The 72,089-nt window shown below is 41.0% G+C and overlaps 1 long non-coding RNA gene across 1 annotated transcript; it reads right to left on the bottom strand.

Moving 5' to 3' along the window:
- Nucleotides 1–51,226: 51,226 nt before the first annotated feature.
- LOC140648876 (uncharacterized) lies at nt 51,227–66,648 on the bottom strand. Its single transcript, XR_012041366.1, has 3 exons — nt 66,390–66,648; nt 65,407–65,479; nt 51,227–51,311 (listed from the first exon to the last, which is right to left on the bottom strand). It is a non-coding gene; the product is annotated as an uncharacterized lncRNA (long non-coding RNA).
- Nucleotides 66,649–72,089: the final 5,441 nt, after the last annotated feature.

Here is a 72,089-nt window from a genome sequence, read left to right as displayed (position 1 = left end):
ATATAAACTTGTATATAAGCTTGCAAGGTGACATCAAGTTTCCTCTCAAAGTCTTTATCTGTGGCTTCTATGTAAATTATGAAGAACCTATTGGAACAGTCTCTACCTGTGTTTAGTATAGCACATATAAATACATTTAAGACACTTTCAAAGTCCTCCAAGAATTTTGGCCTTCTGTGACACCAAGAACGTTCATTAAAAAACCTGTCATTTCTCCCAAAAAATTAACTTTCAGAAGATATTACTTTGTCTGATTTTTTTCTAATTTGGAAAATGTTTTTATAACATGTTGATGTTTATCTCAATTTCTTACGATACCTTTCTTATCTGTTTCCTTCTGCTGTCCAGGTGACATCTCAGTCTTCACTGGACTACTCAAATGGAACCCTGGTACAGATTCATACAATGAACACATTTTGCCCAATCTTACAGTGATGTCAAAAAGCTGCAGGAAAACTACATGCAGAGCTATCTGGAAGTCACTAGCTACCAGAATAGAAATCTCCAGAACTGCAGGCACTGAGCTGAGCCATGCCCAGACTCCTTTACCATTCCAGTCTCACAGGGAAGGCTCTGCTGCCTCTGCTCTTTTCCCTCTCTCGCTCCATGCAGCGACATGTGAGGGTAGGACCAGTGTCCCTTGTCTGTAGCCTATTGGTGCCCTCTCTCTGAGACACCCCTTCCCAGTTGCACAGTCCTGCTGGCCACCCAGCTGTGGGACCATCTCTTTCTTCCAGCACTGCCTTCTGCAGAGGTGCTCCCAGACCTGCAGCAGCATAGCCAGACCAGAGGGAGGCATTGTCTGGAGGTGGCAATGCTCCCCTTCTCCCTCTCCACATCACAGACATCACTACCAATAGTTACTCCTTGGCTGAGAGTATATTCCTGCTGTGCTTTCAAATATCGTATCCCAGTTATACAAAAATGGCAGACACCCTCCCTTCTTCGCCCCAGTAAAAGTTGAGTGGTCTTGGTATAAAGCACAGTAATCTTATCCTAACAGGTCAATGTACTTTCTTTTTTTTACACTTACTAAGATGCAAACTTGCTCTTTAACACAGAGATACAAAATGTTGAGAGACTTCATGCTAAGGACATCTCACCAGCAGGCTGATGGGAGGCACGACAGAGAAGGCTTTCTCTTCCTGCCACTGACTGGAGTTACTCTGCAGCAGACAGTGAGAATGCCATCCTTCTTTAGAGCTCTTGCCTCTTACTAACTTTTACTAAAAAAGGATTTTTACTGAGCATAGATCCCCTACATCTGTGGTTTCGTACATTACTTCAGTAGTCACTGTGCCATTTAGCAGGCAATTTCAAAGATTCCTTCCTACATTGCGACAGTTAGCGTGTATCTGTGCACAACAGAAAAACTGAGATGAGCAAAATGCTTCAATGTTTTTGAAGCAAGATTCAGCTAGATTTTTCAATGAATATCACAAATCTACTTTATTCAGAATTCAAGTTACTATTAGCAATTTTCATGTTGTATCCAACAATCATTGTCAATGGCTGGGTTGCTTCCTTTCCCAAAAAAGTTTTCATTTAATCCCATGGGCTCGCTTCATACAATGAGGTATAATTTGCTAGCATTCAACTAAAGCATTTTCAGAGCTGTGCGGAACACAAGAGTCATCAAATATGCATTACTCATCCAGAGCACTTCTCAGCTTGTACATTCTTGCTCTTAAGTGTGTGTGTGGGGGGTCTTTGATAGCAAAAGTTCATTATTAATCAGAGTTTGCCATGGTCAGACAGCAATATTAACCATTCACCACAATAAAGGCAGCAAAGCAGAGACAGGAAAAGGGTTCATCATGCATAAGACAAGGACAGTTCTTTCTCATATAAAATTTTTCGGTCTACCAGAAACAAGAGTTTCAGTATATTTATTTATTTATAATGAATGTTAATGGTATGAGGCAGGCTGAGCTACCACTGAACTAACAAAAAAACAACTTGAAGCATTTAGTAAATTGACATTTAAAATATATAGTGAATTTCTTCTACATTCAGCACACTTATTTTCTCCTGATTTATGAGTCAAAGCTTTTTCTCTCTGTTTATAACACAGAAACTTTGGATTTCATATAATGAACAGAAAATAAAGTTAGGATTATTACAGATCTATGTTCCAAATGTTCTATCTTTTTATTAATTAGTATCATAAAAGTTGTGTTTATCATAAAAGTTTATCATAAAAGTTGATCATAAAAGTTGTGTTTCTGTGTTTTCTGAGGCAAATGCAGGAGAATGTGACAATCATTATCAGTTAAGACTACAGTTTCATCTGTCCCAGTATCCCATATCTGACAGAGGTTAGCAGCACATCCTGAGGGAGACTGTGAGAAACAAAGCCAGTATGAAGTAAGCCTTCATCTAGCAGCATCCCCCGCAACATCAGATAGTTTAGAAGTAGTCTGGGTTTTATGCCATTATAACTACATACTTGACTGTAATCCCATACTGAATACTATTTTCATTATTTGTTTCTAATTTTTCAAAAATACTTCCATTGACACTTGAGTTCGACCTAATTCTCAAGTTTCTAAAGACTTCAGGGTGGAAGACACCCTTTCTCAGATGCTCTGTCTGATCAACAACACAAAGAATTTGTTCAACTTTTCCGCCACAGGTGACTTTGACATCTGTTTTATACCTCAGACTTCTGCCAGGCTTCCTGCATCCAATGTATTTAAAAACACACTGACATCTTATAATTTGCTTTTATGCTATAGCAATTTAGTCCACTAGATCTTGATTTTTTTCTCTTGTATTTCTTTCATTTGGATAAAGGATGTCTATTCTATTGCCTCGCTGAATCTTTTTGGTTTGGTTCTTTAAGAGTCTTCTCCAGTTGGTCATACACTTTTATTCTGAGCCTTGATAGGAGCTTTAAACAACTGCCCTGCTGCTTGCAAGCATTTTATACTTCTTATAAGCATTGTATTATTGTGCAGTATTTTATAATTTTGTTTGCACTATCATACCACACTGGTAGGAGCTTTCATATGAACAAAGGCTTGTCTGTATATTTTATTTAAGTTCTTGTGAATGTACACCCTTTCTCTTAAGTTTCTCAAGATTCTTCTGAGCTTGGAATTGAATTAAACTGAAAGTTTTAAAGTAAGATGAAATCTTAAACCTCCTCAATTTGCTATTGAATCACAAACTTTGAATCTCTATGTTCATTGAGAATGGGACCTGACTTTGTCCACTTCACCCAATTTTTGAAATGCCTGTGAGTGATAATGAGGCCTTTACTGGAGGAGGAATTAGAAAGCCAATCCCTGGGATTCACTTTGTTAGGTAAAGCATCTACAGGGATTGCAAATATTTGTAATTGTCACACATCTTAGTTTTCAACTTTTACATTATCTCTTGATAAATACCCTTTACAAACAAAAATATTAATTTCTTCCCTGGAGGTGACAATTTTCCTTCTTTTACCTTCCCAGACCTTGCTTTGACAATTCCATCTCTCATTCTCATTACATGCTTTTTATAACCTCTTATCACTAAGATAAAATTAAACTGAGAACATAGTAAGACATCTGACTAAAACTAGATCACAACATGAAGAGCATTAGGTTCAAAGTGGAACAGAAGTTTAAGATGTGCTGGTTTTGGCTGGGATAGAGTTAATTTTCTTCATAGTAGCTAGTATGGGGCTATGTTTTGGATTTGTGCTGGAAACAGTGTTGATAACACAGGGAAGTTTTAGTTATTGCTAAGCAGTGCTTATACTAAATCAAGGCCTTTTCTGCTTCTCACCCCACCCCACCAGTGAGTAGGCTGGGGATGCACAAGAAGTTGGGAGGGGACACAGCTGGGACAGCTGACCCCAACTCACCAAAGGGATGTTCCATACCAGATGACGTCATGCTCAGCATAGAAAGCTGGGGGAAGAAGAAGGAAAGGGGGATATTTGGAGTGATGGCGTTTGTCTTCCCAAGTAACCGTTACGCCTGATGGAGCCCTGCTTTCCTGGAGATGGCTGAACACCTGCCTGCCCATGGGAAGGAGTGAATGAATTCCTTGTTTTGCTTTTCTTGTGTGCGTGGCTTTTGCTTTCCCTACTAAACTGTCTTTATCTCAACCCACGAGTTTTCTTACTTTTACCCTTCTGATTCTCTCCCCCATCCCACCATGGGGGAATGAGTGAGCAGCTGTAGGGGGCTTAGTTGCTGGCTGGGGTTAAACCACATCAAAGATATTGATTCAAATAATCCATAGTGTCTGAAGAAGTTTTTAAGAAGTTCTGCAAATTAACAGAAAAGAAAAATTTTCTCTTTTTCAGGTGTCATTTGAAGCTGTTAAGTGCTAAAAACATAAAAGCAAATGTCTATACTGTGACCTAACGTTCAAGTTTTAAATTTTCTTCTTGGAATTTCTTTTATGTGATAGGGCACTGTAGTGATCTTTTACCTCCAGAGGACACATAGTATTACTGATCAAATTGCTTTGTAAGTGGAGATTTGACAATTCTTTATTTATTGAAAATTACATTTTGCTATCTTCAGCTCTCTAGGGTTTTTAAGGATTAACACAAAATTTTATTCTATTAATGGCACAATATACAGGACTCTGCAAAGCTGAGGGCATGTCTCTGTGGATATAATCTGGTGTATGCTCACAGCTATGCATTACTAGCACATGCAAAAAAACTGAGAAGGTTTGCATATGCTGCTTTTTAATGGACAATTTAAAAGTCAAGCAGGAAAAGAGAAAGTAAAACACCTGAAGATTTAAAAAAAAAAAAGTCTGAAAACTCACACTAGCAGACTATAGAGGTAGACTATAGAGGTAGAACTATAACCTGGAGCCAGGACATAATGGTCTGCTGGCACCCAAATTCACCTTCATTAGCTTTCCAGAGGTTCAGAGAGGCTTTTCAAGGACTGGAATGACTTTCGTTCTCCACAGCTTTGGCTTCCATGATGTCCTCTTCCTCTCATGCAAATTTCTAACTTGAAGGATGAGACAGCATTGCTTTCCCTCTGTTCTTATAGCTTGAGACTTGTATTAATTCTGCCTCACAACACCTTCCTTCAAGGTCCTGGAAAAAGTAGTCTTAAGGCTTGCCTTGGAGTCACGCAGCTTATCCCAGTCAGAGGTCATTGCTGGACAGCAATAAAAAGAAATGCTTTGCTTTAATTAGCAATTAAAAAATAGTCTATATTTTATATGAAATAGAAATTGATGTTCATCGTCCAAAAAGTATAACAAAACTCCAGGTATATAACATCAATTCTGAAAGACTGTGAGTGGAAAAAAGCCCAACAGTTAGTATAAAAATATGATTGAAAAATTTATACAGCAAGCAGCCATTCAGTTCTCATTTGCCACTAAAAATTAGAAATATTAACCTATATTCACTCTCAGCATTCCCTCTTCCTTCAAAGAAAATTAGTATTCAAAATTGTTTTCTCAGACACTAAAAACTTCATTGCAATAGGAAGAAGATAACTTCACAGGTGATTAAACCAAGCTGAAAAATAATTTTTAAAGTAAATATGGGGCCTGTCTTTCCACAAAAACTATTTCTCTTACAGTTTAGAATAGAGTCATCTGTTTAAAAAAAAACAAAGAATCAAAAAGAATCTAGAAATGAACTGTTAGATTCTAGTTTTGAGCTTCACATGAATAAACATGTGAAGCATCACAAAAAGCCACCACATTTGACCTATATAAAAAACCTCTGTATTAGCTAATAGGCATATATAAAACAAGATTTTGTTCATTAAACACAACTAATATTACCTTGAGCCTACCTTCCAGTTTTGAAAAATATGTTTTAAGAAACATCATCCTACCTTGCTTCCGCATGGAACTTATGAGAACAGGATAAACTCTGCTGTGTATACCACTAATTTTCCTCAGCTCCAAATGATGTGCCAGGTCCTTCATACTCACCATGATGACACAAAATATTACACATGTAGAGCAGAGTTGCACATTTTTTTCAACTCCCATTCCTTAGGGATGGCAATATCCAACACTTTCTAAAGTGAAGGAGTTTTAAGGGTTTATGGCCAGAAGGTCATTAGTTCCCATTTAGAAAAAGTCCACATTCTTTCCAAAAATGACATGCTCTGCTCAACTCTCACAGATTTATTTGCAGAAGACTTGCATATGTAAGTTGTTTACAACTCCAAAGGTATTTTAAGAATGAATGGCTGATGCCTAGTTGCTTCCCATGCAAGACATTTCATTAAAGAACAAGATAAGCATTTACCTACAGAAAAATAAGATGAATTGCTTCGTTCCCTTCTGCTATCATTCACACAGATACAAAAATAAGGTCTGATCCTTGGCTTCTGCTGAAGTCCCTTTGTGATAAGAATGCTTACATGAATCATTAGCAGGCATAAAGCCAGAATTATTTAGTGCATCCCCCAGGCTGTTCGAAGACATGACAGGAGTAGGTTTGGCTTTCAGCTCTGGAAGCAGAACACTAACTTCAAGCCACTTTTCTCACCCCCTCCCCTCATCATGTCTGGTAAAGGACTTGTCCTTAACTGCAGCTTCTTGCTTTTCCAGATGGTAACTTCTAAAGTACACAATAGGAAAGTGGGAACATAATTCTCACATCTTCACTGATGTTGTAAGATTAAAAATCTTCACATAACAGACACAAAACTGCCGGCTCAAGGACAGTAGTATGCTTCAAAATGGATAATACACTTTTAAAACATTACATATTTCCTAGGGGTCTAAAATAGAATTACAATACAACTCTAAAGCTGTACAATGGCTCAGGGCCAGATTCTCAGCCAAAATCGAACAGCATAGACTAAGTCTCAAGAGCATATACAACTTGCTTTAGATTTCTTGTATGCCTTTTCAGAACTTCTGTTCTAGTCAACAGGGAGTATCAGTCAGGATTACGGTACAGAATCAGTAATGGTGCAGCTGAATGGAGTCCACAAAAAACCTATGGAATGATTGCTTTTAGAGAAAATGTTCAAAAATATGGAACTATCTAAAAATGAGAGAAATTAAGCAAATATTGCATCACCACCTTGTTTTCAGCTGTACAACAGAACAGGGAAATCAAATGTGATAATCCTGTCCAGTTAGAGACTCAAATACTGTGTGAAAAGGCCATGAAGCTGGAGATTTAAAATGCAAACAGAACAGCTGCATGCTTTTACTTTAAACCACAGTCTTCAATTCTTTGGCAGGCTTGAAAGGACAGATTATTGAGAAATTATCATAAAATGTGCACCAAGGCATCACCATGCATGGTATTCATAGCAAGTTTTCCTTTATTTGAGGTATTTTAACCTACATTAGCATAGGAGGCCCTAAGTAAGCAATGAAAATGAACACATCAACATAGAAAGAGGTCTGTATTACACTGCTGTCTCCTATTCCATTTTTTCCAGTTGGTGAGACAGCCTAAGCAAGGCATAATACACAGATTTCCTAGACTAGAAAGGCCAGTTTCTTTGCACTTCCAGTCTGATTCTTCCTGTCATTGCCTGGCATTTCTTTATAGCGGGTTAGCGGGGCTTTTTCTGGCTGCACTTCAATCTGGATCCACATTCAATCTGTGATTATCCATCTTGTATTTCCACTTTGTAGAGATACTAATGTTTCACTATGTTTCATTAGGGATTCACAAAGCTCATTTCTTCTTAGTATTCTCTCTTTTCAATTTGCCCTATATTGCCATTAATGGTTTTTTGTGCTATAAATTCACTGAGGACACTGAAGATGCCTGAGAACTGGAAGGGGACATTAAAGTATCCAACTTTTTAAAAAAAGGAAAAAGAAATAGCCAGAGGAACTACAGCCTAACTTCAGAAAGAATCTGGAATTAAAAAAAATAGGAGACTGTCGTGGTTTAGCCCCAGACGGGTTTAGCACCACGCAGCCGCTCGCTCACTCCCCCCCCGGTGCGATGGGGGAGAGAATCGGAAGAGCAAAAGTAAGAAAACTCGAGGGTTGAGATAAAGACAGTTTAATAGGTAAAGCAAAAGCTGCGCACGTAAGCAAAGCAAAGCCAGGAATTCATTCACTACTTCCCATGGGCAGGCAGGTGTTCAGCCATCTCCAGGAAAGCAGGGCTCCATCACGCATAATGGTTACTTGGGAAGACAAATGCCATCACTCCAAATGTCCCCCCCTTCCTTCTTCTTCCCCAGCTTTATATACTGAGCATGACGTCATGTGGTATGGAATAGCCCTTTGGTCAGTTTGGATCAACTCTCCTGGCTGTGTCCCCTCCCAGCTTCTTCTGCACCTGGCAGAGCACGGGAAGCTGAAAAGTCCTTGACTGGTGCAGCAACAACTAGAACATCTCTGTATTATCAACACTGTTTTCAGCACAAATCCAAAACATAGCCCCACACCAGCCACTATAAAGAAAATTAACTCAATCTCAGCTGAAACCAGGACAGAAACAATTTGTAAATCCCTCAAAAATAAAAAATAGTTAAAATCAATTGCTCCATAAGATGTCTTGCTAAATTAGTGTAATCTCTTTCTTTGACAGGGTAGGTGGCTAGGTGAATAGGGGAAGGTAGTAGATCTCAACATTCATGAGACCTCTGACACTGTCTTGCATGACTATCTTATAACGCAGCTAAGGAAATATGATCTAGCTAGAATAACCTAGAAATGGGTATAAAATTATGGAAAATGTATCCAAAAATAGTCACCAAATAGAAGAACATTTTCTTTAAGGCTTGTCAAAGATTTATTAGCACCCAACCCAGTCAGTATTTTAATTAGTAACTTGGATTTGGAGTAGACATTGTACTGATAAAATATGTGGATGACACAAGACCAGGAAGATTCGCAAGCACATTACCGTTGAAAATAATACTGAAATAGAGAAATTATCTGTAAAGGCTAATACAATAGAAGTGGGAATGAAAAATTTTCTAAAAATGAAAAAGTGGTAGAGACTGGTAGAGCAAGATCCAGAGGCCTTAGTGGTTCACAAAGGAAATATAAGGCAGCAATAACAATGAAGTTTTTCATTAAGAAAAAAAAAAAAGGAAAGAAAAAGAAAAGAAAGTAATTCCTAGATTCTATTAAGAAAGCATCCAATGCAGGCACAGCAGGTGAAAATTTGAGTGTACGAGGCAGAAGGAAAGCTTCTGCTGGGTCCAGTCCAGGGATAATCCTTCAAGAAAAAGGTGGACAGTCTGGGACAATCTAGATGAGAGTAGCAAGAACACTGAGAGATTTAAGAGGCATGATTGATGAAGAAATTAGCTTTGATTACTCTAAAAAGACAGAAAGAAAACAGGATAATTTTTTTCCAGTGCATAAAAAAAATGCTATAGGATTGTAACCAGCTGTTTTCCGTGGCAAATCAGCTGTTCTCATTCAGACTCAGCAGCTATGCAGAATAAATTGATATAATTTCCAAAGAGAAAGATCTGGTGTTGAACATGAAACAAAAACTCCAGCCAGCAGGTTGGTAAAAAAAAAATTTAAAGCCTGTTAGACTGCTTTAGAAAATCTTTGGAGATTTTTAGCACGTTTGCTTTACATCTGTTCAGAATTCGTCAGTGCAGAACTCTGGACTAAGCCATCTTCTGATGTCCCCTGAACTAATTCTGTCATCCTCAAACTTTCCAACGATGATTGTCAATGACTAGGCAAGGTTATGAAAGTCAGCTGAATAGCAGTTTTATTTGCGAAAGATGACCAACTCTGGTACTGAAAAATGTAACATATAAAAGAGGAGATATCAATAACCTATAAAAGCTATTTTTCTCAATACAGCCTGTCTTCATTCAGCACAAGCAGGGCTAAAATATTTCTGAATTCAAATACATTATCCATTCCCTTTGCAGTTTGTTGCACTTGAATTCATTCTATATAAATAGGGAAATATTTATATATAAAAAACTCATTTGTAAAGGTTGTATGAAACCCATGAGCAATTTTTAATTTACAGATGATGAAATTAAGAATCCCTCAGGAACTGGAATAATATTATATTCTTAAAAATATTTGGATTTCTCTGTAACAATTGGTGTTTGTTGATGGTAAAGTTAAAATCTTGAAAATAAGTTGAAATCACATCGCACCCTGTGCTAATTAATTAAAGGGTGTGCAGTAAACCAAATTCCATTACGTAGGAAATATAAAGTATTTATTTTACTATTGTTTTGAGTAACCTAAATAAGTTTGAATTTTATGTGATCTAGGAATTCAGAAACATGATTTGATTTTTCACATGTAATGTATTGCACTACTTAACTTATTAATGAGCTTACCAATGTCCATAAAACATCTTTATTTTATAACCACATGCTATATTTTTCTGGCTCTTGGCTGTATTTGAGCCAATTTAAAATAAAACACTAGCCAACGATCATTTCAAAATACAATTCCAAGTATCATTTGGGGGGTTATTATACTTTCTTTTTATGCACATTCTGTATTAACTCTGCAAACCTTTTGTGTTTTTTAAATTCTAGCTGGGGTTTGTTCATTTTCCCTCTTTGCTTAATCTCAATAAAAGAAATGAAAATTTTAAATGAAGCAGGAACTTCAGATAAAATTGGCATTGCCTTTCCTTCTGAAAATTGAAGTGTTCAGAATTTTCTTTTCCCAGATTTGTTATATGTATCTGGTCAATAGGATTTCTTAAGTCATCATGATGGCATTCCTCGCCTTTGGTGTAAAAGCTTATACATGTCCTGCTGTTTGACTTAAGTGGAACAATATTGAGACGGAGTACGTGCTTTTGATGGGAGGTTGAAACCTTTGGAAAGATTTTAATGTAATCATACTGGCTGAGCAATTTACATTAAGTAAAGAAAGGGTACTCAGCAAGTTTTATCTAGGGGTGCGCTGGTTTTGGCTGGGGTAGAGTTAATTTTCTTCACAGTACCTTGTTTTCCCTAATTCCTAGAGCAATTCTGGTGGAGCAGCACTACCTAAAACGCCAGATGGTGATATTTAAAATACTCAAGAAAAGGTTTTAGACTGATTTGCTTTGGTGCTTTCCCCTGAAGAGAGATGTCTTTCTGACTCTAGCTGGAACACGTGGTTATTGAGGAGGGTAAGGAGGAGAGAGAAGAATTGCTACGATACTGTCCTAGAGTCAGCCAGGAGCAGGGCAGCAGGGGACACCGGGGCAGCCCCAGCCCTGGGCATCAGGCACCTCCTTGGGGACAGGGATGGGCTGAGGCTGGGATGGGAGAGCTGGAGACCAGCCCTGTTGCAGCTTCGCTGGGGCAGGGGCTGAAGGCCCTGGAGGGATTGACATGGGCTCCTAGGCCATGGGCAGGAAAGATAAAGAAGATAAGAAGATATGCTGGCCAATCCACCCCTGTGTCTTCTCCCTCACTGCAGCCATCAGCCTCATCAGGGGCCGGGGAAGGGTGCGCACGTGGGCAGGCAGCATGGTGTCACAATTCGTTTTGTATGGCAACATTTTGCATCCTGTGTGTACCAACTGCATTGCTATAGTTGCATATAGACAGCAGTTATAACAATTTATACCTGTTACCTTTGTAAATAAATAAACTATCTGTATCAATTTTCATATGTTTATAAATCACCATCATCTAAATTTTTAATTGAAAAAAAAATCTAGTTTACGAAGCATAACTTTTACTGTCCTAATGTCTCTATTTACTGGTGTGCTCAAATTAGACATCATGGCTACATTTATACAAGTAAAACGAGCAGTGCCAGGGAACGTTTCCAGACACAAGAACTTGATCTTCTACAAGGTTCCCAGCATGGTTTTGGCCAGACAGACCGCATCTCTCCCAGATGAGAACTGGGCACAGCCAGGGAGTTGGCTTGGGCCAGGGCTCATTCTCAGCAAACACCTGGGTGCAGCCACCTGTTTCATAGGGTAAGACAGATGAAGGGAGATGACCAGACTGTGCCAAGTAGCCTTGTGGCAGTGGACTGGCCTTGGCGAGTGCTAGCTTACTAGTATAAATTTAGTCAATACTTCTTGAATGTCATGAATAGTTAACCTATACAGCAAGATCACTTTAATAGAAGTGCTGGCTTTTTGTCAGGAAACAAAGAAATTTTAAGTAGTCTACATCAGACCTTGTAGGCGACTTTCCTAACAAAGAAGTGTCCATATATGATGTGATGAAGAAGGAATTTAGACAGACAAATTATCACAAAGGAAAGAACCTTGGTTTGAAAATGAGGGCAACCAACCTTACTTTAAGATACAGTCAAATAAAGTGTTTCTTTCTTTGTCTCACATCAGGCATATTATTTGGCATATACATTTCTCTAATATTTATCCTTACATATTGATAAATATGTGCATACATAAACTATGAAAAATGAATATTGGCGGGATTAAGTTTAGGATACTCTTTCCTGTAGATGGAATTTCAGAAACCCTAATGTAGTTATAATAAATCAGAACATGTTTAATGCCTCACAGCAGACTTGCAAATATCTACCCTTTCCTCGTACTGAGGCGACATGCCTTCACTGTCCTCCAGGACTCAAGGAAAACCACTTTTTCTATAGGACCAAAACACAGCTACCACTTGCATACTACTACAATATTCTTGGGAGAGAAACAAGGAAAGTTTTGCATGATAAAATTGGCCAACATTGCATTTTTCATATATGGAGGAATATTCTGTGCTGCTTCTAGAAGACATACCACAAGCATCCACAATGATTTAATCAGATATTGCAGATGTTACAATAATTGTTTTCAGAGTGCTCTCTGGTTTATTACCAGGGTTCATTTGATCGTTATCTGTTTTAAAAGCTCAAAATAAATATGTCATTCCATTTCACTTCAGGGCAGCTTAATTTTCTTCAGAAATGTTCATATAAGGTATCTCAAGACACTTTGCAAACAAAAATAAGATGATTGTGTGGCAACCAAGCTTTTGCAACAAATTCTGTATAATTCATTAATGTCAAATACAGTGTGAACATCAATGTTCAACTCTTCACGTTCATTTGCATGAACTCTAGTTTATTTGTAGGGATATTTTGGCAACCATTATTGTGGAGAATTTATTCCTTTATTTTCCTGAATTGTCACTGTATTGCCCTTCAAATCGACAGAAAGGAAGATTGTACTGAAGTACAGGAAACCTACTCTTAAGGAAATGTTTTTCCATTGTCTCTGCATGTGCCAAGTACAATAGATGCATTGGATGGGGTGAATAGATGTATTCGCTTGCAGGGGCTAACCTGGTGGTCTAATTTTTTAGTGATTTCCATTGTTCTTTTCACAGGAGGAAAAGAGAGAGAGATTAATTTTCTAAATAGCTCCCTAAGTCAGATGGATTTGGGAGTGTCACAAAAACAGAAATAGAGGAGTGAGTGTGAGGTAACCATCTCTTCTATACAGGGAGAGCACTTCTCTTTAGTAAAAAGAACTTATGAAAATGCATAGCCAAAAATAATAGTCACAGGAAAGTGCTTTCCAGAGACAAAATTCACAGCCATATTGAAGTATAATCTGATGAAGACCACTATGTTAACATGATTTATAAAAGGTCATGCAGAGACCACTTTAAGTAGCATTATTCACTGTCATTTTAGCAGATTATCTTCATACATTACTTGTATGAATAACATGGCTTTTTTGTGTTTCAGATCAACTAAAGCATTTCTCTAAGTGATGCTGGAGATAGGGAAATGTATACATAACATATCTCTCAGCTTTAGTAGGAATTTTGGCATTGCCTTCCTGAAGTGAAATAGGGAATAGTCTTGGAAATGAAATAGGGGAATGTGGCCTAAATGAAACCATTATAGGGTAGTGCAAAACTTACTTGAAAACAGTATTCCGACAGATTTAAAACATTCAGTATCAAAATGGAAGCACATATTCAGTAGGATTATGTTATGGTTCCAGTCCTGGTCAGTATCTTCATCTTAACGATGGGAAAAAGTGTAAATAAGCACATCAACAGCTAAGAGAGCATTGAATGACAGGATAAGAATTTAAAATTCTCTCGACACATTGGAGAAAAGGTCTGAAAAAAGTAAGATGCAATTTAATAAAAACAAGTGCAAGTTTCAACATTTTTGTAACAATGAGAAACTGGGTTGGGGACAACTAGCTTAACAGCAGTCTAAACAGGCACTATCTAAACATAACTTAATGTTGTCACACTGCTGCAAAAAGGACAAACAATATTATGGGATACTTGAGCAGGAGTCAATGGTAACACATGTGAAGTAAACCTTCTATTCTACTCAGAATTGATGTGGTCCTCAACTGAATTATTGTGCTCATTTTTTTTCTCTGATCATAGACCAATTGGACAGACTTAAGAAAATATATGCTATGAGGAAAGCTTGAAAGAAATTGAGTTATTTAACTTGAAGAAAAGATGGTTGAAGGAAAACTTCCTAACAGTCTTGAAATCTGCAAAATACTGTTGCAAACAAACAGGTATCTTAGGATATTAGAATCGGATGAATCACCCTTTAAGAGCTGTCTGTCTCTCTGTCAGTTGGCAATAAAGGAAGTCTAATTTAAATTAGGATCCTAACTTTCCCATGCATAAGTTACATTAAGAAAAGCAAGGATACTTTCAGGTCCGACAGACCAAGTTTCATGTAATGCACTTCTCTTCCTCAGTTGTAATTGATGCAATTACTCCTTTACTTCAAGTGGTGGTATTTATGACATTTTAAGGCACAACAGAATACATAAAATAGAAATGGATGAGCTCTTGGCTTTGGCATTTTGTTAAATGCATATCACTTACTACTGGAAGCAGATTTAAAAGTCCTGATACCTTATACATAAAATCAGTGTGTGAGTCCAGCTTCATTCATATCCTAGCTGAGATATCACAAAGGTGTGTATCTGGAAGCAACCTCTGTACTAGGACGGAGTTCTCCTCCTTATAGGGATCCCTCCTCAAAAGAGCTTAAACGAATTTCATCAGCCTCCTCCAGAAAACCTCACCAGAAGCCACCACATATATATTTCTTGTCAAGGCCCCTGCCTATCTTAGATCAGCTCTACTTTAATGGGTTAGCCCTCAGTTGACTCTGAAGAAGTTTTAAACAGTTTGTCCAAATAAATTTGTCCATTTGTCTAACAGCAATGGCATTTGTATAATAACCAACCAAAGCTCAGGGTATGTACATTCACCTTATTGGTTTGCTGTCTCATAAATTATAAAATTCCAGCACAACTTTTATCTGCTGGTCCAAATGAAAGGTTTAGTTGAAAGTTTAATTTCCACATGGGCTGTTTGTACCCCACTGCAAGCCAGGTCAATGGCTGCCACAGCTACTTAGGTGTAACAGCTCAGAATCAGTTTTATTTTCCATCCAAAAGAACCAAAAAAAAAGCAACAACAAAAAACCCCAACAACAACAACAACCACCAAACCCAAAACTGCCTACTTCTCCATATCAGGGAGCCTTGTCTGTCCTCTCTGAATAACAGCTTAGCCTTTCCTCCATCCCTCCTCTTTCTGACCTAGAAGATTTTATATTTACAGGTTAGGAAGCAACCCCCTAGGCTGATTATCACCACCTGTATTTGTCCTTTCAGGCCCTCAGATCCACAGGGTCAAGACTGATGAAATGCAGATGTATACAGTTGCAGTGCTAGTTGCATTAACAAGCCTGTTAAGGCTACAATTGTTGAGAATCCACTTATAAAACTCAAGTAAAACCCTAAAATGTTTTCATTTATCTACCAGAATTAAAACTCCCATTCCCCAATAAAGCACTCTCTAAGTGTTTTATTTCAATGCAGTCATTGCAACATTGAGCCAGGTTGGCCTTAAGAACTGCTGTCCTAAGGAGCTCCAGGTCTTCCTCTGCTTTATGTCAGTTCTCTGACCAGAGGATACATAGAATACACCATCGAGGTGGATAGCTGCACATCCATGGCAGGACTTCAAATTCATTAGATGTCACAGGGGCTCCATGTGTTCTACATGGAAAGTGTGGAAGCTGGTGGGCACATGAGATGTGAAAAAAACAGGCCATTTTTGGAACTCTGGAGTTACAGGACTCTTGCAGTTATTCTTTGTTATGCATGTATTACGTGAATATATAAGCCATTTCACATATGAGTCCAATCTTTAAGGCCTTTTATCATTTAACCAGTCTGTGGTATCAGATATAAATCTAATTCAAGTACTGCACTTAGCCTCTTTTTTAACATGTTCACCTCAAGTTAGTCCATGCCATCTCCTGAGTTTACAAGTATCATCTAATCTCAGTTAAAAATTGTTGGAGTGCATGGGGAATGTCCAACACATCAGAACACAAGACCTAATCGGTTACTGGCAAATTACCTTTCACTTATCTTATGTAGGTCTCTCTTCCTCAGGAGGTCAAGCAAAATTAGGAAAGTACTTTCTCCCTCCTGTTATACTCTAGGATAATACTCTTTAAATGACATAGCTTAGCACCCATGTTCAAAACACTATAAACAGAGGCTTTACAAAGTACAGTGCTATGCATTTTGATGACGAGTCATTTGGGAGTGTTGAAAGTTGCTGTTATCACTTCATAAACCATCTTCTTAGTATACTTGACAGATCTCATGAAAGATCCCACTCATAGGAGGATAGACTGGATGAAAGCTTATGACTAAAGTCTAAACATCCTTAAAGAATGTCTTCCAAAAAGGTTGTCTTACCAATGGGCATGGCAAAGGTGGAATTCAGAGCCATGTTATCAGAGCAGGGAGGGAAATCCTGTTTTGAAGTAGAAACTCTTGCAAGGAAGACAGCATATTCCATTATTAAATTTAAAAAAAAAAAAAAAAAAAGTGCCCAGCCCTTAAATAGGCAATAACATTATTGAAAAATTCTTTGCCTGGGAACAAGTTGTAAGAAAACACACCTATCCTGCAAGGCATAATAAGTACAGTGGAAAACACTAGCAATTTAATTACAGTGTTGCAGTTGGTACTGCTGCCAGCTATATTCAAAGTGCAGCATAGAGAGGAAACACAGACTTTTCCTCTAATGAAATAACCTGTGTCACTTTCAGCCTGGAGATCTGGGGTAAGAAGGGAAAGTGTGGAAGCTTTAATTCCAAGAGCGACTCCATAGACTCTGCATCATGATCATTATGCAAGGGCAGACAGAGAGATGTTAAATACATCAATCAGAGCAAACCAGTCTCCTCCCAGCCCCATAGAAAAGAGGCAGGATATGAGAGGGCAGCTGGAGCTGATCTCTCTGAGTGAGTGTCTCCAGCTCTGCAGCCCACCACCTTCCACAGTCCCCAGGTTCTGCCATAGCTTCGCAGAGACACAAGCTTCTCCCAGTCTTAGCAGGAAATTATACACAAGAAAAAGAAACCTGTCAGCAGCAGCAAGGCATCAAAAGACTGATTCAATCTTCAGAGTATGAGCACGAGCTTGTGTTTCAACCATTACCTTAAAAGCGGAGATCCTACCACAACTGTAACACATATACATACATGCAAAACCATTGTTGTTTCCATTGGACTAATCAGCTGTGAACCAAGATGGAACTTTTAGTTTGTGGAGCTGATAATCTTCCTCTTTCACTGTGAAACACCAAGAAGGTGGTTTTGGAAAATAACCAAATCAAGCAATTCTTTTCCTCTTGTAAACAAGACAAAAACCTGTCAGAACTCACCTAAGCAGTGAGTGATCTTATGTCTAACAACCACTCTTTCATTTATCCACTAATTAAATTTGTTAGTCTTGAGGAACCACAAACATTATATTATAGGTGTGTCCTTACACAGAAGTTTCCAGGACACTTCCTATCAAAATAAGCATTGAAAGATCAAGTACTGTCTTCATTTTAATGGATAACACTGAGTTCTGATGTTTTTTTATAAGATATTCCAAAAACCTTCACGCTGCATCACGTGAAACAAACTACACATACTGGTCTCTCCTGAGCTCCTGTGCTATGAATCCACAGGACTTCTTCCTCTGCAACTGCATTCCTGCAAATATGAAAGTGTCTCTTCCGTCTTCTGTGTTAGTGATAATATCTATTTACCTTCCTAATATCTAGGTAGGTAAATATCTGTTTACCTAGCTGGCCCTCTGCTAAGCTAAGCCAATGAACACTGTGACCTGAAACAAATTATCACCAGCAAAAAATCACAGAACAGCAGCCAACAGTGAGGAAATAACATAATGGAAGCAACAACTGCATAAAAAAGACTGTTGCACGCTGGTAGTCCAAGAAAAACATTTGTCCAACATTTATGACTATGATAAACAGCTAATGAGGCATTCATGAATGGACAGCCAGTTCCAAAATCTTCAAGGGATGTGGGCATTTGAATGATGGTGGAAAGTATAGGGGTGAAGGTGGGAAAAATACTTTTACTATAGTTAATCTATTTATTTTTGGCTATTTATAGAAAGACAAAATGAGACTTTTTGCCTTTAGCAGTGTTTTATACTGTGTTAATAACATCTTTGGACTGGTTTGACCTACAGTTTTGTCATTGACTTCACTGACATATGTATTTGGCCTTTAATTAAATATATTTATTTCGCCTTTAATTAAATATATTTATCTGGAAGTTAGTAATATATGATATTGATTATAAATAATCATATTTTAACTTGAAAATACAATCATTTGGGAGAGAGCTTATTTTTTCTCATCGTTGCCTTTATAGGGATCACACTTCACCACGTGTTCCTCTCATCCTTGTATAACTGTCTTCCCCACAGAAGTCCTGGATGACCTACTGCTCTTCTACCTTCCTCTTCCTTCACCTTTCCTTTCCGTGTCTGCTCATACACAGCTATATTGTTGTCCCTGGCGTGTTTTTTGCCTTTCATGTTCCCATTTGTCTCTGATACACTCTAGCCATCTGGATCACCAGACATCCGAGTCCTCCATTTTCTCCCTTTGCCTGGGGACAATGATTCCATCTGTCCGATTCCACCCTTCTTCCTAGATCATTCCTACAAACAGTCTTCTCCCAGCCCCAAATTCCTTTTTGCCAACCATGTTGACACTGCAACTGTGCCAACTCATCCCAAGGATGTGATATTCCCTGGTATTATTCTCAGTTGTCTGCCATGTACCAGACAAAACCTCAGAGTCTCAGCAGAGGCAAGGGCCTCTAGTCAATGCACAGCTCTCAAACTGTCCTTCTCTGGAGAGTGCTTGGGGAATCACCACCCAGCTTGGTGCAATCAGCCATTCCCTCCCAGGAAATAAAGGCGGCAGCATTAGGCACTGGTGTTTCCCTAGACACCATGACTGCAAGCCATATTGCACATCGCTATTCATCTTAAGCTTTCCTGCCTGTTATGTACTACATATATTTTACATGTAGAGCACCCTCACAGAGCAACCACAGGCAAAGAAACATATATTCTACAAAATTTTAGGTGTATGGGGTGCCTGATGCAATTTGTCACTGTTTTGGAAGTCCAGTGTTGACTTGGGTATTTGTTTCTTGTTTCTGTATCATTCTCTCATCCCATCGAAGTGAAAAAAGGACACTGCATACACTTCAGAGTCTGCCTGCTGTTGCTGTCCACACACACTCTGCCTTCAGAGGGTGTTTGAGGAGAAGGGATGCTTGAACTCTCCTGCTTCAGGCAGCTCTTGACAGTGGCCTTGACTCTGTGGTTACACTTGAAATGTCACTTGATTGCAAAGACTAGCTGGACCATTGCAGATGAAAAACCAAATGAGACAAAGATGAATTATCAAATTTTCATGGAAAAAAAGAGACACAGTCACAAAGTAGTCCGATGAGAGTTACAGTCTGAAGAGATGCCAGTAGTCTGGGGTGGCTTCTGTGACTTAGCTGTAGAGTATTTGTATCTTGATGATCTAGTGGGTATCATTAAAGGAGGCTCAAAAGGGCCATCTGATGGTCGAGGTTAAAGGAGGCTCTGAAGGGCTGTCCAAACTGTCATCCAGAGGCCAGGCATGGGAAAGCTCTTCCTAGAGACCACAGCTGCAGAATATAAAAACAAATAAGCACCATGGCCATTGCATTCATTGTGTAACTGTGGCATCTGCTGACGAATGCAAACAAGAATGTGCCTGAGATCTCACCCTTAAGAAAGGGTATGGCAAAACGACAGTTAAACCCATTTCCCTGTTGCATGGCAGAACCAACAGAAAATGTGATTAAGTCAGAAAGGGGAGAAGTTATGACCTCAGGAACTGGTTCAACATCCTGTAGACAGTAGCCTGGATAGTTTCAGCAGTCTGATCTATCACCCACTGAAAAGGTCTGGATTCCGGGAAGGCCAGATCAGTCCTGACTCACACTCAGCACATGGCTTGTACATACAGTAGGAACAAAGTTGAGCCAAGGACACAGCAGACGCTTGTTTGCCCACAGGTTGTGTCTTCCTCCACAGATTTGTGCTGAAAAACTACAGCTGGGTTTACATGGCAACTGTGTTCCCCCAATCCTAAGTTTCCCCTTCTCATCTTTAGCAGGATATATAGAATATAGACGGTATTGCAAATCCCATTTTGTGCAGATGGCTTCCAGACTCCTTTTTCTCGCTCCATTGTCTGGTATAACCCTTTACTCTGTGACCCTGTCCAGCCTTCCTTCTCATGCCTAAGGAGTGTCCTTTTGGCCTCCTTGCCCTATCTGAGGGGTTCCCCTCACACCCTTAGTTCCCCTATTGTTTCTGAGCTTTTCTCTAAGCATCTCAGTAACCTTTCAGTAATATCTACTGTTACCCTAGCACTAGCATTTCTAAAAGTCTTTTCGGGTTTACTTTGCTCAGTAATATCAGAAAAGTCATTCAGGATATTAAATTTGTCCCTGTCTTGCTTACGGATTCAGGAATGGTTAGATGGAGGGTAGGCATCTAGCCATCTAGATTTAACCATTAGGTTAAATCTTGGGAGTTTTCAGAATGAAAAGGACGTTCTTACTGATATTTAAAAACCTCAGGATGAGGGAACTATTAGGTAAGAAGTACTCAGACTACATGACTACTACTCAGTCAAACAGACTACTGTTTGAAGACGGCAACAGAAGTCTACCTATATCTTCTTATTCAGGCCTGTACTCTTTTAGATCTGGCTCCTACTCTAACCCTTTGTCATAATATGGGCTGTGGTTATCTGCAATCTGATCCAGAAAGACTAGCAATGACATTGTTTTAAAATCATCCTGAAATTGCAATTTTCTTTTTAAGTCATGTATTGAATTGATAGGAAAAACATTGTTTCTCTGTAATAGAATTAATTAGTTTAATATATTAGAAAAGAACAGAGATGAGCAATATTCATTTTCAGATGCTTCTTACTTAAATTTCACCATAAACTTGGATTGACATATTTTAATATTCTGATACTATAAAGCTATCTTGTACTTATGTTGGCCTTTTTTTGTCGTTGTCGTGACAATAAGTCATAAAAACATATCCATAGTCTTGAATTTATATTAAGATTATAATAAATCTTAGTCACCTCCATACTGGAGATGGAAAAAATGATGAGGTCATACCATCGAAGCGCCTGCCAATGAAGGAATATTTTCTGCAGTGTAGTCTCCATTGATTTATAGCCAGATTGGATAAATGACTTAAGTGATGGTTTCCCTTCTGAGAGCTACTTCAATAGAACAGCAATACAAAATGTATCACAGAAACTAACCAGTGTACTTTTTCCAGAAGCTATTTCATATCAGAAATATCTAGTCAATCATATTTGTAATATATTGAGCACATATATTGCTCAACATATTGAAAGTAAAAAAAGCAGACATTTACAAGGATGAATAAATAATGACTACAGCTTTGATTGAAACTGACGTAACTCTTTTGCACTCAGTATATTGTGGAACAGAGCTGTAAATCAGTTCGATCTCCCAATCGTCTGGAATCAATCTAATAATCTCTAGTAGTTTTGAAATGCAAGAGGGGAGATGGAAATTACAATACTTACACAAAACATTCCTGGTCTGAAGATGACATGTCTGCATTACCAGCAACCAGTTCTGTGACAGGATTATAAAGGCTGGACTCCCTATTCATTTTAAAGTCCCACACACACCCTCTCCTATGCACTGTAGTCCTGCCAGGGGATAGTTTCACAGCTGGTTTAAGAACATCTACAATCATGCTGCCACTGGAAGAGGCAGTGCACCCTCCTCTTTCACCCACCCCAGAAGCACATTCCTGAATGTCACCTTTTGGCACCCATGCCAGCTTAGGCTGGTTTAAGTTGATCATTAAACCACGTCCTCAAAGTGAATAGAGAAACTGCAAAGAGTATGGGAGATCCCCTGCCATTTATCTGGGTTCCCAATGCACTTACTGTTGCCCAATTTTAAAGTTAACATGACCATGCAGAGGAAACTTGAACAACTCTGAACATATATGTATTTTATACCTGAATCTTCTGCTTGAAACAGCTTGCAAAGATGAATTCTGGAAAAACATCTCCTCTGTCATTAAAGTTCAGACACTGAAAAGTGTCTTAATGTTTATAGACATCTTTTGGATGCCTGTTGTGATTAAAAAAATACTAACATTTTTCTGTGACACATACATAGCAAAAAATATTTATAAAACACTCCAGACAAGAGACGATGGTAGGTAGCTTTGAATGCACAAGCATGTAAAGTCCATTATCTCTCAATTATGAGTATCAGCTGGATTTTGATTTTACTGTTCAGTGACCACAGCTGAGTCAAGAAAAAGTTTTCAAGTACATCTTGCATTCACTGGTGGAAAATAATACCTTCTTTGACGTGGTCTCACCCGGTTCAGATCGATTAATATGAGATGGGTCTTACTGAAGAATGCACAAAACAGACAGAATTCTAGGCTTAAAATTATATGCAAACCTATTGTAACTGGCAAAATATAGCCCTATTTCAAAAATGTGTAGTATCAAAATCACATTTATTAAAATACATATACATATGTACATGTGTATGGATCTTGTATGATCTTTGGATACTTCACAAACACTTTTAAAATAAGATCACTAACAGATCACGTTGTTTTCCTCCCCATTCTTTTCATGCATATTCCATAGTCAGGCTATTTCCAAATCCTCCACTGTAGCTAAAGGACAAAGCCTTTATATGGTCTAAGGCATTAAGCTGATTTTAAAAATGTATCAAGCTGAAAAAAGTCACCAGTGCAATTCTGAAGAAAACTACCATGATATTTAGAGGCAGTAAGGAAATTATAAGTAAGTAGGCCATTACTTCAGTATTGCAACTAACTCTGGTGTCAACACATTGAAAAGGATCCTGCCTAACCGGAAAGAATTCAAGAAAGAAACAAACATGATTCAAGCTCTGGAAAGTGTATTTGCCAGCAAGACAAGAAGCAAGAATGGCTGTGGCTTCATTATGATAAACATCTTTGTAAGAGAGAGCCATTTAACCTAGCAGACCAGCTGGAAACTGTTTTCTATGTTGAAATGTAGAATATATACATTTTAGTTTAAAAAACTCCATGTCATACATAAAAGCAGCGAAAAATTACAGAATCATAGAATCATTTAGGTTGGAAAAGACCCTTAAGATCATTGAGTCCAGCCGTAAACCTAACACTGCCAGGTTGACCACTAAACCATGTCCCTAAATGCCACATCTACACGTCTTTTAAATCCCTCCAGGGATGGTGACTCAACCACTTCCCTGGGCAGCCCCTACCAATGCTTGACAACCCTTTCAGTAAAGAAATTTTCCCTAATATCCAGTCAAACCTCTCCTGGCACAACTTGAGGCCATTTCCTCTTGTCCTATCGCTTGTTACTTGGGAGAAGAGACCAACACCCACCTCACTACAACCTCCTTTCAGGTAGTTGGAGAGAGCAATAAGGTCTCCCCTCAGCCTCCTTTTCTCCAGGCTAAACAACCCCAGTTCCCTCAGCTGCTCCTCATCAGACTTGAGCTCTAGACCCTTCACCAGCTTCCTTGCCCTTCTCTGGACACGCTCCAGCACCTCAATGTCTCTCTTGTAGTGAGGGGCCCAAAACTGAACACAGTATTCAAGGTGCGGCCTCACCAGTGCCAAGTACAGGGGGACAATCACTTCCCTGCTCCTGCTGGCCACACTATTTCTCATACAAGCCAGGATGCTATTGGCCTTCTTGGCCACCTGGGCACACTGCCAGCTCATATTCAGCTGGCTATTGACCAACAACCCCAGGCCCTTTTCCACCAGGCAGCTTTCCAGCCACTCTTCCCCAAGCCTGTAGCGTTGCATGGGATTGTTGTGAGCCAAGTGCAGGACCCAGCACTCAGCCTTGTTGAATCTCATACGATTGGCCTCGGCCCATCGATCCAGCCTGTCCAGATCCCTCTGTAGAGCCTTCCTACCCTCAAGCAGATGAATGCTCCTGCGCAACTTGGTGTCATCTGCAAACTTACTGAGGGTGCACTCCATCCCCTTGTCCAGGTCATTGATAAAGATATTAAACAGAACTGGCCCCAGTACTGACCCCTGGGGAACACCACTTGTGACCGGCCACCAACTGGATTTAACTCCATTCACCACAACTCTTTGGGCCCGGCCATCAGCCAGTTTTTTACCCAGCAAAGAGTATGCCCATCCAAGCCATGAGCAGCCAGTTTCTCCAGGAGAATGCTGTGGGAAATGGTGTCAAAGGCTTTACTAAAGTCTAGATAGACAACATCCACAGCCTTTCCCTCATCCACTAAGCAGGTCACCTGGTCATAGAAGGAGATCAGGTTAGTCAAGCAGGACCTGCCTTTCATAAACCCATGCTGACTGGGCCTGATCACCTGCTTGTCCTGCACGTGCTACATGATGGCTCTCAAGATGATCTGCCCCATAACCTTCCTCAGCACCGAGGTCAGACTGACAGGCCTGTAGTTCCCTGTATCCTCCTTCTGGCCCTTCTTGTAGATGGGCATCACATTTGCTAATCTCCAGTCAACTGGGACCTCCCCAGTTAGCCAGGACTGCTGATAAAGGATTGAAAGTGGCTTGATGAGCACTTCTGCCAGCTCCCTCAGTACCCTTGGGTGGATCCCATCCAGCCCCATAGATTTGTGTGTGTCTAAGTGGTGTAGCAGGTCGCTAACCATTTCCCCTTGGATTATGGGGGCTTCCTTCTGCTCCCTGTTCCTCTCTTCCAGCTCAGGGGGCTGGGTACCCCAAGAACAACTGGTCTTACCATTAAAGACTGAGGCAAGGAAGGCGTTAAGTACCTCAGCCTTCTCCTCATCTTTTGTCACAATGTTTCCCTCCACATCCAATAAAGGCTGGAGATTCTCCTTAGCCCTCCTTTTGTTGCTAATGTATTTATAGAAACATTTTTAATTGCCTTTTACGGCAGTAGCCAGATTAAGTTCTAGTTGGGCTTTGGCCCTTCTAATTTTCTCCCTGCAGAACCTCATGACATCCTTGTAGTCCTCCCGAGTTGCCTGCCCCTTCTTCCAAAGGTCATAAACTCTCCTTTTTTCCCTGAGTTCCAGCCAAAGCTCTCTGTTCAGCCAGGCTGGTTTTCCCTGCCGGCTTGCCTTTTGGCACATGGGGTGGCCTGCTCCTGTGCCTTTAAGATTTCCTTCTTGAAGAATGTCCAGCCTCCCTGGACTCCTTTGCCCTTCAGGACTGCCTCCCAAGGGACTCTGTCAACCAGGCTCCTAAACAGGCCAAAGTCTGCCCTCTGGAAGCCCAAGGGAGCAGTTCTGCTCACCCATCTCCTTACTTCTCCGAGAATCAAAAACTCTATCATTTCTTGGTCACTCTGCCCAAGATGGCCTCCAACCATGACATCACCCACAGGTCCTTCTCTGTTTGCAAACAGCAGGTCCAGCGGGGCGCCTTCCCTAGTTGGCTCACTCACCAGCTGTGTCAGGAAGTTATCTTCCACACACTCCAGGAACCTCCTAGACCGTTTCCTCTCCGCTGTATTGTATTTCCAGTGGGTATCTGGTAAGTTGAAGTCCCCCATGAGAACAAGGGCTAGCGATTGTGAGACTTTACATTGATACAAATTCCATCTATGTGAGCAAGTATGGTTTATTCTCTAGATTATTAGAATTTCTAGAAATTTAAAAGTCCTACAGATTTTTCTTGTGTTTATATAAATCTTTTCACATAACATATGGAAGAATGCAGGAAGGCACTGTGCACAGAAATGTATTTGATATTAACTTGAATGCACATGGCTTGCTCCAAAGTGTGTTGACTTCAATAGAAGTATTTTTGTAAGCTTCATTGATACCGTAATTGAACAAGGCTTATGAACATGGAACAAAATCCAAGAACTTCACTGCTTAATAAAAGGTTTAACACTATCTTATTAACCCAAAATATAACTTCTCTAAAAACCTTTCTCAATCAGCAGCCACTTCCTGTTCCTGGAAGAAGATAAAATTCTAGCTCATATGTATCTTAGCTATCAGGGTTGCCCAAATCTAAGAAATCTTTGCACACTTCAGTGTTTTGCTTTTATCAGTTTCATATTGGCAATTAAAGCTCCTTCTGTAAAGTTGCTGTCATCCTAAATGATTGTGCTAAATGCCCTTCAAGTAGTGCAGTTCCCCTTCACTTTTTACTAATCTTCATCCACTTCCATCTTCCATACTGGATCTGCATCTGCAAGAAATCCCTGGATCATTTGTGCTCATTGAAGCACAGTCTTAAACCATGAGCACTGCAGAGGCCCACAGGAGAATATAGCTCAGCCAACACACAGCAGCCAACACACAGCAGTTTGCACAGCAGTTTCTGGGCTTTGCTTTCACGATCTTCTGGAACTTCTCTTGGGATGGTTGGAAGACTCCTGGGAGCTATTTGGGGAATCTCAGCGCAGCCACCCCTACCGTTGCTGCTGCTGCTGGGTGAGAGTTTCTACAGCAGGCATTGCCTGCTAGCAAGCTCTAGCAGCCTCTCACCAGCTCCATCAGCAATTCCAGATCAAAGGGAGATTTGAGCTTTTTATTTCCAGATGGCTCCTCCTTAGCAAGGGCCAAACACCTTGTCAGCAGGTACTGGAGGTGCCCATATAACTGCTGGTCCTAGATCAGAAGTGGGCTAGAAACTCTGCTGGGGGTGGTGTTTGTGTGCTAGGCAGCAGTGCTGATGTGTGGCAGGGCATGGTCCCCAGCCCCCCAGGAATGTCTACCCCCAGCACATCAGAGACCTCAGCTCAGAGCAAGCTCCCAAGGGCAAATGCAGCTCTGTGGCTGGGGGCTGCAGGGTTGCCTGGAGCCTCTTGCCAAGGCTGGGCCAGAGCTCCTCGCCTGCAGCACATGGGTGCTGGGGAGGGCCCATCCTGCCAATTGAGGGAGCTGCAGGAGGGGGTCCGCAGGCTGTGCAGCATCAGGGATGGCAAACAGGAGATTGGCTGAAGCTTCTCCAAAACCCTGCAGGTACCAGGCCTGAACACCCAGCTCTGCCAACAGAAGGGGAGGCAGAGTCCATGCCTGTGGGACTGGGAAATGGAGACTACTGTGATGGCAAAGGCTGGAAGCTGGTGACTTCTGGTACCAGGAGGATAGCTCCTATCCCATCTGCAGTTCGAGAAGGGGGTCAGTGCCCTGGTAGTAGAGGAGGCACTGGGACATGTATCCACAAAGCCTCCAAGCCAGCAGTGCCTGAGCACTATAGCAGCACCAGCAGGTAGCTGTGGGAGACCCTGCTGCAAGGATGGAGGCTCCCATCTGCCCACCTGACCCATCATCTAGGGAAGGGGTCCTGCTGCTTGCTAAGGGCTTGGATCAGAGATACGTGGAGAGGCTGCTAAGGCTTGTCTGGCCCTGGGACTGCTATCCCCTGCTGCTCTTCTACAGGGGCACCAACAATGCTGCCAAGGCGACCTGGAGCATATCAAGCTTGACTGCATGACTCTGGGGTCAACGCTCAACATGTGCAGGCAAACACAGCAGAGCACAAGCAATCAAGGGGTTTTCTGGGGTGCATTGATGACAGCTGTCTATCACAGGTGATTGAGGAGTTGATGAAGGAAGATGGTCTTTTGGACCTCATACTTACAAACAAAAGAGGAGCTCCTAACTAAGGTCAAACCTAAAAAAGAAGCACACAGGAGGTGGAAGCAGGAACAGGTGACCCAGGAGGAATATAGACACACTGAGTATGTTGGCATGGGCTTAGGAAAGCCAAAATTCACCTAGAGTTTAATCTGGTGAGGGACATGAAAGGCAATGAGAAGGGCTTCTACAAGTGTATCAGTTGCAAAAGGAAGACTAAGGAAAACTGGTCAGGGTACTCAGTGCTTTCTTGGCCTCAATCCTTACTGGTAAGACTGGACTTCAGGAATCCCAGGTCCCTGAGCCAGTAGGAAAGTGTGGAGAAATGGAGACATCCTCAGTGGAGGAGGATCAGGTTAGGGAACATTTAAACAAACTGGACATACATAAGTCCATGGGGCCTGATGGGATGCAACCAAAAGTGCAGCTGAGGGAGCTGGCCAGTGTCATCACAAGGCCACTCTGTATGATACTGATCATGGTGACTGGGAGAGGTCCCTGAGGATAGAAAGAAAGCAAATATCACTCCTGTCTTCAAGAAGATCAAGAAGGAGGATCCAGACGAGTCGGTCTCACCTCAATCCCTGGGAAGATGATGGAACAACTGATTCTGAAAAGCTATTTCTAAACACATGATGGACAAGGTGACTGGGAATAGTGAGCATGAATTTATGAAGGGAGATCATGCTTGACTAGTTTGATAGTCTTCTATGATGAGATGACTAGTTCAGTGGATAAGGGGAGAGGAGTGGACATCATTTACCCTGACTTTAGTGAGGCTTTCAACACTGTCAATCATAAAATCATCAAAGGCAAACTGATAGAATACAGACCAGATAAGTGGACAGTGAGGTGGACTGAAAACTGGCTAAACTGCTGGGTTCAAAGGGCTGTGATCAGCAGCACAAAGTCCAGTTGGAGGCCAGTCACAAGTGATGTATCCCAGGGGTCAATACTAGGGCCAATACTGTTTAACATCTTCATTAATGACCTGGGCAATGGAACAGTGTGCCCTCAGCAAGGCTGCAAACTATACAAAACTGTGAGGAGTGGCTGATAGACCAGATGGGTGTGTTGCCATTCAGAGAGACCTGGACAAGCTGGAGAAATGTGTGAACAGGAACCTCATGACATTCAACAAAGGGAAATGGAAAGTCCTGCCCCTGGAGAGGAATAACACCATGCACCAGTACATGCTGAGGGCCAACCAGTGGAAAGCAGCTTGGCAGGAACAGTCATTTGGAGTGGTTTTCCACCTTGTCAGTGGTGGATTCTGTGATGTTTTACTTCAGATGCTGACAAACTCTAAAGCTACCTACCTATCTGCTTCAGCTAATAAAAAGTTACAAATTCACACTAAAAAGCATGTTATCTCTTCTTAAACCACAGATGTGGTCACAGCAATGAACCAGTAATGGAACCAAAACTGCGTCAGACCTTGGAGCATTTTTTATTTAACTTTCTTTGCCTGCAAACACATTTTCTCCATCTTGTCATGAGTCAGAGAACTCAGTCTGTCCATTTGTATGTTCCTACTGCATCTGTATTAGATCTTTATAACTCTTCTGCCTCAGAAAAAATATACATCTTTTCTTAATATGACTACTCCTTGTACTTGCCTAAGCCTAAGTTACAGCAGGTTAAGAAGGGAAACAAACAAAACCTTTAAATACCTCAAGCAACCTGTGACAAAAGCTGGCTAATTGAAAACCTCTACCCTGGAGCCCCTTATGAGATAAGGCTGTATTTAGTTTCAGCTTGTAAACTGTTGTTTGGTTTAGGTCATTATATCACTATTTAAATATTTAATATTTAAAACACTACCACTTAAGAACTTTTAAATTCTAGGCTAGAGCTGCATTTAAGAACTGAAAGAAACACATGGGAGCATTCAATAACATTAAAAGTAAAAATGTACTTGTTGACTTATAGCTGAAAAAGAGAAAAAATGTCTGCAAACACTTACCCCTTCCAGAAATTTTTTTTTAGAGGCACTTAATTTAAGCCCAGTCTAGCAAATACATTTATTTTATCCCCTTAAGACAAATATTAGTGACTCTTCATTGTCAACCCAAACCTTAAATTTGAAAAACAAACAGGCATCTGGCTTGGGAAGGGGCGGTGAACTCACTTCATTATTTTTTTTTTATTTTCATCTCTTCAACCCTCATTTTGCCAACCACTCAAGGTATGAAATATAGAAAAAGTTAAGTTTAATGTCTCCCCTGAAGGCAATAACATAGTTCTGAAGTCCCTTGAGCGTTTAGAGCTGTTTCTGGAGAAGGTCTGAAGATACATACTTTTATAGGGTGTGTGTAGAAGAAACCAACAAGGCTCTCTACTTTTCTCCAGGTATTTGTTTCACATTCAACAAAGCAACTGACAAGTTCTTACTAAAAAAAAAAAATATCTGGTATTTTTAATCTATTTTCTTTTGTAAAACATTACCCATTTCCCATCCAATGGCTGATATATAGTGTATGGATTTCTGGTTCCACAGAGCAAAAATGGAACAAAGAAAAATAAATACTCCCTAAAACATAGTAAATTTGCCAACTAAGTTCTGCCTAATGCAGTCTGAGAGTGGAACCCGTGGAATTCCAGGATTTTCTTCAGATCTATTATTCATAGTCTTTTTGGCACAATTTTATATACTTCTGTTTACAGTGCTTTGGAAAACTTATATTACAGCTAATTCTAGTGCATTAAAATGAAAACCAATAGATGTTATCATCATCTGTTTTTAAAAAAGAGAAGAGGGGCCAAATACATGGTAAATTACATGAGTCCAGTTCAGGACCACTAGTTACATATTCAGCTCTGAGACCAGCATTCTGTGGATGCCCTTTTTGTATGAAGCTTCCAACAGAAGGGAAAAAATTGCAGAATAAACCTTTAAACTTAGTCATAATGAATCTTTAAGCATAATTAGCTGGAATACAGAGTCAGCTCCATGAACTGAACTTGGGATATCAGCTGTACATAAAGGAAGCTGATTCAAGAGAAAACCAATCTGCTATTTTCACGAAGATCGTGGGATACATAACCTAACCACTACGAACAGTATTATTCTCCTCCTCCAGATCAAAACCAAGTTCCCACAAATCAGGGCCTTCTGGATATTTTTTAAAACTGTAACTAATAAAGTCCATGCTCAACACGATGGTACTTTTTCCTAATTGTTCAAAAGTTGGGCATAACATGCTTTATTTATTTTTTAGTAGGACCCTGCTGAGCTGCTGTTTATCTTACTGCTCCTAGACCATGAACTTTCAAAACAGGCCCAGCTGCTCAGTGTCAGCCATGACCTTCCACTGCTCATGAACGTGTTCCTGAGCCGAAAAGCATAGAGGTCCTGGAAAGTCATCTTTTTCAGGCTTCACAAACATCAGCTGCATGCATTAAACTTTCATGTCTCACCCATCTGTTGGAGGCAAGTGAAAAATTCTGTGAAAACTGATGGAATTTCTGTTATTTTCATGTCTCCAAACAACTCCAAGGTCCTCACCTCCGTAAGAAACACAAAGCCTTATGAAGGGAACCGGTGGAAAAGTGCTGCCAAGCATTATCCAAGGATTCACCCTGCTGGAAAAGCATTCAGGCAGCCACCATTCTGCATGAGCATGGCTATTTCATCAGAGACCACACCCTATGTTAGTACTACTGTTGTTACTATTATTATTAATATTATTGTTATTATTATTTATAATCATATACTCAACATTCAGAATAGGAAACAGGGAGACATAAAGTTCAAATCTGCAGATGTAATTTGCCAAACTTCAGGTTTTTTTTCTCGAGTATCTGCGTAAAAGCTCAGAATTTATTCCATTTTATGAGAATTTTCTGCTCAGTATTTTGAATCCCAAAGCTCCTTTTAAACAGAAGTGTTGTGATACAAGATGACAAATGGACATTCAGAACTCACATCATTTCTCTGCTGAAAACTAAAGCAAACATAAGGCTTGCAAAGGCAAAAACAAGTACAGCTAGTTGGGCACTTTTATTTCATCGTGCAGGGGAGACATTACCCTTGTAGCCTGCATGCTAGCTGTTAATGTTTAACATTTGCTGCAGATTGCCTGTAAGTATACTACAGCAGCTGTTGTGCCTGGATTTCTATTAACTTCTTCAAATGCCTATTCACTCCATTGCTATCCAGTACTTCAAAGCAGGTAATTTTTAATTCTATACTACACATGTCAGCTTAGGTGATGAAAAGCTCATCTCCACAGACATGGAAAGGGGTGTAGAGGAGCAATGGCAGATGAGGAAACTCGAAAAACACCCAGCCCCATCTCCTGCCTGGCCCATCACAGGAGAGCATGCAGCCCAGCAGCTAAGCCCAGCTGCTGGGGGTACCCACACTGTATGGGTGGTATATGTATACATACATATATACATATTTTCCACTAACAGACCTTCCTGATCAGCCAGAGAAGGGAACAGGATGATGACATTGATGATTTTGTGTTTGTGTGAGTGCTGAGCGTGTCTGTCTGTGTCTGTCTGTGTGATACATGTACTGCATACATGTACACATGTGTCTGTGTGCCTACTGGGAATACATGCTCAGCCTCACTACTGGTTGGACCCAGGGTATGGAGCTGTGGCAGTCTCGCCTCTGTCAGGCTACCAGATTCAGTATCTCCTTTAGGTGCTGTATAGGCATATATCTCTTTCCAGCAAAAAATAATTAGGTTCACCCCTATTTAAAGGTCCTCTTTCACAGGCTGCACAGAGTCAAATGTCCCGCTTTGGCTGCCACACATACAATTCTATACATCATTTCTACAAAAGGTGCTGAAGTATCCAAATACAAACCACATGCACTATCACAGGCCTTATGGTCATACAAAGCTCTTCTTTTAAAATTCTATGTATATTATGTAAAGGTTGGTTTACGGAGTAGATGACATATAGATATGTTACTGGAAACCAAAGCGATGCTTGTACCTGAGTAAACTTTCTGTCCAGAAGACAATACTTGAACAAGGCTATCAGTTTAAAAAGCAGTTCATTGTTTTATTTCACATTTCTAAACTTTGTAGCAGAAGCAGTATATAATACTTACTAGAAGAGCTTTTCTTCATGGGGAGCATGCCATGGCAGAATGTTTGCTTTTCTCAAGCCATAGAAGTCTTATTGTTGCTAGGAAATAATAAACCTGTACAGAATGTGAATTTATGTAGTAAATTTGAAGGGGGCTGTGAGAAAAGAAAGCAGCAAGCACCTGGAGGAGATTGAAGACTGAAACTGTTTGTTCTAAAGGGACAGTAAATCAGACAGACAGACTGGAGGCAAACAGGCTGGGAGAAAAGGATGCCATAGGCTTACTCAAGTTGAGTAGCAGAAAAAATTTGGTGGTGAACTCCAAAAATCGCATCAGCTGATTACAAGATGGTGGCTCAGAGATATTCCCAGTTGTTGAACAGTCTTAGGACAACAAAACTGAGGGAAACATTCTCAGAAATGCTTGAATTGGAGTTCAAATCTACTGAAAATCAATGTCTTCTCAGTGTTTGCCTATTACATCCTGAGAGCAGCACAATTCTGTAAGTACATATATCCATCTATATGATCTTAGACTGAGGAAAGGGTGGAAGAGCTCTGACTTGTGTAGACTACACACCATCCCTACTTACAGCTTTGAGAGTTCAGCTACGAAAGCCTCAAGTTCAGAGGTACTACAGCAGGACTTCGTTTCACAGTTTTCTCGAAGACAGTGGAACATTAAGGATGCAAATAGTTTTTAGCAATGTTTTTTAGCAACAGTTGTCTTTCAAAGGCTTATTGATCTTATAGCTATCATTCTTCATAGATCGTCCTTGCTGTCTCTCCATAGATTCATTCCAGGCTCAGTATAAAACAGGAATATTGATTTAGGTTTGGCCTGCTAGTCCCCATCACATCCTTCTGTGAGCTATTCCCTCATGTGGATAAAAATTGTTGTTTGAGGGATCCTGAGATGAATAAATAGACAGAGGCAGTCACTAGACCTTCCCTCAAAAACTACATGTACACATGGATACCCTGTAGGAGTTAGAATAGAGCACATCTTTTAAATCAAAGCAACCAAGTAATATATGGTCTGTCACTCTGCTTCTCTAGCCGACAAGCTATTTATAGAGTAATGAATACTTTACTTTTAGATGCACCAAAAATTTGAGAATAAGAGTTGCAGAATTACCAAACTACACAAAAATGTCTAATCAGTTCATCTTGTTTCCCTAGAGCCCTTTTAGTCATAATGCTTTTAAGATCTTTTCTCTAATATATTATTTTGGATGCATTTTTGAAGAAAATGGAATTTTAAAGCGTCTAAAGAGCCAGATCAGGTTGTGATGTTTGTTTAGAAAAGGAAATGATCCCCAGCTGTGTCTGCTATTTGAAATGTTTTGAGAGAAACTATCTCCGACCAGCAGCACAGGTTTGCGCTGGCTGTTCGGCATGCCTTTTGCCCTCCGAATTGAGCATGACCATGCAACACAGCCTCTCAGAGGAGTTCACAGGAACCACCCGGAGAGTGGCTTTAGCTCCTGTGTCACAAATGTGCCTTGGAGACTGTGTTTTCCTTAGAAATGGGTACAAAATGCAAAAGCTGGGCCCTGGATTCAAACACGTTCAGGTTTGGGTGTTCTCACATTTGGCCAAAGGAGATAACTAGGCTTTTAATTAGACTCTGTAAGGATTCTTGAGAAGTATATCAGTCTAAAACTTTTTTGGGTTATTTTTCTGTTCTAGTGCTATCCTCTCTGAACTCTCCCACAATACAGGGACAGAGGGCTATCAGAGGAAGTCAGCACATCACAAGTTCTGAGTGAACAGGAGGAGGTATTCTTCATATAACATCCACTTAACCACTTGAATTCATTTCAACATGAGGTCAGAAGTCTAAAAGCAATTACACACATTCATGTAAGAACTGTTAGTCAGGGACTATGAAACTGCCTCAAGTGAAGAAGTCATAGACTTATGGAGACCAGATTATGCTGGGGAATGTCACCATTTGCTTGATATTTTTATTCTCCTCTCCAGCACCTACTGTTGGCCACTGGCAAAGACTGGGTACTGCACCAAAGGGAACATTACTATGACACAGAATTCATATACTTTGTAATACAAATTGCCATAGCTATTAATTTGTGTGCTGACTTCAAAGTATGCACAAACAGACATTGAGGCATTTTGGAAAATTCAGTACATTTCTATTCATCTTTCATCTCCAAAATACAAATTTACTGATGTAGAATAAGAAGACAATAAAGAAATGGATTTACATCTCATAGCAGCTTCTCAAAGGATACTTGGATTTCTTCTGTGTTTCTTTTCTTCCTGTGTTTCCCAGAATTTTTAGAAACCCTGTTACCTGAGTATCCTTAGATCATGTCTGTCTTGTGAAGCTAAGGTTTATACCTGCCAAACATCATGATGTCTGGAATTCAGCTGTATCCTGGCTCCAGCATCAGAAATATCTACCAAGTGCACAGGAAGTCATGTACAGGACACCTGCTGATAGACTGGACTGCAGTAATCCTGCCTTGCACCCGGTGCATCCAAACTGCCGGAGTGAGAGCCTGGGCTCGCAATATGTTATCATGCATGCCTGAATTCTCTTTCTCAAGGTGTCAAGTGCTTGAGCTAGGCTGTTCTAGGGTGTGGTCAGATGTTTACACTGGCAATGCAAGACAAAACTGATCTTGAGGGTACTTGACTGTTCAGTTTTCCATCACATACTAAACCCACACTGGGCGCAAAGAGTTGTCTTTAACTTCCCAGTTCCTTCTGCCTGAAGACTTCCTTTCTCCTTAGCGTAATCATGTGTGGATTCTTTAAGGACAGTGAAATGAATGGTTTATCGACACCACCTTTTGTAAGCCCCTGTGAGCCGGACCTGCCTGTGCTCTGAGATGACCAGACACAGGAGCCAGCTCACATTTGCTAGGACTGTAGCAGAGCTGGAGCATGCTTGCTGGAGCTGTAAAAGCTCACACAAGAGTAGCCTGAGAGGGCCTGGGTTGCTGTTGGCAGAGAAAGCCACCCTGCTATCACAAACACCAGCATAGCCAACAACATCAGGCTAGTTTCCATCTCCACCAAGGTGCCAGACACCAAGCATTTCATTGTTGCCATGTACTTTTTTTAAGGATGTGCTGACTGTCCACACAAATCAGTAACACCTGAGTCTCTGCTGGCCCTTGGAGAGCAGGTGCTTCTGCTTGCAAACGTCCCACTATTTTTTCACTTATATCTGGACTGTGGAAAACAGCACATGTTAGCAGAAAAATAGGGACCTCTTGAAGAAAGAGAGTCATAATATTGAGCACATCAAGCTGCTTAAAATTAGTACATGGATTGTGTTAGCAGAAGGTCTTACATGCATGTACCAGAGATCACCTTTTCTTACTAGGAATGATAATTTATTTTCTGCTGTAACTGTTTTGTATTGCTGATCCAAGCCCAAAACATTACTGGACAGATATTAATCCAAGAATTATGTATCCTTATAAGGAAACATTTGGATAACAATTCAAGGGTGATTTATGAACCATAATGTAAAATATACAGGATTATTTTTAAAATACTATAATATCATACCATACTGAAAAGAGCAAGGAAAGTGAAATATAGCACTAAGTCTTTTGCTGCAGAAAGCCATACGTGCATTGTTCTTGTGGGTTTAGCACAGGGGAAAATTATTTTCTTCCAGAAATAGCCACAGACAACTAATATGTAGCTATACACGTACACTCATTAACATTAACACGGATAAATAAGTTACAGGTCAAATTTGCTGTGGGATTGCTCTGTACATAAGACAAACTAAAAACATGCTAACAACAGTGACAAATGCAAGTTGGCAAATCTGTTCCCATGAGTCTCACGTATTGGTGTATGCACTCAATTTGTTGAGCAATTCATTAGCACATTTCTTAAGTTAAATGAAGAGATTCAACAAAAAAATCTCTACATACTTGTGCTGCTCATTTTACCCTCTCCAAAATTAAAGTTCTTTCATATCTGGCATATACGCAGTACAGAAATGTCACAAAAGATGTATGAATCTTACTCTATAACTTACCCAGTGCGGTCAGAAATGTGGTCATTAAAATTCTGACAACACCAGAAACATAAAAAACAATGGACAGAATAACAGGAAAATCAGAAAACCTTAATAACGATCCATCCTAACATGGCAAAATTATTCACATATTTTCTACGGTCTGCTCTGGTTTAATTTATCAATAAAATAATTCTGCTGGGAGAGTTTTGTCACTTACTACAATTCTCTTACCATAACCAATTGAGCTGTATAGCTCATAGTGTTACCTTGTTCCAGGCTCACTAGAGATAAGTCCAGGCTCGCTAAAGATAAGCCTGGGGGCAGCATGCCAATGTTTGAGGGACGGTGTGCTAGCAAGGTCCTCTGGTCTGCCATTTCAGTGGAGGCAGGGGATGAAGATCCACTTGGCAGCAAAGACAAAAGGGTTATGTGTTGATATGTTAGAAACCACAGAAGAGCCTGAGAATGGTCATGTAGGAATTAGGGTTTCTCTCCCCAAAAAGGTGACAGGATAAATAGCCCAACTGAAGTGCATCTACGCCAACGCATGCAGCATGGGCAACAAACAGGAGCAGCTGGAAGTCATTGTGCAGCAGGAAAACTATGATATAGTTGCCATCACGGAAACATGGTGGGATGACTCCCACAACTGGCGTGCTGCAACGGATGGCTATAAACTCTTCAGAAGGGATAGGCAAGGAAGGAGAGGCAGTGGGGTAGCCCTGTATGTTAGGGGGTGTTTTGATTGTCTAGAGCTAAATGATGGTGACAATGAGGTTGAGTGTTTATGGGTAAGAATCAGGGGGAAGGCCAACAAGGCAGCTATCATGGTGGGAGTCTGTTACAGACCACCCACCAGGATGAAGATGCAGATGAAATATTCTATGAGCAGCTGGGAGAAGTCTCACAATTCCTAGCCCTTGTTCTTGTGGGGGACTTCAACTTACCAGATGCCCACTGGAAATGCAATACAGTGGAGAGGAAACAGTCTAGGAGGTTCCTGGAGTGTGTGGAAGATAACTTCCTGACACAGCTGGTGAGTGAGGCCCAAAGAGTTGTGGTGAATGGAGGTAAATCCAGCTGGTGGCCGGTCACAAGTGGTGTTCCCCAGGGGTCAGTACTGGGGCCAGTTCTGTTTAATATTTTTATCAATGATCCGGATGAGGCGATGGAATGCACCCTCAGTAAATTTGCAAATTACACCAAGTTGGGTGGGAGTGTTCATCTGCTTGAGGGTAGGAAGGCTCTACAGAGGGATCTGGACAGGCTGGATCGATGGGCCGAGGCCAATCGTATGAGATTCAACAAGGCTGAGTGCCGGGTCCTGCACTTGGCTCACAACAGCCACATGCAATGCTACAGGCTTGGGGAAGAGTGGCTGGAAAGCTGCCTGGTGGAAAAGGGCCTGGGGGTGTTGGTCGATATCCAGCTGAATATGAGCTGGCAGTGTGCCCAGGTGGCCAAGAAGGCCAATAGCATCCTGGCTTGTATGAGAAATAGGGTGGCCAGGAGGAATAGGGAAGTGATTGTCCCCCTGTACTTGGCACTGGTGAGGCCGCACCTCGAATACTGCATTCAGTTTTGGGCTCCTCACTACAAGAGAGACAGTGAGGTGCTGGAGCGTGTCCAGAGAAGGGCAACGAAGCTGGTGAAGGGTCTAGAGCACAAGTCTGATGAGGAGCGGCTGAGGGAGCTGGGGTTGTTTAGCCTGGAGAAAAGGAGGCTGAGGGGAGACCCTATGACTCTCTCCAACTACCTGAAAGGAGGTTGTAGTGAGGTGGGTGTTGGTCTCTTCTCCCAAGTAACAAGCGATAGGACAAGAGGAAATGGCCTCAAGTTGTGCCAGGGGAGGTTTGATTGGATATTAGGGAAAATTTCTTTACTGAAAGGGTTGTCAAGCATTGGTAGGGGCTGCCCAGGGAAGTGGTTGAGTCACCATCCCTGGAGGGATTTAAAAGACGTGTAGATGTGGCATTTAGGGACATGGTTTAGTGGTCAGCCTGGCAGTGTTAGGTTTACAGACCCAGTGATCCTAGGACTCAATGATCTTAAGGGTCTTTTCCAACCTAAATGATTCTATGATTCTTTGATTCTATTATTTTGTCCATAAGTAAGACAAGCACAGTGAATAACTTGTACTATGAAGACAAACATATTTCTTCCTCATAGCAACCTTTTCAGGATTATAATGTTTATCTATTACAACCCCAAATAGTGCCATGAGACAGAGGGAAAAGTGTTTAAATAAAATGCAGTTTCTGCCATCCGAGTTTGCATGCAAAACATATTCAGTCAATAATGTGAATGAACAATGATTTTAAGGTACATGTTCCATTTTAAAAATAAGTCAGATTTACTGGCCATGTGCTCCTACAGCAGCCATTCTTTAAAATAATTAAATAAATAAATGTATTAAATGCAACACTGGCAAGTGCATTTTTTTCCAAACAAGTAATACCAGTTTCAAACATAATATTAAATAACAATAAAGCATAGAGAATTTTAAAAACACAGTTCTTGTGAAAAAGAGGTCAGCAGGAGCCACAGAGGTGGTAATGGGATAGCATTCAGCTAACCAGGTTGCCCAGACTAACGAGGCCCATAAAGATGCAGCTCCACAGTATGCACATCCCATCCATTTTTTATTCTTTGTGTGTTTTGATTCATGATTAATCCTGGATGCATACATGCTCTTGTCCTCTGGCTCCAACACTGGCTCAGCTCTCCAAACGGCAACCAAATTCATCCAAAAGGTTCCACATAAAAATGCTTTGACGTTTTCCAGTAATTGCTGTATTTTATTGTATGTTTTCTCCTGCAGGTCATGTTCCCTAATCAGCTCCAATTTGCTCTGTGTTTATCATTACAGCAGAATGAGAGTTCAATGAGTGAAAAGTCAAATGAGCACAGACACTCCCAACTCAAACTACGTTATTTGACAAACATTCTCCAGCCTAACAGAAGCATCTATGGCCCTAATTAAGCCAACAACTAGCTATACTGACACAGATATAAAATTATCTTTGAACCTTGAAAATGCCATCTCTAAGCATTTATTCTGGAATGCGTGGTCATTTCAGATAACGATGACTTGGTGGGAGGGAGGCAGCTGCCTTTCCGGATGACACAAGTGAAACTTGGTGCTGCTTATTGCTGTAACTGGATTTAAGAGTGCAAACCTCCCCTTCTGACTGATACAGACTGATGCTTCTCTCAGATCACAGCAGGCTGGAAAAGTCACTGCATGCAGATATTTAGTTGCAAAATAGCAGAGCCTGAAGAATTCAACCCTGCATCACTTGCTGCATACAACTTCCCAGAAGGCTTGTATGATCAAGACCGGTGCTTAGAGTGGACAAAAAGGTAATGGCACAGAGAGGTGCAGAGTTGTATTAGAAAGGGGTGGAGTCATCCTGGACCTGGGAGCATGCTCAATCATAAGAATACACTAACTTATCTGGCAATGACAAAAAGTTCTAAAAAACAGATGGAAGCTGTGATTATGAGGTTTATTTTGAGAAAATAAAAAGTGTAGGTTAAAATTGTGGGTTTACAAAACTCATCAGTTTTGAGTAGCGTTTTTTTTCCTGTGTATAAGTTTGTATCAAGTTGCTAGTGGCTTGCCACAGTGGAACATTCCCTATGCATGGGACACACCAACCAGTCTAGCTTTCTTCACAGCATTCTCAGTGCAAACATGATAAAGCCTTGGTCAGCTCAGTCACACTATAAACAACACTAAGCAAATAAATCATGAAGTACAATAAAATGAATTGGAATGAAGTTCATTTGCTGAATAAACAACCACCAGAGCAGTAATAGCAGTCATTTATCTGATGTAACGGCAAAATCAAAATAGACTACAGATCTGCTATTACCATAATCCCTGATCTCAGCAGAACCCCTTAATGAAGTAATTCTTCTTGTGATTTCTGGCTGATGATGTTTTTAAGAATTACAGCAAACACACTGACTGAAGGTTCACAAAATAAATCACAATATTCAGTATAATCCTATAGCACAGGCTACATTTATAATGAGTGTGATCATGCTCTGGGCTCCAGATCTTCCAAGCCTCCAGGCAGGACAAGCGGTCACAATCTTCCACAGCTCCTTTTCAGCCTACACAGCCAAGCTCCCTTTCTGTGGAAACCAAGAGTTTAGGGAGGGTGCACTGACGTGAGCTTGGATGTGCCTGTGGCTAGACATGGCACTCCTAGGTAGAACAGTTCAGATCCTTTTGTAGCTTGTCTCACCTTTGGCTTCAACGACCCAATGTTGACAATGCTGGAGGACATTGTGAAGTAGTCTTGTGGTTTGCAGTGTGGGGAATAGATTTTCTGTGAACCCCACCAGGACTGTCCATCTATGATACACTACCTGTGGCAGCAGGTAATCAGTCTCAGAGGAGAAGGGAGAATTCCCTTTCTCTCTTGATTCTTATGTTTCCATATGACTGCAAAAATGTCCTCTGCCACAAGAGTTCAGCAAGTCAGTGCTTAGCAGAGGAGCGTCCACCCTAACATAAGAGAAGGTAGAGGGACACATGAAAGCTCCTTACAGTGGTGAGAAATGGGGTCTCTGATCAAGTAGAGGTGAGCTCCAGCCAACGAATACACAGGAACAGATACCAGATATGGGAGAAGAAGAAGAAGAGGGGGATGGTATCAGACTGCTCCTCCAGACTACAGAGCACCCTCACTCACCTGGATTTCGGCAAGAGCTCTATCATCCATAAAAGTTGAGGGGAAACCTATTTGTCCAAGAACTATCTAGAAATGGGTAGGTACTTCTCAACCAAGTAGCTAGAATACATAAAACTTATTATTATGTGTATTTTTCTCTGGACTCTGTGGAGTTTAATGATTTCCTCAGGAATAAGTAGCGATAAAAAGTTAATTACATGACTTAACCTGGATTCTGTTATAATTTACATGGCGTAACTGAGAAATTATAATACTACTGTGGTCATTTGGTCAGCTAATGATTTGCAAAGACTTTTCTGTTATGTTTTCTGGAAAACATCATCAAAAAATATCTGTGTCATAGCTAAGGATTATTCTAGTAAGAAAGTTAACAAAAAATCCATTACTAGGGCTTTCATCTGTGTTTACCCTTACTTGGGTTTCCCCTTTTATCTGTTTGGCCATTTCTCACAATTAAACCAGTCCTTTATCATATTGCCAGATTGCCTTCAGCTTGTTTATCTTAATCTTGACATCATACATTTTATTTTATGATTACTCAACTATAGTGTCCAAGATGTAAACTGATTTTTGTTGTCTGGAAGGGAGAATGTAATATGAAACAGAGTGACAGACAGAATCCTGTTAAACCATATTTCAGGGAAACCCTTACTGAAAACACAAAAAATTGTTTTTTTCCCACTTTTGTTGCTAGCTAAAATTGACTATACCTAAATACATTTTGTTCTAGGCACAATACAGTGCAATTTAGGACATTTCATTCAAGCAAATGGAGAGATTTCAGAGAAGATCTGCAAAAGCCTACAAAAAATGAAAACAGGATTATTTTCAGAGAACACAACTAAAGAACTTGGAGATATTTAGTCTAGAGGGGAGACATGGTAACAGTCTTCATATACATAAGTCTGCTGCAGAGAAGAAAGAAACAAACTGCTCTTGACTGTGAGCAGGACAAGAAGTCATCGGTTTGAAACTGCAGAAAAGGAGAGAGAAATTTTGAAGTCAATCTAGGAATAAAAAAGGGCTGAACTGGAGCATCTCCACGATCAAGGAATCTCAATCTCCAAAGAGGTAAGAACAGGTGAAACACCTGAGTCAAGAATGATGGTGAACCCCATGAGGCTGCGGTTAGCCAAGCAGATGGATTAAATAACAGCTCAGAGTCTCTTTCAGAATAATCGGATACACTCAAAAATCAAAGACCTGCTGAGCTGAGATCTTGCCTGTGGTCCAGCATCTTTTCACATGCCAGCTGATTAATTCCTTTCTTTCAAATCACCTGTTCTCTACAGAGCAAGTCTAGGAGACATGGCATAAGCTGAGAGCAGCTGAAGTGACTTTTCTACAGTCAAAACACATTAGAGAGACTTCTTGTGATAGGGTGTGAAAATTAATCACTTTTCATCTCACCAATTAACTGGAGATAGGATGGGTATGTGCACAGCTACAAAAATTAGTATCTAGAGCTGTAGAGCTGTAGAAGGTTCATTTTCTCTGTGGAACAAGTGCACATGTGATTTTTCCCTTCTTCCTTTTTATTAACCATGAAAGAAAAATCATGTGAGTCTTGTTCCAATTATTATTTTTTCCTGTGGCTAGAAATCTTACTTATGAGAAAGCTGAATTTTTTTTAAATTAATATCATAATATTTCCATTCACAAAAGAAAAACAATGTCTCTAGTCTCTACATTAATACATGCTGAAAACTGAGTTCCTGGATTTGGACCTACTCTGAATTTACATGTATATAACAGGGTGAAATGCAGTCCTTCAATTACAGACAAATTTTTAAGTCTACTGTTGTTGCCCATCTTAGTTTCTTGTTAGTTTGTAGAATAAAAAATCTATTGGAAAGTTGCATATGTTATGGCTTTTCTGTTTAACACACCCATGATTTTTAGGCTTCTGATGAAATGGACTAGTAATCTTGAAAATTAGAAAATGCAGATCTGTTTTTTGTGCAGACCTTACCATACCAAAACACATCCTACTGAGAGAAAACTAATAGCTACACAGTATAACTACAGTGTAATCAATGTGATGGCTACATCACATAATTTAGAAATCTAAATTACAGTGCATGAGTTTATGTCAGCATACACAGATTTTTTTTTTTCCCCATGAGTAATAATTTCTTTTACCAACAGAGACAGGGCTGGCATTAAAATACCTTTTGATGCACTGCAGGTCTATAAGGTCACAAAAAAGGGACTCATGGGCCAGGGCCGAAGTGATGACCAGAAGCAAGTGAGCCCCCTCCAGCTCCCATGTGTAGGGGAGAGTTGGGCATCACAGGCTGGACCCCAAAAGAGCCAGGACGCTTATTTGGTAGCAAGAGAAACACTGGCAGCCCTCGTCCCCCTGAGGCAGGTATCCAGGTGTCCCACTATCCTTTTAACAAGCTGCCAGAGCCCTATCTTTTGCCACCCAAGAGGTGACCTCTTTCCAACACAGCCATTAGTGACCCTTTTAACACAGCCTAGCAGGAGGCATGCTCCTCATGCTCGAGCTCTCACGAGCACCGCGAGGCTTCCCTGTCTTCAGCTCCTTTCTCTGCTGTTCAGGATTTAGACCTCGACTCACCCTGGAGCTCACACAGAACTGCTGTGAGCCTTTCTAATAAAGACTTCAGATAACCCCTGAAAGAGCTTAATTCAGTTTGTCAGATGAGCAAATTGGGTGGTGAAGTATGTCATTTTATATGACCCACCACTTTCGCACCCTTTACTAGTGAAACAGATCAGTTTAACAGTTGCCAAGTCTGTAAGGGGCCAGAATTACAGGGTCCCAAGCAAGCCCTTAGAATCTTTGGTGGAGAGCTCTGATCTATATTTACGTGGCATCAACTCAGTGATTCATAATAAAACCATTCAAACCCTTTCTTTATAGTTGTAGCAGGCTAGGGGAAATGCTGAAAAATAGAAGGTACTGCTTGCACTGCTCCTGAAAGCTGTCAACTTTACGAGTTGACCAAAACTGCTGAAATGGTGCCAATTTGCAGGGTTGCAACCAGTAATTCTTCAATGCCTTCCCTTAAGAAATAGGATATTGTTTACAAGAGACCAAGTAATCTACTCCATTACACAGTCCAGCCTCTACCAGTTATCATCTATAAATAAATCATGTAGGGAAGTGCTTTTAGCTATCACATATAATGAACCCATTGAGATCCACTGGATCACCTTTGCCAGCCAGCGTGCTACACAGCAGGGGACGGAGGAAAGTCCTGCTTGTCTTGATGGAGACACCCCATGAACCTAAACAACTGCGCTGAAACAGAACTAAATGACAGGACTGATGGCATGTCCACAGAGCAAAATAAAACACCATGGCTAATGCAGAGGAAAGCAGCAATTATAAGACTTTTGTTCCACTGAGGAAAGGAAAGGAGAACAGACATACTTCGGTAGTGCACGTCATATGAACCCAACAGAGCCCACAAGAAGAAATGCAAGATTGTAATCATCACTTTCCCATGTGGTTTATTACACAGCTTGTGTCCTAGCACTACTATGTTTTACAATTTAATGGTGCTTTTTAAATTAAACTTCTACATATTTTCATTTGATTATAACTGTGGAATGGAAACAGTGTCCAAGCTAACCTAGGCATGCTTATTGTCCTCTGGCTATCACATGCACACATTCTGAACTCACACATGTACACACAGCAGTCTGATGCAAACACTTTTAAAGTACAATAATGAAGCTTAGTGCACTTTAATGGTACTAGAATTACCATTAAATCCACAGAGAACTGTTTACATCCCTCTGTTTTTCGAGCACAAATTTAACAAACTTTTAAGACTTAAATAGTAATGGTTCTATAAAATGATTTTTAAATAATTTTATACCACAAAGCTTACAGATCTTCTGTGGGAATGCAACATGAATTTAAATTTGGATTTTGTGTTCATCAGTGACAGGACACCAGCTTCCTTCTGAAACTGCAGCTTCAGTCTGTCTGGATAATTATTAACTGCTGATTCTCCCATAAATGCCATCTAGATTCCAATATTTTCTAGCTTGTGATAATGAAAGGATTTGCATTAACTCTTTTTTATATATCTGGCCATATATCTGGATGGTAAATCCACAAAGTTATCAAATAAATTAAAGGAAGGAAAGGATAATAAATACTACAACTCTTTTATGTTTTGCAAAATAGGCTATATTCCTTCCTAGCAGGAGTCTTGGCATTCTTGCCATTCTTCACAGTGATAATGCAATCAGGTCAACACTGAATATTCTTGAACATAAAATCATAGAATCATAGAATGGTTTGGGTTGGAAGGGACCTTATAGATCATCTAGTTCCAAACCCCCTGTCATGGGCAGGGACACCTTCCACTAGACCAGGTTGCTCAAAGCCCCATCCAGCCTGGCCCTGAACACTTCCAGGGACAGGGCATCCACAACTTATCTGGGCAACCTGTTCCAGTGCCTCACCACCCTCATAGTGAAGAATTTCTTCCTTATACCTAACCTAAATCTACCCTCTTTCAGTTTAAAGCCATTACCCCTTGTCCTATCACCACATGCCCTTGTAAAAAGTCCCCCTCCAGCTTTCTTGTAGGCCCCCTTCAGGTACTGGAAGGCCGCTGTCAGGTGTCCCCAGAGCCTTCTCTTCTCCAGGCTGAACAACCCCAACTCTCTCTGCCTGTCTTCATGGGAGAAGGTGCTCCAGCCAGCCCTCTGGTCATCATCTTATCTTCATTTACAATATGTAAACTCCAGTACTGATCAGTTTTCTCTTCAGCTGTTAATAGCTTGCTAACGTACTCCCAGGCTACTGCCAGGATATCAGTTTGACTAAGAATATCGGCTAAGCAAACTGACACTAGTAGTCAGCATGAAAAGTCACTTTGTCCCATAAAGGCATGACCTTGGTCACGTACACGAAGCCAGTCCAATTGGATTTTATTTGTCAGTGAAGAGAGAAGGATTTTTCCAGGAAGAAATCAAGGCAATCTGAGCAAAATTCACTGACATGACATGACATGATGGGTCAGGATGATTACCCTTCACAAGATTTTGTAAATTCTTTACACAGCACCATGAACATCAGAGGAATATTTGTGATTAAATGATAGTTTTGCTATTGACTTCCATATAAGAAGGGCTTTGTTGGGGAAAAAAAAAAAAGGTCTTACAACACCAGCAGTACAGAACCTTAAAAACTACATCGTGCAACCAGGAGATCTTACAGGTGGATGACCATGTGCTACAGTCTAGTCTCTCAGCAATGTAGCTTTTCCGAGGTTATCTGTGCTACTGTGGTAGAAGTACATGAAAATACAATATATCTGTAACCAAAGATAGCTTGAAAGTGGCAGCAGGATGTAACATAGATAGGGGAATATCTGGGGGGAAAAAGTCTCTGAATACCATGACATAGCAAAACATACCACTTACACAGCAAATTTGCAAGAATTAAGTAGAGACATGGAAATCAAGTGGAGAACAGCTCAAGGGAGAAGAAAGAAAAATCTGTCATATAAAAATGGGAAGTGTAAATTAATAGATCTCTGAAACGTTTTGTTCCTTATCAATACTATAACCCTGCATTTTTGTACTTTTTTTTCTAAAATGCAGTTGATATTAACAGCGTGGCAAGGATTTCAGATTTCAGTCATCTGGTCAGAGAGTTACTTGCTCAAGAAAATTGTGTGCTTGTTCTCCGAACCCTGATGAGCTCTTGCGCAAGATCAGACATTTCATTTATTTAGACTTGAGCTGGTAAAAACACACTCTTTTACAGACAAACATCCTAGCAGGAATTCATTACACATTGCAGTGGAACTCCATCACTCTTGGGGCAGCCCGGAGATACAGACACCTCCTGCATGACATTCGTCTCCAAAGCTACTGTCACCAATGCCACCTGAAGGTGCCCACTGCTATTAGAAACATACTCTCCACTTTGCCTTGCAGAGAACTTTGTTTCAACCATACCCCAGCTTATTGCTAAAACAGCCCCAATTCATGACTTCATCAATTTAATTGCAAGCTAGATGTTAGAATGAACAAATAATCCTTCTCCACAGATCAAGGAGTAAAAGCTTATGCTGAAACTGAGCACCAGCGCTGTAACGTATGTCAGGCAGAGGCTTCCTTAGAGCAAAACCTTGAGTTACGTACTGTGCTGCCTTACATGTATTATCTGCTTCGCAGTGAAGAGCAGAATGCCTGTTAGCAGTTTCTTCTCTTAGCAACAACAGATTTTGTTGTGGCTAATGCTATCAAGCATCTCTCTGCTTTTTGAAAGAGTTCCCAAGTTCCATTTTACCAAAATGTGACAGATCTGGAAAGCTGTTTAAATCAAGCCTACGTCAGAAAACAAGCCCAGCATTACTGAAATTTTTTTACTTTCTTCAGTCCAGCTATGTATCATGACATCAGCTGAAAGCCTCAACCAGGATTACTAGTCTGTAACTTAATGCCAAGCTAGATGGGATTTGTAATCAGTTTAGCATACAGATTTATAGCAATGTTGAATCAACAATACAGAAATGTCTAATAGGAGTGCATATCACATTCTAAAGAGCCCCTACACTGAACTTTCTTCAGAGGCTTCATTCTACATTGTCCCACCACTAACAAAGGGATTGCCTCAGGCTTCATGGTTTTGTCTTTAGCTCATTCCAGCTAAATTCTTCCCAAACAGAAAAGCAAGCAGGGAAGTGCCTGTCACCATTCTGTGATGATGCTCCAGCACAAGTAAGGACAACTACTTTCCATTACTGAGAGTAACAAGGGAGCTGGCACTGGAGATTAGAAGGTGATCCTGCAGTCTTTCTAGCAGCTAATCTCTCCCACGTACGGAGATATGTTCACCCTTAATGCAGTTAAAAGATACTTTTTGCTGCTCACTCATACAAATTGCCTTGCATGGATTTGAGAATTAGGCCCCAATCCTTTAAAGTATGTGTGACTGGCATAAATGTATGATTACAGTCTTTCCCATACATGAGGGCTCATTTTCATACCTTCTGCATGATGAGGAATGGAACAGCAGTGCTTCCTGACAACTTTGTTGTCACTCTTGAAAAAATCTAGGTTTTCCAATGTACATGAAAGCATTTATATGCCCCCCAAGGCTTTTGTGCAACTGGACTGGGAAATTCTGAGCCTTCCCTATCATACAGTTATTCCATAATTTTGTCCTGAACTGTCAAGATCTTATCTGGATTTTTGTAAACAGGGAAAGCTGAGAACATAGAACTGTCAATGAATTTCTGTGGATACCTTTAAAAGGGCTATTTTGGTCATATGAAGGCTAAAGAATATGTGCCTTTCCATGCAAAGAGGAAGATGAAATCCTTCTGAAGAGTACATCCTAAATGATTGAAGACAGCATTTTGTGCTTGATTTCACCCATTTATGTTAACCACAGGCTTGACTGATATGTGGAAGCCCAAATGCTATCTGCAGCAAACCATGAATTTACAAAAGTTTAAAAGTGGTTCTGTTAGGTAAGAGAGTATGTTTCTAGCTGTTGGAGAAAATAAGAATGGTATAGAAGATGTAAGATAAAGAATTAAAAAAACTTATTTGCCTAACAGTATTCCATGAACTTCACATAACTTATTTTTTCTAAACATGGAATTGTTTCTCTTTGTTCCATCTACAAGGATTTCATATGCATAATATTACAAGTTGTTTGCAAGCTCTCAGTTCCTGTACCACAATGGAACTTGGCTCCAGATTCAAATATCTAAATTCGGATGTCTAAATGTAGGCGTCCACACGTGAGCCAGCTGTGTAAGCTTTCCACAGACAGCAGCGTCCTGGTCAACCCCCGCAGTAGAGCTTGCAGTGCTGTTCATCAAAATGAATGTCAAGGGCTTGATTCATGTGCCAGAAATTAAACACTCACTGCCTTTTGCATAATGTCAAGTAGGGCATCCTGCTTCACCTTAATCTGCCACTCCAGAAGGACTCAGGTCTTCCACAGGGGAGTAGTTAACCTGTGGATGTGCTGTGTGGATGTCTCATACATTCTGAGGCACCTCAAGTAATGGTGGACACCTCAAGTTAAGGCAATCAAATTAAGATGTTAGTGGTTAGTCTCCAAGCATCATTGATTCCATAACAGGAACTCCCAAGCACCTATATTTATGGATCTAAATTTAAGTGTCTCAGGCTCACATGAACCCTACCCTGAGAGACTGAGCAGTCTCTTATATACCACTGACCAACCTTTTGATAAAATCTTTTACCTTTTTTGCCATATGTTAATAACAGAAGTCAGTAAATTGCTAAACACTCTACTGCTAGAGTGGAAGCATCAGTATCATAACAACATATTTTAGGTATTCAATGTCTAGGAAGAACTGCTGGATTTTGCTAGAAAATGTGGTCATTATTTTTTAATGATAATATTCTAATTCTACCCAAAATATGGTATTCCAGAATATCAGGTCAGAAAACTTAGGAAATGTCAGACTATAATTAAATATGTTCTACACATGAGAAGAGATGATGAATACATCATGTCTCAGTGGGCAGACTGTGCCTGTGACTGTAATGATTCTACCAGTAATCATGTTATTAAGAATGCTCCTAACTAGACTCCATGTGAAAACAAAAGGTTTCAATCAAAATGAAATTGATACAGAAGAGATTAAAGTGGCTTTTCCACTTCCATTAAGACTCAGAAGCACACTCACATTCCTTCCAGAAATAAACATGAAATACATGGAATTTCTAAATCCATGCAAGACAAATTAATAAATCTAATCCAGAATGAAAAAAAATATATATTAGTTAAATTATAAGTTCTCAGAAGTTAATGCACTTAAGCAACTTGGTGGGAATCAGCATGCAATACTCACTGGGACTGATATAATGGAACAGTAATTGCTGGATCTCCTGACTGTCCAAAACACTGCAGAAAAGGCCTTGAAAGTGCAGCTTTATTACATCAAAGCTCTTGGTCCAAGCACTTAGCCAACACTGTCTCTGCCAATTCCATTACCAAGTTAGTCACTCATATCACTCCCCAAAAAAGAAAGTCTGCATAACACTGTCTCAAATTATTCAGCACAGGTTTTGACAAATGATAAAGTGATTTTCTATATGCTTTGCCATGTATGCATGCATAAGCCATTCTTTCCTATCGAAGCTGAACAGTGTAACTACTTCTAAAGGTAAAAGAATCACTGCGGCAAACAAAATAGTATTTAAGCTTTTGACACAACTCATTCCCACATTTTCTGAAATGTATCACACAAATGTATTTAACAACTAACAAAATGCAGGTTTTATTCTGGTATCACAGACCTGTGAATGCCTTACTTTCCTACAGCTCAACAGAATACTCAAATTTATTAAAAATCGTGTCTCATTTCAAGGTAATACCTGAAGACTTCTCAAAGGATGGTTCCCTGCTTGGTGGAAAAATAAAGCTTACAACAGCATTAGAAAGGATTGAAGGAACTAATGGTATTCCTGTAAGTGAGAAGAGAACAAGAATCCAGTCTAGAGCAAGAAAATAGCTGATGAAAGAGCAGTGGTAACAGCTGGTTTGATTAAACTTAGTCTCTGGTTTGATTAAACTTACTCTGACGTCATTTCAAAGCCATCACCTTGAAGAGTTCATGGAGGATAGTTGACGCTCCAGAAGACTGGTAAAGGGCAAATCAAGGGTATCCCTTTGGAAAAAGAGGGAAATGGGAGTCAGAGGATTAGAGGTCAGTCAGCCTAACCTCAGGTCAGTACTAGAATGAAAATCCATGTTATTTGATAGCATTTAGAAAATAGCAAGGAGATGAGTCACAGTCAATACAGTTCTGAAAAATCCATCTAATTTCCTCCTGCAAAAGGAGTTTGCACCTTGTAGATAAGGGAAATACAGTCAATGTTGTGTATCTTAACATTCACACACTTTCTGGTGCTGTCCCACATCATATTTTCATAAATAACTTAGAAATGAATAAATAATACACAAATTGTAAATAAATACTGCAATTACTGTGAAAAACCTAGATCCAGACAATACAAATCTACATGTGAACTAAACTATGCTTAGACCCATTTTCTGGCACAGAACAGCTTATGTCCACATTGTTTAACTTCCTTCCCCTCCATAACATAGTGACCACATCTCAGGTGCCTGTTGCTCAGCCTAAGCGATCTCTGGTCCATTTCAACCTCACCCATGCTCAAACATTGCTTGAGAAAGTGTTAGCTGGCTTGGACCAAAATCACAACCATGACTGTTCTAACAGTTCATAAACAGCACAAATGATGGCATCCCAATCCCAGGATCGTTCCCTGACATGCTTAATTTTCTCACGTAAATGTGCCTAGATACTAATTATCAGAGATTAATTGCCAAACTGGAAATCTCAAGGAGCATGCAGAGGAATGTCTGCTGGAGCTACAGTTATGATCTCCCTTATGATCTCAATGACAAAGAGGGCACTGCCACTGAAACTGCAGGTGATGCTGGAGTAGGGAAGAGCTGGGAAGGCACAAGAAGGCACAGGAGTCAAGTTTGGGATGGGCAGAATGGGAATTCTGATTGACCTTCACAAAATTAAGAGCTGACCTTAAAAAAATACAGTGCACCTCAGTAAGGATACTGTTATGCTCTTGCCTAGGCATAACAAACTGCACAGAAGCTTAGCTAGGCAGTGGTTCTACAGAAAAGAAAGTGAAGGTGAAAATGACCCACTAATTATGCAAATTTATGTTCAGGATCATCCACCCAGTAATTGCAAAAGACAGGGTCAGTCTCATGGAAATATCTCTGAGTCCACATTACTGCAGCTGAGCCACTGTGTCCTGATGCTCCATTGCGAGGGACCTTGGGGCAAAATGACCCAGTACAACATGGTGTGATCCTGCCAGGTTGGCTGAGGCACTCAGACCAGATCTCCATCTGCTGGGCAGAAATACCCTGTGCCACCTTTGTTATCAACATAGTTACCTTTTCAAGGAATTTATTTCCCTACTGCCTACCCGCTGTTCTTTGGTCCCTTTAATACCTTTCAGGCATCTCTGCTTTTGAGCCAGTATCTCATGCCTCTTTCCTAGGCCATCCTCAATGTGCAGCAGCTTTGTGGTTCCACTGGGCCCAGCTGGCTGTAAGACACCATAGCATATAAAAGAAAAAGATGGAAACTGAAGCGTATGTAACTACAGACTATATCTGGTCTCCTGCACCAATCACTGCTGGCAGAGGCACCATTAGCTCCTGGCTTGCCACAAAATTACACATTTTAATGAATACTAATATTGTGACTTGATATTCCAAGCTATTTAGCAGATCTGTCATTAACAATTATTAAATAGCAGCTCAAAGCTCAAAGAATGCAGTTTTATTGATTCATTTGAGTTGAGAATTGGGTTGTCTGGGCTCCAGTCTTAATATATTTAGGACACCTCAGTGCCTTACAGTCATGGCCCCCAGTCACCCATAGCTCCCTACCAAGCCACCAGTTCCCATGAAAAGCAAGGTGAAGGAGCGATAGCATTCATGCGGATCTTGTCCTAAATGGAGTTGGACCACGAGTGATGTCTACCCGCTGCTGGGAGTTATGAAGTACCCTGAGCTCCACAGTTTAGTCGTAGCCCCAGTGACCCTCTGTTTTTGCATATAGGGAATATGCCTAGGCTCACTACGCAAGCTGGGAATTAAATCCACACACTTTGATTCCCAGATCACTAAAGAACTCTGTAAGTCAGTTGTAACTGTGCTTAGGCTCAATTCACATATTCTTCAGATCATTAAGCATCAATCAATGCTTTTATGTGGTGTATGAATCTCCAGGAGAAGACTGTGATGAGCCAGAAGTTGTTGTAAAAAATTATTTTACCAATTCATTCTCATTCTACCCGTCCCAAACTTGACTCAAACAATTAAGTTTTCTGCAGTATAAATTTGCAGAACCTTCCCTGGTATTCACTGGTCACCACTCAAGTTTAGGGAAGTCCAACCTAAGAAGTATCACTCAACCATCTTTCAACAAGCTCTATCCTACCTGGATGCATGAGTTAAATTATATTGAGACATCACATAGATATAGTTTAGAATGCAGTAAAAAGATGTCTGTTTATAGCATTTAGCCTAGAGACAAGGTAAGATCTACAAATAATCTTATATTCTGAGGTTACTAAAATCATTGGTTTCACTATGTCATTTGCAGCATAAGCTATATTTAAAATGCAGTCCTGTGAATCAAATTAGTAACTATTGCAAGAACAACCATCTAAATTTTAAAGGCACCCATTCTGCCAGAAATGGCTAATACTGAATATTCAAACATGTTAGTTGAAAAACACCACTTGCATTCAGTTATCAATCAAGTCCTGCTATAAAATCCCTCTTCTTGTAAAGTGTGGGTTTGTATGAAAAAAAATAACAGGTGGAGGAAGGAGTGGAAAACGTCTTCAGTGACTGGTATAGGCTGTGACAATATATTTTAAAACTCTTCTGGATTACTATTTCTTTTGTTGTACGGAATTCAATGTTTTCTGTCTCTTTGTAAGACGACTGTATTTTACGTCAAATAGGAAACATATGCTCTCCTTGTTTTATAAAAATAATATTTTTCGTATGACTAATAATTCAAATAATTCATACAATTTCCAGTAAACATACAACTTTAGACTTTTTCCTGTGGTCATTCAGAAAAAGCAGAATATTTTACAGATATCAGGCTGACAACTACTGAGAATGTTTTCTTTTCTTGAAAAATAAATAGAAAGAAAAAAAACAGATTGAGGCAAAATAGGAATAAGCATTTCTTCAACTCTTCAACACAGATGTCTCATTCAATGTATCAGACTCTATTATAGTGCTTGAGAAATCTGCTGGAGAGGAATTCACTGATTCAGCAGTTAATTATTTCTTTCCATAGATGGAGCACACAGGCAGAGGACTCTGACCCATGTGCATTTTGGTTTTGAAAGCTTAGGAATATTTCTAGCTGGATTCATCATTTTGCTTTTTGTTCCTAGAGTGAGGGATAAAACTGCCATGGCCCTTGCATTGCAGCAACAGGACAAGCTGTTCTACATGAGCAGAGGGGGGCCTCCAGGTGCTGGGATCAGAAAATACTGCAGAGGCAAATCTGCCAGCAGCATTGATCAACACACTGAGACTGAAAAAAAAAAAAAAATATTCGTCCAAGTTCAGGTCAGCCTCACTGACAGCTCGACAGTAGGAGAGGCTTAGCCATCGACCCCCTGAGTCACAGGAGGCTGCGTTTGGCTTGCAAGCTGCCCTTAGAGCACTGTTTTGCCTGTAAGAACAAAATTCCTTGGATACAGGTGATGGAGTGTCAGCAGTTCTTCAGTAGCTTTTTTGACTTTGTTACTGCACCCTCTTTCTGTTACATCCCCATATCGTTGACCAGGTTTAAGCACCCCTCAGGATGGCACAGTATGAAAATAATTTTTTACATTAGTTTACTTTCCTTGTTGGTATTTCCACTGTTTACAGCAGACAATAAAACTTTCCAACAGCATTTACTTGAGATCTCACAGCAATATAAATGCAGCGTTCAGCTCAGACAGGATCTGCTGCATCATGCTCAAATTGTTGTTGATCAAGAGCAAAATCTGAAAAATCATGCCTAGACAAACAGTACATGAACATACCCAGAATTTAAGGAAAACTGGTGCTGATTCAACATCTGCAAAGTCTAAAGCTATCTCATTAGTCAGACCATGAGGCCAAAGAAACAAATAACATCTAACTCGCAGCTTTCAAGCATACACTTTGCAAAGACAGGACGTTGCCAATAAAAAGACCTCCATATTTGAGTCTGGTTTAACAGTCACCCACTTCCCACTGAGTTCCCATAAATACAAAATCATCAGTTGTGTAACTTGCAGCTATTTTCTTATAAACACCAGTTATTTAAGGCATATTTTCTGGCATCACAAAGGTAGCTTCCTTTGTTACACACTGTTAAAACACAAAACATAAAGCGCACATGTAAGTATTTATGCTTTACAACAAGTTTTTCATCCAAGGAGTCAACATATTAAAGATCATACCCATCTGAGAGAAAAGGTGCTACAGAAAGATATATATGCTGAAAAATAAAATGTGACTGGATTCTCTGGCCTTGTATACAAGTCAGAATTGACTAGACCATATTATCACTCTAATAAACGTTTTTGTGTTTCAGATGAGCAGCACTGTGTCAGAACAGTCCCAGGACCAGATCTTCAGCAGCTACAATTTCAGAAGACTTAGCGCCTCGGTGCATCCATGGAAGGCTGGCATGAAGAGAAGCCTTGGAAATACCAGGGCAGAGCTGATGCAGCTATTTTTAGCACCATTTCAAGATATGATTTAGCTCCTTAGATTCCTGTTACAGTTGAGATACTGCAGAAATCTCTGAACATTTGGTGGTATGCCTTATGCTGGTTTCTATAGCATGACATGCTCACTGCTGTTTCTCAGGTAGATCCCAGATGTGCTGTATTGTGGATGCAACATGGGACTGGATTAGCCCATAGGGCCAAAAAGGAGAAAAGGAATTTAGGAAGAAGCACAAAAAAAATGGTAATCCAGTATATGATAGTCATGTAAGCTTCTTCTGTGGTCAAAGGAGAGCTGGTTACCTGGCTTATAGTGAGTTGAGATGAAGTACTCTCTGGAAGGGCCTCTGTCACTCTAGCAACAAGGAAGAGAGTCTGAACAACTAATTTCAGTGGATATTTTTAGATGACTGGAAATAGTGAGATGAATCCCACCTCCTGGGCTGGTCATTTCTGGCACAGAACTCACAATGAGTCTAGCCTTGTTCATTGAGTCTATGCAGGAGAGACCTAGGAGAGGGCTCAGGAGTGTACCATGGCACCCTATCCTAAATTCAGGATGCAGCTGAGAGAGAGGAGTGAAAATGGAAGAACAATTAAGTAATATATTCCCTTCTGCCAATTATCTGTTCCAAAGCTGAAATACAACTCAAGAGCATCACCAAGTGACTGCAGATTAAAAGTGTATTTTAAACGTAACTGCAGTGTATATTCAAAGATTTCCCTTTGAGTATTTTCAGACATCCCCACCCGTTCTCACTCTCTTTTTAATGCTTTGTATTCACAGCAGTAGCAACCATTCTCTAAACTGATCTCACTCTCACTTCATTCCAATATTTACAATACAGATTTAATACAAAAAGAGAGAACACCAGAAGAATTTTTCAGCATGTCACAAAAACATTTCTCCTGGTACTGCAAGACATTACAGCACTGCATGCAGCACTGAGGCAAGTATCAGTTTATCTTGTGGTTGGCTGGGAAACTAGAAAAAATTCAAGGACAAACTCCCAAGTCTGAAAGAAACTCCCAGAGTATTATTCTCTCACCTCTAAGTAATTCTTCTGTTCTGTAACATTAGTTTGGCTTCTTTCAACAAGTAAAGGCAACTTCAGCAAACTGACAGAACATTTAATGGAAAACCCATGGAAAGCTGTCTTATGCATGTGGGCAGTTTGGTTTCCTCTCTGTTAATGCTACCTGAGGGACTCAGTTAGCTGCTTACTATGTTTTGACCTCATTGGATTCTGATGCAGTCGTGCTGTGAGAGCCTTAAATATTGATGTTCTTAATGGGAATGGCTTGTAGTATATGTTTGTTGGTGAATAACTACATGCAAAAACTAATGAGATCACAGAGCTATAAAATAACTTCATTATATCTCTAATGGCAAGAAAAACAAATTTCCATTTTGTCAAGTTGTGCATCTCACTATCTCAGATAAAAGTCTAAAGTATTTGTCATTTCTTATACAGTAAGAGTCACTAAATAATGTCACTTTGAAAAGGGAGGCACCTGACAAGAAAAAGCTGTTAACAAAAACAAAGAAAAAAAGGTGGAGCAAATTTAAGTTTGTAGGGTTCAAATCCTGCTATCCTTGTACAAAGCAAACACCTTTTCTTGGTTCTGCTAATAGCCTTTGTGAAGCACATCACCTTTGCAGCAGTTCCTGGAGAGGTCATGTCCTGACTACAAAACCTTTATCACAGTTATTTACCAGCTGCTGTCAGTCCTCACATAATCAAATCCAAAGTCTGACTAAGCAAGATTATACACAGGTGTGAGAGAGGCCACAAGTGGACACAACAAGTGGAAGTAGAAAGGAGGACTGCTTAGAGGTAAAAAATGGACTATTCAGCTCTTTGGGCAAATAAAGGTCAAAACATGCTGATGACAAAGCTTGACCTACTATTAAGTCTTGAACAGTAGAAGGCATATTTCATAACCATTGCACAGCCATATCATATGTATAGCCCTGATGCAAAATCCCCATTGTCTTTGAATTGTAACTCTCCCAGCAAAGTAAGTACAGAAGGTAACTCCTAATGTGGTTGCTGCAGATCTCTTAGTCTGCAATGAAAGAGCTTGAAGCTTTACTACCATAACTTAGATTTGCCACACGCTTAAAGCACATCCACAGAATTACTGTGGCTCAGCTGACTTGTAATAACTTGTCAAACTCCACCAATTTGGTTGCTTGTCTGAATCCTAATGCTTCTTTGCTGTGATTTATCTAGTCAGGCACAGAGCTGCTGAGGAGCTGCCGCACCTCCCCAACAAAGATGGCACAGTTGGAAGGGCATTATTCAACATGCACACTAAAAACAGGGAAAAACAACATTTTCTTTTTTCTGCCATGTTCCAAACAGAGCATACTGAGAAAATCCCCTGCACAAAAAACACAACTGACATACTCTATGAAATCATTTGGTATCTTGCTCACTTCTGATTTAATTAACTCAGCTGGACTTTGCCATCCAAATATGAAAAATGTTGGCTTTAGTATGTTGGAAAGTGAGAAATGAATGAGCAACAATGAGAACTCGGCAAAGTGCAAGCAGACATTGTCCAAACTTCCCTGCACTGTCCCAGCAACACTGACTTGCAGCAATGTGCCCTCAGACTGCCAGTAATGATGAATTTTAGCATTCCCCTGTTATTTTTATATGGGCAAAACAGTCCCATTCATTTCTTTTTGTGACCTTCTTAGAGCTTGTGTCACAATCTCCCATTCTGAAAAATCTCAGAGGGAACAGTTGATTCCTGGAGTATTGTTTGTAAAAGTTAACCTTGCTAAACATTGCCCCAGCAGTAGAAAACTCATCCTCAAACTCTTTATTGCCCCAGATGACTATTATCAAATGATAATATATTCTTATTAAAGATAATTAATATGGAGAATCAGTAATATGGATACTACACATCTCATTTCAGGCCATAGCTCGGATCTGAATACTAACTTAAATTCGCACCTTGAAGAAGAATCATATTTAGTCTGCCAAACATTGCTTAGGGCAAGAATAATGCTTGAAAAAAAATCTCTCAACTTTGTCTTACATCTCTTAGTCATCTCTTAGTCATCTCTCTCAACTTTGTCTTACATCTCTTAGTCTTACATCTCTTGATGTTCAGACATGAAAGCTTTCCCTCTCAGCCTGACTTCAACAGAAGGTTACTGCTAGTCATCCCCTTTCATGTTTCTCTCCAGCTGTCTAAAGGCAGATTGTCCTGGCAGAGTAACTTGTTTCATTCTTAAACATCTATCCAGATACTTCTACCTCCTTTTCTCAGTAAATTGATTCAAAGGGGTTTTGTAATTAATATCTTAACAGTGTATTACAGCTTTCGCATAAAATGTTCCACTCTACTCCCCTGCCTCTCCTTTCCGTCTCCTCAAGTCTGCGGTATCACAGTGTCTGCCTGCAGGTACACGGCATTTCCCTAACCTCAGGCAGCAGCAATTTGTAGTATCAGTCTGTCCAGCACCTCTGGAGAGTGCTCTGCCATCGCACTCCTCCATCGTCCCTGTTTTCTGCACTCTCCTTCTGTTACCATGAATGAGCCGAGCAGTGCAAGCATGGCACTTAGGACCTACTTAAGCTGATCAAGTGTTTTACTGTCGTCTCTTCCAGCAGCTGCTTCAGCTCTCCAGTGATACCATCCCTGTGTTTCCACCCGTCTCTCATCTTTTTGCTATGTCCTTTGTTTTATGCAAACTTGTTACTGCTTTTCTTTCTGGAGTTGATCTGAGGAGCTGCTGCTTGTTGTGGCTGCTTTCCTCTCTCACACATCTATGCATTACTTTGCTTATTCAGACTCTACATTTGATCATCTGGGGACTGGCAGCATTTACTGCAGCAGTATAACAACATCCATCGAGTCCTTAGGGGTCTGGCCATTTTTTTTACTGTCCCCAGATGGCCCATCACATCTCAGACAGCCTTGAGGTGGGGTCCTGAGACTGTGGCAGGATCTTCTAGAGTGCCCAAACAAGTTTCACAGTTCCCCAGAAATACATAATGCAGCAAAGTGAAGATTATGTGTCCCAGTTCAGGATGGGACCCAGTCATCTGTGTGTGCTTCAGGGATAGCTCTGACTCAGGCTTTCCTGGCCTCAAAAAGATGGTGTGATAGCCAGCAGCTTCTCCCTTAGGACACCTCTTGACTCCTCTTGGTCTCCCTGTTTATCACACCAAGTCAAGAGGGAGCATCTCAGGGCAGTGGAGTTTCTCCCCATCGTCCCTTATGGAGCAGATACCATTCCTGGGGCTTTGTAAATGAGCACTTTAACTGCTGACCTAGTCTCGTCATTCACATTGTCTGCCAATGCATAACATTTCCTAATTATTTTCAAGAATGGTTTCAAGAATGGAGAGAAACAATTAGCTGCTAATTGCCTTCCACTGTAGAAGTGGCATTTCTCTTTCAGGAGACATAATTAATGTTCCTCTTCACAGATGCCTCCCTAGATCGAGTGAAACTTCTTCCTTTTTTTTAGTCACTTTTTATCACCTTCCAACCAGCCACTTTTCCTCAGTGCAAGGGCAGTACCGTATCTTGGTTTTCATTTCTGGACCACTTTTGTCATTGCAGGCTTTGTACTGTCATTTTGGAGACCTATTCCTATCATTTGCAGCAGTTTGCTTCGTCTTAGACTTCTCAGTCTTTCCTCTGCTTCCCAGTGCCTGTCCCAAAGAATCCTTCCACAACAGAGTCATTTTTAAATAAATTGCTACCTGGGGAGACTTCATCCCTGGGCTGAAACACTTCTTCGGTTTCTGTACAAGAACATGATGCTGGTTCATCTTTCTACTCACAGTTTGAAGGACCACTGGGACCTTCAAAGAAGGATCTTCACCTGACCCTTATCCTTTCAACTATCTAAGTTGAGGTGGCCTTATATCATGATGAAAAACCCACACCACATATTTTCTAGGACTGTGCAAATATATAAGCCTTCCCATTATTCCAAGGACACTGTTCAGGGAAAGGGGTATCAGAATAAATCCTGAAGATAGCTTACATAGAGAGATCATTAGCAACACATTTTCTAGCAGATTCTTTCCATGTGAGAGGTCAAAAAAATAAAAAAGCTTTGGATTTTTTTCTGTTGTTGTCATTAAGGAGTGTTTTCAGGATAAAGTAAACTTTTTTATACTTCCTAGCCCCAGAGCCAAATCTAAAATAAAATTATGTAAAAGGAAGTTATACATTTTTGGTCAAAGGAACTGCCCAGAGTACTTGTCTTGAGAAAGTCTGCTCCCAGATGAATTTACATGCAAAGCCTAACCTTGCCAGATAGCTAAAAAGGAAATGTGGCTTTGCAGTGTGTTGAACAAACATTGAAGCCAAAAGCACTATTGTTTCCCATCTGCTAGAGGGACCTGGACTATTATGTGAGAAGATCTAAAACTTTCTGGTGACTCTCTAAGCTAGGGCTTGTGCAACAGTGAAACTTGCACAGGGATAGAGTGGGGTTGGGTTGTCTCCGTTGTGGTTTTAACTGCTTGATTACTGTGTGTTCCCAAAGACCTGGGAGAAATAATCGTCACCAGCAGACAGCCTAATGATCCTGGACCAGCTGAAAAACAAAGAAGACCCACCTGAGAGGTCACAGCTAATATAAACTGTTGCAGTTAGAGGGAAAACCCCACTGATGGTTTGAAGGTAAGTGTTAGGCTAGAACAAATTAAACAACAGTTTTCCAGTGAAGCTCTTTAAATAAGAGTACGTTCCAACTTACGAATAACTACAGAGCACCAAAGGTGTTGTATCATATCTTCCAGCATACATCATGTGTTAAGTCTCAATAGGCAGATTTATCCAATTTTGTTTGATCTCTGCTGTCTGGAACACACTACACCTGTGAGACAGACCCCATGTGCAAAGCAAGACCTGTAAATGAAAGCCAAATGTGGCTGGAAATAGTGCTTGCAAGTCAGAACATGTATTTAGCTAGTGCTTTCTCCCAAACTTTTGCTGCTGATTTCTTTAGGCTCCTTTTGAGTGAGCTATGTGTGTATGGCTTGTTAGGTCTCATTAATGACAATTTTCTTGTCACTAAACTCTAGTCAACACTAAGAGACTCAGTTTATTAACTACCTATTTACACCTCTTTGTTATGCCAGCCACTTCTCTTAGAAATAAAAAACAAGTTTAATTTGTACAAATCAGTCACAACAGCTTATTGGGGGAAGATGAGGCTTCAGTATTTGTAATCAAATGTGTTCCTCTCATTACCAGCATCAGGCCAGTGGCCACCCAAAACTGTCCCTGGGTCTCTCCGAGACCATTACTATGAAGCATGGCTTGATGCCCACCAGCTAGCAGAACAGGAGGGTATTTAATATGAGGAGGTACATTTCTCAGTTTTCACTCATGTATTCTGTAAGGAAGGTGAGGCTTTGAAGTTTTATGACTGACTGGGATCTTTTTTTCTTTCCTATTTTGTCCAGTCAGCAAACACAAATCTGATGCACACATTATTACTTATGCCAACTAATTATCTATCCCTCAATAATCCAGTATTAAAAGTGTAGGAGCTATGCAAGTCCATGAAATTCAGCTGCGGGTACTGGGTGTAAATTAATTGTACCCAAAAAAAAGCCTTCTTCAGAAAATGTTTTATAACTTTTCTTAAGACACAGAGTTTCTTCTGAACATGAAGGAATTGCAACTGATGATCAAGAAAAGGCTTGAACCCAGATGCCGTAGCAGATTTTGTACTTAAAGTATTGCCCAGTTGCCTCCATGTGCTATTCAGAAAAGCTGGCTTGTCGTACGCAAAACCCTCCAAATCTGAACTGCCCATGTTGTTATAGTCCTATGTGTATGTGAAAGGGAGTTTTGATCTTCTGAAAATTCAGGTTCTAATTCAACAGGGGAAGTATGTGAACAAGCCTCCTAAAATTATAGTTTTGCAGCTAGGAAAGAAAGTACCATTCTGATCTGGGGTCTAAATAAATTTTCCTATTGCATTCCATGCCAGAGGTAAATCCTACATATTTTTCTTGGAACAGAATCAATATTGAAGAAGGCACAAACAATACTGATGAAGACACAAGCAGCAGAATATACTGAAACAGCCTACCACCCAGACCACAACTTTTAGAAACTGACGGCCACATTTTCTTGTGATACAACTGCCACAAATTCCACACAAGTCAATTCGGGAATGAAAGTCAGTGTGAGCAATTCACAGTATCACAGCATTTGTCACATGTGGTGGGAAGAATATTCTTTTCTGTAGTCATTATCTCCAATGGCTTTTTTGGCCTTTGTTTGGAATACCTGCAGCCCTAAATGAATGATTGCTGAGACCAGAACAATGACAAAATTTTTTTTAAACACCATGTTTCATGGAATACACCCCATTTGTCTGCACTTGTTGGTATCAGGGAGAAAGACGTTTACTTCAGCTATGTAAAATATTGCAGAAAGAAATTTTTTGCTGTCTACACATACCTCAGCTAAATAAGGTGCTTGTTTCTCTGTCTCTAGAAAATCAGTAACAGCATGAACTGAAGGGAGAGGCGTGAAGGGTGGAGGAGTTGGGGGGGATTAAACTCTTTTTATATGCTATTCAGACGCTGCTTAAAACTTTTTAAAAATCTGGTGAATCAAAGTTCAGTCGAGGGTTAGATGTGATAGTGGAAAAATATCTGACTGGCATAGTCCATGGAATGTGTTGCAATCGCTTTGAAAAACTCTGGAAATCCAAAGCTGAGGAATTTTATAGAAATTAAGGAGTTATTGGCAACATTTTTGACAGAAAACAGCTCAGTGGAAATATCCTTATCCTGAAAAACTCCTGATGATGTTTCTGGCTCATTTGTTTTTATTGCATGGCAATAGACTGACATCTAGTGGATATGGTCCTCTCAGGAATGCTGGGCCTAACCAGGACTGGGGAGAAATTGTCTGATCTAATCCTTTTTTATTTTTTAATGGAAAAGTACATTTTTGACTAGGCAAAAATTGTCCTGGAAGTTTTTCTCTTACTTTTTCATAGGAAACCACAATTCTTTCATAATTTGCCTTTCTGAAGCCATTCCCCCCAACATTTGACATTTTTGGCTGCAACCTAACCTGCAGGGGGGTTTTTTGGGACGAAATTTTAATTTTTTCAGTTTCACATTGAAATTTTCCAAGCAGCTACATCCCTGATCTCGGTCCCTGTGAGATACCCATTGCTGCTCTACCACGTAAATCCTCCTCTTTGCTCTGACGGTTCAGGGAAACAGAGCAAAGGTCTGCGCCACGTGGAGGAGTCACAGTTGTACAACTGATCGTTTGCTTTTGCTTACACCTACAACCAATCTTGGTTCATATCCTTTTGGTTTGGACCAAGGACACAACTCCCAGCCTGGGCACCTGTGAAAAGGGTGAGGATTTGTCCCCCAGGGAGAGGTTCATGGGCAGAGCAGGACTACAAAGCTTATTTCTTAGCAGCCGGTGCGTGGCAAAGCAGTGCCAGGGCACAGCATCCCCTGCGTGATCTCTGCTTTGTGGCCCGAGAAAAAACACATGAAAATTAAAGCCTCTGTTGCTCTCCCCCTCCCAGCAACATGTCCCTTCCCCAGGTGCTGGGTTTCTCTCTGAGTGATGACTTTATTAATCCTCTTACAATCAAAACCATCTTTCCCATTTGTTCGGTGCTTCTGATCTGCCATTCCCACCCCTAGGTGTGATTAATCCCTTTGTGTATTTGGTAAGGGTTTGAGGGTTATTTGAGGGTTTTCCCCCTCAAAGCCGTCTCCTGTGGCATGGCGGGGGGCTTGGCCAAGCCCCCCAACCGCCCTGCTGTGGCAAGGCTGGACCACCCCCACGGCTGCCCCTGGATAGGAGCCCAACGCATGCCATGGGGGCAAAGCCCGGCTTCTCTGGCATCTGTGAACAGGAACAGTTTGGGGTTTCTTGTTTTATGGTGAGCATTTTGCTGTGTTAAACCACAGGAGAGACTAGGCAAGGGCAAGGGAGAGGAGTCAGCAGGGCTGCAAGGTAGGGGTCTGGGAGGCCTGTGACCGGCGATGGGAGGGTATTCAGCATGGGACAGCAGGAAAGCCCTCCTTGTCTCAATCCTCAGCAATAAAATGGGGACTATAACTGGCTGCCAGCTGCCTGTTGCTTGATCTGCTGGGCTGGTGAGATATCTTTGTGCCTGACAGAAGAACAGACTAGTAATGGTCACCCCTGAATGACTGAAAAGGCAGCAAGTCCCCCTCCGTACCAGGGAAACAACACCAGCAATGACATCCAGCTGTGGTGGTGGCTCAGCAACCCAGTTTCCAACAGTACAGGCCATGAACCAGAAGACCCAAGTGCCTGGGTATAAAATTGGAGGAAGGCTGGTGGGACTGAGAGCTGCCTGCCATCCCTCGCATCGGAGCTGCAAGCAGCGAGCCCTGGGCATAGCTGCAGCGAGGGCTGCACTGCTGGTTGAGAAACAAACTCATGGATGTCTCTCACCGGCTGCTTTACTCTCTTCCCATTGCAAACATCAGCAATCCAGTATTCAATAGCCTTTGCTTCATTGGGATCTCTGCTTGAAAGAAATAATATATTTAATGCTGGGATTGTAAAATATATACTCTATGGACTCAGCTGTTCACAAAATCTGAACAAAAGGGCTTTATTCAGATAGGAGGCTGTGAAATATTGGTGAGAAGTTTCACTGAGTTTCTTTCACTCCTCAGATTTATTCAACTAATAATTTTATTCGGCAGACTGATTTGACTATAAGCCTGTGTTGTTTAAGAGCAGCTGGGACAATAAATCACATCATGTATAAGAGTTACTGTTCCCTGCTTTAGAGGAGAGTACAAACAAGACCTGTCTTAGAAAAAAGCACCCAGACATTATACCAAATGATGTGGTAGTTCAACTGTTGCAGAAAAATTAGTCTGGAAGAAATAATACATACATTGCCAGTCAAATTTGATTTGATTTCAGTACATACACACAGAAATTGCTATGGTTTGTGAGTCTTCTTATCTCCTGCTTTCTGTACTACAGCAAATATTTTTCCAGGCTTGTTTTGATGCATTTTTTATAGTGTTATTCATTCCTGGAACTAGAGGGAAAATGAATGAGGAGCAAATTTCCAGCACTGCTGCAGCCGGGAATTTCACCTTGACAGTGAAAAGCGGTTGGAGCCAAGCTTGGACAGAGACCGGCAAGAGGTCTAACAGGTGCTCAGCCACAGTATTTGTAAACCTTTTCTTCAGCCTGAAAAAGAAACTGAATCTGTCCTGAATGTATTTTAAACCATAAACAAATGTGATAATACTGGAACATTGCCACTTTCCCATTACTCATTGGTCCTGATAATTCAAGGTAATCCACTATATTCATTCGAATTTGCTGTGATTATTACCATTAGCAGTAGTAGCCACGATAACAGTTCAAGTATCGTTTAAATACTGGAAGACCGAATGTCTTGGTTGACAAACCTTCTTAAAATGTCCCAGCATTTTCTTGGATGGAGGCAGGCGGCGGTGGCCGAGCGGGCCGGCGCAGGCTGGCACGCTGCCCAGACCCGGGGCCAGACGTCCCGCTAGTGCTCAAATTGTCCTCCTGGCATTTCCCCCCAGCCTTCAGAGCAGAAACTCGTGTTTGATTGCATTCAAAGGCAGATTGTCTTTGCTGCTTGGCCCCAGTCCCTGCAGCAGCAGAATATCCTAATTATTTTTGCAGACTCAGAGCAGCGCTATTTTGCCATCGCAGCAGGCCTGATGTCAGGCTGTCTGAGGGGCAGTGCACAGGTTAAATAAGGCTACTGTGCATGCCATTTTCCTTTCTCATCCAGGAGTAACAGTGAACGTTTGCGGTCTCATCCTCCCCGAAAGCTCAGTGGCCCTTTCACTGGTGGCAAATTCCTCAACACCAGTCTCATCAGGATCAAACAGAAACAGCTTTCTGGGCTCAGAAAGAAATAAAGACCAAAGCCTTGCCAAATGCTGTGTCTGGTGCAGTTCCTCCCTAAATCCCCATGGGAACAGGATGGGAAATCAGGGGAATGTAATGCCAGTTTTCGCACTGTTACTCCATCCTCCATAACTGTAAAATGCTACAGATAGGACCCCCGTTTAGAGAGATATGTAAGAAGCAAAAAGCCGGAAAAGCAAATTTACTTTTCTTTGTTAAAGTTAAAGTCTATAAACAGGATTTATCTCACTTTTTTTGCCTCCCATGCATTTAACCACTGATATTAAAAATCATCCCCATCTGAGCTGGGCTTACATCAGGCACCTGTTTCTGGCAACGCAGTCTGACATCTCCTTTGCCTGCGGACACAGAGCCCTCCACAGAAAATTATCCCCTCCTGATTAAATATCCAGGCTAAGCAGACGAGCCTTTGCTGCACAGCTGTCCCCTGGGCCAGGCTTCCAGCAGGACGCAGCTCCGGAGGGCAGAGCCCCCAGCCAAGGACAGCACCAGCCCCTGGCACAGCTCTGGGACAGCCAGCTCCAGCCCTGCCTGCCCCGCAGACAGCGGCAGCCGCAGGCTCTGCCCAGACCCAGCCTCAGAGGGCTTCACAGAGCTCTGCTATCGTCTTGAGCAGCACCCCGAGTTGCAAAGAAAGCCAAGGAGAGCCCAGAGCTCCCACATGCCAGCCCTGCTCGAAAGGCATACTTGTCACTCAGAGGACTTTGAAATGGGCTGGGTTGTTGTTACCATTGACTGGAACCAGCCTAGCATTGGTTTTTTATCGATAGCATGGACTGCAGATGGCATTGGCTCTCAGGCAGGCCAGTCTATCCACCCCTCATCAGATATGAACTGGACACTCATTAGGATCAAGCCCAGCAAGGGTCTTGGGTGCTCTGAGCCTCACAAGATCTAAGTTTTAGGTGTCTGGCTTCAGTTCACCACACAATGCATGAGGCGAGCTAGGCACCTCAGGACAGGAGCTTCAAGAAAAACCCAGCACTGAGTGGGAAACCAACAAATCACACGAGTGCTTTCGGGACAGGGGCTTCTGCTCTTCCCCCATTGCTTCTGGTACTGTACCTTGATTTTTAGGATTTTCCCCCATCCACTCAGGAGTCATAACCCTGAAGACAGGAGCCTAAATATTTCTTTTTAAAAAAGGAGCAGCGGGTCACTCGCTTGCTCCCTTTACCTCTGCTCCTCATTCCTACCTCACTGCAGAGGTGGCAGAAATGAAACCCAGTTGCCTCCTCTGCTCCCCTCCCACCGCACTGTCTTCTCACTGAGGATAGGACGCTCATAAAAGAGGGACTGAGACGTTGCCTTGCCAGTGTTATTCTCAGATATGTGGAGCATCCGCAGCTCTGAAGGCCTCTGGACTGCATTAATGAACAACCATGGGATGTGGCGAGGGCAATATACCAGTGACATTCTGCTTTAAAATCACTGTCTCCACTGACCGGAGCTGTCAGTTGCATTACACAGCATTTTGGGACACCGCGGGGTTGGCTCCGGGTAGGTGATACTGGCTGCTTGTGCTGAGCAGTCGGAAGAGCCGCACTTTCTGCTCGTTTCCTGACAGGTGTGTGCCTGCCTTCTGCTCTTTGGTTTTGCAATCGGGGTGTCTGGTCAGCATCCCAGCCGCCAGGCGAAGATTAGCAATCGCTATAGCAAAGTTTGCTTTTTTCCACTTACCAGATGACTAAAGGATTGCGTCCGGTTTTGTTTTTTGTTTTTTTTTTTAATATGAACTTTGCAACTGTCTTTTGAGCCTGCGTCAGCTGGAGATGAGATGACAGTGCTGTGCTCTGCACAGGGCAATGTTTCGGCTGTGTTTGGAGTCTGCAGCTAATCAGCTGAGCCTTCCACTTCTGATGAGGCATTTCCCTTCACGAAGATACCAAATGTGGGCTCTCCATAGACTTGCACTGGCAGCAGGCTGTCTGCCAGACTGGGTTTTTAAAACCAGTCTTAGGAAGCCAGGTCTTTCCGAAGAGATGTCCTCTTTTCCCCATGGCTGCTGGTCAGAGCTGCCTTAGCAACGTGCTATTGCTGAGCCCCACTGTTGTAGGAGCAGAAGCACAGCAGGAAATTCTCTATTAGGGCTCAAAGTCTTGGAAATTATTTCCCCCCCGAGCCACATGCAGTCATTAGTCTCTGAGAGAGAATCGTATTCCTCGCTGCGAGGAGGTGGGTGGGGAACCGAGGAACATAAAACTGCAGATGGCAGAGGGGTGAACTCATTTCCTTCCTTCTGATCTAGCTGTGTTTTGGGGCTATGCTCAAGGAAATGCACAGTGATCATATTAATACACTTCAAAGTCTGCCGAAGGTGCCAGAGCATTGGGAGCACTTTCTCTTAAGAGCATCTATATAAATAAAAAGTTATACATGAAAAGAAAGGAGAAGCAGGTTCTCAAGACTTTTGAAAAATAGGTTTCTACTCTTGCTGCTACTGTGATCGGCAAAACCAACCTGCTTCTGAATGCCCAGGTGAGAAATTGCAGCTCTCATTTGTGCCAATGAGCTTTATGGAACGAAACTCTACGGACACATTTTGTACCCAGGAACAGTAAAACATATCCCCAGTTTGAACTGTCGTACCAACACCAATTTCATCAGGGGCACAGGATGGGAATTTTGGGGAGTAAGAACTCCTGTTATTAGGGAGCAGGAGTGGTAGGGGGGTGGTTATTGAAGTGCAACGCTGGTTGAGCTGTGAGACCAAAGCAGCACGATGGCTGACGTGAAACTTTTCAGAACAGGTTAGACAAATATCTGTCAGGCATGACAAGTGGTCGTGGAAGCAATGGAAACAATGATCAGCTAAAGTTCCTAGCAGCACTGTTTTCTATAATTTCTGGGATGCTCTGTGATTCTTTGGTCAAGCATATAGCACACTTTTTAATTACAACTGTGGCAAATCTAGACATAATCAATAAAACAGTTAGGATTGTAATATTAGACAATTGCTGTTTGTGTAGCAATTGGCTAGAGTAGGGCTGGGAAGATATGTGTGTAAGGGAAATATGTGATAGGCCGGTGGTCTTTGCTCATCCTCCAAAAATGCCTTATGTTCCTAATTTGTTGAGTACCTCTATTAATTATCATATTTATTTGAAACAGTTTTAAAGCATAAAGCATTATGTCAATGGAAAAAGCTACTAGAGGTCTGTTGGAATCTTTCCATTTATGCCTCATCTGTAAAAATTACATCAGAGGGAGGAAAAGGCAGATGAGCCACACAGAAAGGCATGCACAACAGGTGAAGAACAAACAGGGCAGCACACTACTGATCCCCTCTATCAGTTAGAGGACACACTGCAGTGTGCCCTGAAGGTCTGCCCTCGCTGATCTTGGGCCACAGAGGGGAATGGCACTGCCAAAGGGTCCTGGTGGAAAATGCCTTTCCTTTTTATTTCCATGGGGCTCCTTTCCACCTGCCTTCATTGTTTACATCTCCAACAGCATAGCAATAAATAGGGCAATGGTATTTCAGGTGGGATCACTGAATGACTCCAAGCTACCTGAACTATTCTGGAGCTCATTTATTACCCCACTCTTATCTCTAAAGTGCAATTGATGGAGTCTCCATGTTAAAAGCATGTCTCTGCCTCTGAACCACTTTCACTAACAGGCATGTTCCCAAGGGCAGCTGTCCCACAGAAAGTGTGTTGCACTGTATTCATCCTGTGATAGCATTGAGCTGATGACATGGGATAAAGTGGCATCCTAAGAGAAGACTCACTTCTGGCTGGAAATCAAAAGAAAAGAAGTGATCATGACAGACAGCATTGTTTAGTTGTTTAGAAAAAAACTAAGCATCCAAGACCCATAAAAAAGCCCATAAAACACACCATTGGTGATCACCTCTTCTTGGAGTTGTCTCTTCTGGCTGCTTTCTGCGGCCCAGCCCATAAGCATAAATGATAAATTTAGGCTGGATGCTAGGAGAAGGTTTCTAACAAGCAGAACAATGTGGATGCAAATGACATTCCCAACACAAGGACTAAATGGAGTGGGGGATGGCAAATGAAGTGGGCTGCAACACTGTTCTTGGAGGAGTCCAGTCAGCTACCAGAAGGGATTGTCTAATGCAGCTGGCTTCAGGTCAATGATGTGGAGAGCCTCCTCCAGGGCTGTGTCCCCAGCATCCTCTTGGTCTCAGCAGGATCACAAGGAGGCCTCCCGCTGCCACAAGCCTCCACGTGCCCCTCCCCAAGCAGACATGGATGGGGCCATCACCTCCTCCCACCCCTACCGAAGGCAGCAAGAGCTACAGCAGTTCAACACTCCTGGAAACCTGGCCTTGAAGCCACCTCTGTGACTTTAACTGCTCTGGAAGCCAGCAGGTGCAATGGCTTTCACCTCTGTCTCCTTCAGAAATTAATCATTCTGATTATGTCTTCCTTGAAAAGGGACTAACACTTATCCTCATGGGGTCTTCAGGCTGATTAGTATCAAAAAAAAAAATCACTGCATAGCTGAAAAGTATTAGAATAAATGGTGTGAACAGTAGAACAGCATGTACTGGGAAAGAGAAGCATCCAGGAGGATTTTCAAGTTGGCAATCATGCAGCTTAGCAGAGGATGCTGGTGACAGCACAGTAATCATCTGGTCTTCTTCATAAAGACAAGAAAAAACCCCACACCATTTCAGCTGGATGAGGGAAAAGGAACAAACATATATACTGGCTATGCTTTCCAAAACCTTTAAATTTGAAGAGGATAGATTGAGCTCAACTGCTGTAGATAAAAGAAGGGAAGTGGAGAATTATTAGAGATGTCTACTGCAAAATGCTAAGGCTTGCATTGTCTTCACCACAGATGGCAAAAAATGAGGAAGACAAAAGCCATATCTGAAAGAACCTAGAGAAAATAAGGACAATGGTCATCAAAGCACTGGTTACCCACTGTTATTTGTTCAGGTCCTTCATATTTCCAGAGTAGCAAGTTAAGTTACAGAGAAAAAAAGAAAGTGCGGTGAAAGAGATAAACAAAGATATACTTTCCAATTATGTTCTAAAGAGAGTTAGAAAATCCACACAATCGAACTGAAAGAGAGAGAAGGAGAGAATATGAACTGCTGAGAGCATGCCAAAATATTAGTCATCCCTTGAGACTACCCTGAAAGGTTAATGTTATTTTTGAGAACACATTCCTTTAAGGAAAAGAATAATTTCCTAGCAGAGGTAATTTCTGGATGGTCCTAAATTCTC

Source organism: Ciconia boyciana, chromosome 3 (assembly GCF_034638445.1).
Source record: "Ciconia boyciana chromosome 3, ASM3463844v1, whole genome shotgun sequence".
Lineage (NCBI taxonomy): Eukaryota > Metazoa > Chordata > Aves > Ciconiiformes > Ciconiidae > Ciconia > Ciconia boyciana.
The sequence above is the reverse complement of the archived record's forward strand: the minus strand, read 5'-3'. Positions and strand labels throughout refer to the sequence as shown.